The 51,252-nt window shown below is 47.5% G+C and overlaps 3 protein-coding genes and 1 long non-coding RNA gene across 15 annotated transcripts; 2 read left to right on the top strand and 2 right to left on the bottom strand.

The window, feature by feature from the left end:
* Positions 1-3,252: 3,252 nt before the first annotated feature.
* Positions 3,253-38,006, bottom strand: ttc7a (tetratricopeptide repeat domain 7A). Of its 5 annotated transcripts, XM_057048337.1 has the most exons (21): positions 37,935-38,006; positions 36,839-37,025; positions 35,488-35,651; positions 35,246-35,414; positions 33,305-33,435; positions 32,861-32,979; positions 32,182-32,260; positions 31,749-31,918; positions 30,550-30,613; positions 30,326-30,463; positions 29,407-29,490; positions 25,212-25,316; positions 22,445-22,562; positions 22,170-22,227; positions 21,912-21,984; positions 21,687-21,847; positions 12,829-12,945; positions 12,445-12,557; positions 10,297-10,431; positions 8,180-8,382; positions 3,253-3,761 (listed from the first exon to the last, which is right to left on the bottom strand). In XM_057048337.1, the coding sequence occupies exons 1-21, from the start codon at positions 37,989-37,991 to the stop codon at positions 3,543-3,545; spliced, it is 2,664 nt and encodes an 887-aa protein (XP_056904317.1). In that variant the 5' UTR covers positions 37,992-38,006; the 3' UTR covers positions 3,253-3,542. The 5 variants fall into 5 exon arrangements, with proteins under 5 accessions (XP_056904317.1, XP_056904318.1, XP_056904319.1 ...); XM_057048338.1 differs by lacking the exon at positions 8,180-8,382; XM_057048339.1 differs by lacking the exon at positions 3,253-3,761 and having other exon boundaries at positions 8,205-8,523.
* On the top strand, positions 29,435-33,622 carry LOC130534316 (uncharacterized). 4 transcript variants are annotated; one of them, XR_008952861.1, is made up of 6 exons: positions 29,435-29,594; positions 30,331-30,489; positions 30,571-30,648; positions 32,177-32,238; positions 33,036-33,116; positions 33,314-33,622. It is a non-coding gene; the product is annotated as an uncharacterized LOC130534316 (long non-coding RNA). The 4 variants fall into 4 exon arrangements; XR_008952864.1 differs by having other exon boundaries at positions 33,299-33,622; XR_008952863.1 differs by having other exon boundaries at positions 33,217-33,622.
* A 462-nt stretch (positions 38,007-38,468) lies between the features above and the next one.
* mcfd2 (multiple coagulation factor deficiency 2, ER cargo receptor complex subunit) lies at positions 38,469-40,615 on the top strand. 3 transcript variants are annotated; one of them, XR_008952860.1, is made up of 5 exons: positions 38,469-38,624; positions 39,229-39,405; positions 39,504-39,663; positions 39,753-39,945; positions 40,202-40,615. XR_008952860.1 is itself a non-coding variant. In XM_057048346.1 (4 exons), exons 1-4 carry the CDS (start codon positions 38,509-38,511, stop codon positions 39,882-39,884), a joined length of 585 nt encoding a protein of 194 aa, XP_056904326.1. In that variant the 5' UTR covers positions 38,469-38,508; the 3' UTR covers positions 39,885-40,615. The 3 variants fall into 3 exon arrangements, 2 of the variants coding, with proteins under 2 accessions (XP_056904326.1, XP_056904327.1); XM_057048346.1 differs by having other exon boundaries at positions 39,753-40,615; XM_057048347.1 differs by having other exon boundaries at positions 38,584-38,719; positions 39,753-40,615.
* Position 40,616: 1 nt separating this feature from the next.
* Positions 40,617-44,263, bottom strand: prop1 (PROP paired-like homeobox 1). Of its 3 annotated transcripts, none has more exons than XM_057048341.1 (3): positions 42,414-44,263; positions 41,153-41,382; positions 40,617-41,038 (listed from the first exon to the last, which is right to left on the bottom strand). In XM_057048341.1, exons 1-3 carry the CDS (start codon positions 42,634-42,636, stop codon positions 40,673-40,675), a joined length of 819 nt encoding a protein of 272 aa, XP_056904321.1. In that variant the 5' UTR covers positions 42,637-44,263; the 3' UTR covers positions 40,617-40,672. The 3 variants fall into 3 exon arrangements, with proteins under 3 accessions (XP_056904321.1, XP_056904322.1, XP_056904323.1); XM_057048342.1 differs by having other exon boundaries at positions 40,617-41,035; XM_057048343.1 differs by having other exon boundaries at positions 41,153-41,506; positions 42,414-42,544.
* Positions 44,264-51,252: the final 6,989 nt, after the last annotated feature.

Genomic DNA, 51,252 nt, shown 5'->3' with positions numbered 1-51,252 from the left:
ATACGTGACCATCCGCGACGCGACTCAGTGAATGGAGCAAAGCCCGAGGCACAAACAAGTTATTTATAGACCTAAATATCTCACAAATAACACAGAATATGGGTCTGGCTCTGAAACATTATCATAAAGCAACCTATAGAACGTGCCTATATGTACCGTACTGGGGGGGTAATGTGGGGAAACGAGCTGCTTGGTGGAGGTCTTTTGTCCTCCTTCACGTCAGATGCAGCTAATGCGGGATTACATCATTAAAGGTTCATCATATCGTCGGGGGAGCAGCACAGTCGCACCCCGGCGAGGGAAACTGAGAGGATCTAGGCCCCAAACAACAAACGCAGACGGTGGGAATTTTCCGGGAACGCAATAATCCAGTGTAACAGCGGCACAAATGCCTTTTATCAGCTGCTGAGGGCCACGCTAAAGGTCGCCCAACAAACAAAAAGTCACCCTTTGTTCACGCCCTGGCATTTGTGTTGGGCTGAAATGCCCCCCAGTGGTACAAGCGTCTGCCGTCCTCAACAGCTTAAACACTCTGGGTCAAACAAAGAGGTGGCGGGTCCAGGGTTCCGGTCCACTGCTGTCCTCTTATAGGCCGGGTCACATTATGTCTGATGAATTTAGCGGCTGGCGTGCTGCACTGACAGGTGACAAGCGATCCCTTTACCCCCTTTAAGCCGCGGACAGACACATTACAGCAACAAAGCACTTTGATTAAATGACATTTAAATGATTAATCAGTTCCAAAGAGCGACTGTTAGTAAATTACGGGGCTCATTGTTGAAGCGGGGAAGCGTGTTGGCACCCTCCTTCTGTGGAAGACGACCAAACATGCTGCAGGATGATCAGGTGAGCTCAGCTGACACCAGCCAACATGATTATTTACTGTGGGGCTTTTAGGCTAACTGTTGTTGCCAATGTCAACCAAAGGTTGGAGCAACTTGAAATATTTAGATGGAAGCCATTTAATCCCAATCATTCTATTCATTTTAAAAATTGCTAGCATCTTTATTACTCTTATTCCCCATTTCCACCTTGTCTGTCTTTTAGAGTAGGTAGAATCTCGAACTAAACCGCCAATAATGTCGTTTGTATGATTTTTCTGGCTGCGTTTTCATATTAAGCAGAGATAAAATGCTATTGTGGTGTTGAAGCCATCATTTTTAATCAAATACAACCCTTTTTTCCCCCTCAAGCAGCCATCTTTTCCATTTTTTAAATTTATAATGGAAGCACATCTGACCCTCATAACCTTCATTGCCCCCATCACCCATCCATGACTCGCCGGCCTTGTTTGGACATGACAAAGATGGTTTATAGTTTCCTTTTTGGCGCCCTGCACTCGCCAGCTTGCGCCTCTATCGTCCCCTCGAGTTGGCATCAACATACACACAGTGACCTGAATACCAGGTTTACACACACACACACACACACTGACCACCGTTTGACCCATTACAGCATGACAGCAGGACCAAATGTTCCAAATATCAAACTAAGGTGGTTTTAAATGACATCCTTTACTTCAGTACCTTAATGCACAAATGTTTCTGAATTGAATGTGAGAAAACAATAACTATATAAAAAGCAGCGACAGAAAATATTGACCGAGTCTTTACATAAATTATGCTAGCAGAGCTGCGGGGTATTCGACAAATGTGCTCTGCTTGTGCCAAAAGTGGCAAAGTAGCAACTCTGACATCAGGATGATGCATATGCTCATGCACAATAAGCTCTTATGGATCCCTCTGTGCTGTGTCTATGGTGTGTGTGTGTGTGTCTATGGTGTGTGTGTGTGGTCCAGGAGACAGTGTAATCTGTTGTCACTCTCAGAGGCTTTGCGGGAGGCCTTTTGCTCCAATAATCTGTCTCCTTTTACCAAGACCTAAGCACATGTGTTGTACAGCACCACACCGGCGCGCTCATGACCTGCATTGTCTGCGCGTGCACCATCAATCACTCCGTATCCACAGGGATAAGAACACTCATCCTCCCAACCCCAGTGTGGGCGTCACACACTGGACTAATAAGGAAAAAAACCAAAAGTGGGGGCCGGCTAAAAATAGATTTTTTAAAATGATTCCTGTTTTTGCTTGGCTGAAAGGAGGCAACAGAGATCAGTGATTCCAAAGTATTGACAAAACGGAGAGTTTAGTGCTCGGAGCGATGGGAAGGTGGGTTGCTATGGAGGTTTTTTTTAGGCCTGTAGGGAGGAAAGAGGTGAAGAAAGGCATCTAATAGCAGAGACAGGAACTCTTTCAACGGCGGAAATCAATTTACATTTGCCTAAATATTGATTATTACTGTCTCATGCTTCCTGTTTCTGTTAAACTCTCCCTTTAAACTCTCAGTGCAGCATGCGTACAAACACACACACACACACACACAGACACACACACACAGTGATGACTTGAGGATTCAAGTTTTTGCCTGGCTGTTTAGTTTGCCATTTTAAACACGAACAGCAACAAAGACGTGAGCTGAACAGCGTGAACCAACAGTCCCCTACTGGTAACTCGTGTGTATGTGTGTTATTCCGCACACCAGATCTCTCTCAGATCCCCAGTTACTCAAACAAGGGGATGGCTGCTAGGCAACCAAGCCTCATCGCATTAAAGTCAAGCAGGCTGGGAGAGAGCAGGAGACACAGTGATACGGACGGAGAGAGAGAGAGAGAGAGAGAGAGAGGAAGGCGGAGGGAGGTCGGAGGCAGAAAATTGTGCTGGCAGTGTTACGTAATCCAGTAGACCGCTGCTCACAATAATGTGGTTAGGCACTGGAAAGTGATGTCCATTAGACACAAGTGAGGAGGCAGGTGAAGGCGCAGCGTCCAGCACTCATGTCTTCAAGCTGCTGCTTTCAAACGGAGGCCATCAAACTCCACACACGAGGAACCGAGGGCTTCCTGTGCAAACCCAGCAGAAGCAGCGATCCTCCTCCCCAGGGGGAGGATTTCAAACAAACAAAGGCGTGAAGAAAGGACAGACACACGTGCACGGATGACGAACAAGTCGCGCTTTCAAAGCTGGGGGGATTTGTTGTGTGTACATGAAAGCTGAGTCGATGCTCAATAGTGCATCTGACAGGTCCTTGTACACAATCAGCAGATATCAATTTCCATAAACAAATATTCTCCCTGGACCTTCTGAGCCCCGAACACTTCAGCTATTAGAGCAGGTCCAGAGTGAATAGGGGGAAAATACAAGTTGGGGCTGCTCGCGCCACAATAGAAGGCAAAGGAAACACAAGAGAAGCAGGTGAGGAGAACATTTTAGCTTTAATTTACACAGTTTCACGAAAATATCACACACGGTCAAGATAAACCAAGATAAACATCGAGCAGACTGGTGATAAAAGTGAAAAATAGACGTTTCAACAGCAGATTTGAACAGTTTAGTAAACCAGAATCAAGTGGTTGTTCAACTCCCCGATAATAAAATAGGATATTTGTAAACTGTAAAGGCAAAAAGAGTGAGAGAAGCTGTGTTTGAAAGTGAATCCCACATGGGGGGACACGCTGAATGAAGCCTCCAACAGATCCAGAACCCTCAAAGCTCCCTGGGAATGATGGAGAAGGGCCGGATGGGACAAAAAGCCTCCAGATCCAGAGCTGTCAGGAAGCAGTCAGGGGCCTGGCTGGAGCCCAGACACTGCAGGGCCTCGCCCAGACCGCTCCACGCCTCGTGGGACGTACTGTGGATTTGGACGGCATCGCGGAGGACTTTCTCCCCAAGGTGGACACGTCCAGTTTTCACCAACAGTCGGCCCTGGGTGGACACGTAGGAAAGGCGGATGTGAGTTTAGTTTTTAAGCATTCTTGATTCCGTTGTAGTTGTGAATGCTAACGTCTGTGGCCATCCGGGGAAGACTCTCTGTCCACATGCTTTAAACACTCCTGTACTATAGGCAGATGTATGGAGTAGCGTAATAGTGTGTGTGGGAGTGTGTGTGAGTGTGGGAAGCACAGAAAGAGCTGCTAGCATGAACAGGAACGCACACACTGCTGTAATTCTGGTAACCATGGAAAAGCTGCTCGGATAAACAGCGGCCTGAGGTCCGGGCAGGCCAGCTGAGGTCGAGTCCCAGAGCAGGAAGCAGGCGGCTGTTCCGTTCAGGTGAACGACAGACCGGGTGCTGCACCTGAGTGTGTCTGACATCATCGTCACTGTGCTGGGCTGCGATCCCACGTCATTGAACAGGCGGTACCAGGCAGAATTTGTCCAGAGAACCATATGAAGAAAGACATCCTGCTAATAGCCATCATAATCATGGCTTTTGTGCATTTTGAGTGATAAAACATGTCTAAAATTCACATTAATCTCTGCCTGCTGTGTCCAAGCGTCCATATTTGATGGGGTGGGGGTAATGATGGGATGGATTTGGGCAGGAAATCATTAGCCCCCTCCTGGAGTTGGGGTTGGCATCCCACAAGGATGAAAAGAAATATGAGAAAACGAGTGATGAGAAGCCCTTCAAGGGCAGTTTTCTGGCTCAGAAGTCGCATCTATTGGATTTTCTTTAATTACTCGCAGCCATCTGCCCCCGTCTGGTCTCATGGAGCTGCTGCTGCTCACGCCACTGAGAGCAGCAGCAGGGAGCTGAGGGTCCTCAGAGGGACATCTGTCCATCATCCATCATCCGTCCATCATCCGTCCATCCGTCCATACGTCCATCATCCGTCCATCATCCATCCATCATCCACCCATCCATCCATCATCCATCCATCCATCCATCCATCCATCCATCCATCATCATCCATCCATCCACCCACCCACCCACCCACCCACCCATCATTCATCCATCATCATCCATCCACCCATCCATCCATCATCATCATCCATCCATCCACCCACCCACCCACCCACCCATCCATCCATCCATCCATCCATCATCCATCCATCCATCCATCCATCCATCCATCCATCCATCATCCATCCATCCACCCATCCACCCATCCACCCATCCATCCATCCATCCATCCATCCATCCATCCATCACTGATGGATCATGAGTCCATGATGTGATCATGTGACTTCTATCTGTTACACTGATGCCATTAAAGACTTCCTTGATGACATCATGGAAACATTTGAGGTTTTCTTCCTCTGTCAGCTGAGAGCACAAAGACACAGGAATGTGTCTCTTTTGGCCATTTGCCTGTCGTGATTTTTAGTCATTCAAGCCTGGAAATAAAGTTAGGATACAGCTGAAGACTTGTTTCGAGACTTATGAAGAAATAACAAGGATGTTCTATCACCAACAGCAATAAAGATGATTTCGGAGTTCCTTCCTGCTAAAAGGAGGATGGGTTTTAAAGAGCACAACTGAAAGGAAGGGATGCCACAAGAGGAAGAGATCAATGAAAACAGGGAACAGAGGAAAAGAAAGAAAAAGAGAAAAAAGATGAGCCACACAGCAATAAAAAAAGAAGCACCAGCCAACTCCCAACTGTCTGATGAAGGACTCTCTCTCTCTCTCTCTCTCTCTCTCTCTCTCTCTCTATGTCTCTTTCTCATGGTTATCTGAGGTCTACCTCAAACGAACATATTTCCCTGGTTGCTAGGCAATGCTATAAAGCGGACAGAACGTGCAAGGAGTTATAAATAATGCATTTGCATTATCTAATCAGCTGATAACCACTCCATGTGCAGAGTGAGGGAGAGACTGAGAGAGGGAGCAAGAGAGAGAGAGAGAGAGAGAGATGGTGCATTTGATAATTGGAACGCAGTTAATTCAATGAGCACAAATCCTTGTCCTTGGGAGTATGCGTTCATATGGGAAACAGAATGAATATGCTTCTGCAAGAAGAGAGAGTGTGTGTGTGTGTGCGTGTGTGTGTGTGTGTGTGTGGCTGTGTGTGTGTGTGTGGCTGGTTGAGTCAGAGTCAGGACAGAGATGAGATGTGGAGGATGATGATGAGAGTGGGTCAGATTCATTTCATACCATGGCCAGAAGCAATGGAGCCATGTTATCGGCTACCCATCAGAACACACACACAACCATCTCTCTCTCTCACACACACACACACACACACACACACACTGCACATTACATATGAGGCACTTACCATAATGAGGTTAAAAGCTCTGAGACAAATTTGTACAATGACATGACAACGCAGTCTTAAATGAACACTATGGATTCTCTCTCTCTCACTCACTCACTCACTCACTCACTCGCGCACACACACACACACACACACACACACACACACATACTGTACAATAGTGTCTTTGCTGGTCCACCCTCATCAATCTAATAATGTGTGAGCTGTCCGCGTCCTCTCTGTCTTTACTGTCACTGGGGAATAATGACATTTCCTACTGGATGACAAATACTATAAATTGTCAATATACTGCATAAATTGTTCCACTCTTCAAAAGCTCTTAACCCATAAAAGCAAAGGGCCAAAAAAATAAAGTACGGTAAATAAACTGAGGGAATAACTAATTTACTACATGTAGCCATGGCAGGAGAACGTTGTCTTTTTGTCACATAATAACACAAAAAGCTGATGTGCAGGACATTCAAGGAAAGTACAGTATGTACTTCTGCAGAATAACAGCTCAAGTGTAAGAATATCATCAGAAGTCCCTTTAAGGCATAACGGGAAAACTGGGCCACTGGCACACAAAGTGTCCACAGCAGATCCAGTATAAAAATAAATGTATAAAGCCACAGAGTAGCAGCAACTGGAGGTTGAAAGGCAGAAACAGGCAGCACTCCAGATAAAATGTCCCACACTGTCCCACTTAGGCTTCACAACAGAGCCAGGATGCAACTATGTGTTTACCGCACTCCGATAACATGGCTAATTTATAATCTGCCGTATACAGCAGCTTCCACGGCAGAGTCGGGTTTATTCCGGTGAATCTGTGCCGTCTGTGTGTGCAGCTCCATGCGGATTCCTACAACCATACACACTGTAGTCCACACGGACACATCTCATCCCCACGAGTCTTAAATTCAAATGTTTTCTGCCAAACTGTGGTTCCCTTATCTGACCTGACAAAACTGTACTTGAGAATAAATCTGAAATTTGCACAGTGTTTCATACTCAATAGATTTGCATTATGCTTCATTACAGCAGTCTGCACGGCCACTCTGCGTGTGCTGAACTGATATGTCCCCCCCCCCCCCCCCCCCCTGCAAACTATCCACATGGAAATGCCATTACACCCCTGTTATTACTTTAACTCCTCGCTATTACAAAAATATTACCTGGATGAGTTTTAATAGTGTAGAGGATACCATCACATTTGGAAATGATCCAAAAAAAGTATGCTATGCACCAATTCTATAGAGAACGACCAACGTGCACAACACGGACCGAGACCGAGGACACATCTGCCCTGTAAGAGACCCAGAGAGGGACACTGCCAGCTGGCTTTTATTCAACTGTCCCCCCCCGGGATTGGTTCTCTCACAGGCCAAATATGGAAGAGATACAACCTCTTTGTACCCCAGAGGGACTGTGCTGAACACACACACACACACACACACACACACACACACACACACACATGCCTTATGTGGTCACAGTGGCTGAGACAAAGAGGTATCATCCAGCACATTTAGCACATTTTTTGTCACCATGGAGACGGCAGATACTGTGTGTTTGGAGTAGTTGGATTGGAGGAATGTCCCAGTGTGCTCTTCTCCCCATGACAACAGAGAGGGTTCACAGGTTAGAGCAGTTCTGATTAATCCAGCAGATCAGCAGACTGAGCGAAAGGGGGACAGAGGGACAGAGGGACAGAGGGACCGACAGACAGTGAGGGAGGTGGAGGGAAACAAACCTGGATCAGTGACCCCCTGTATCACCTGGATTTAATTGTATCAGCGATTTTAAAATAAATAATTGCTCTGATTCGTCCTCAGCAGCTTATCTCATGAGAGGACAGTGGGGGAAACTCTGCACACTGTGTCCCCCTGCTGTCCCCCTGCTGTCCCCCTGCTGTCCATAAGCGCTCAGAGAGACAGGCACCAGCAACAGTCCTTCAGCCAATCAGAGGGCAGGGTTGAGGCTGTGACCCAGTTATGTTTCAGGAGGGGGGGCAGATGGCGCTGTTTGGTTTTAAGAAGGTCGTGTTTTTGGTCAGAATCGTCAATAGAACCTTTAAATGAAAGGGACCCTCCAGACCCACCTGCGGCCCAATAGCATCGTGTTGTCACTGTCACTCACCATGTGCACCAGTATGCTTTCTCCAGTGGGATGAATGGCCAGAGCCTCATCATACAGGCCTTTGGCTTCCTCCAGGTGGCCCCGAAGTTCTGCCAGGCGGCCCCTTTGCAGCAGTACCGAGTGAGAATTTGGGAAAAGACAGCTGGCTTCAGCAATACAGAACTGGGCCTCCTTCAGCCTCCCATCTGCCATGAACAACTCTCCTGATGGAACAGAGCGGCCACGACAGGAGAGAACTTTAGGCAGAAAAAAGACACTAAAAAAAACACTGAAAAAGAATCCGATGTCTGTTTGAGGAGACACTGAGACGAGATTCCAGCATCCCTCTCACCGGGTCCACTCTCCTGCAGACAGAGCAATGTCAAAGAACGCAGAATAGATTTGATTCTAAGTTAAACAGTGTGATGTAAAGTGTGTAGAATGTGCAGAGTAGGAGCAGCCTGCTGGCTGGGAAGTCATGAAAGTCCTGCCTAAATATGGCCATCACACACTAAAGCTGCTGCTGGGAAGAGGACGACAAAGCACACACACACACACACACACACACACACACACACACACACACACACGCATTCTTGCACGTCTATCTTTGTGAGGACTTTCATACACATGGTGCATTAACCAGCTCCTTACTCTAACCCTAACCATGGCAGCTAACCCCCCCCCCCCCCCCCACACACCTGACCCTAACCCTGACCCTGAAGCTAACACCTTTAAACCCATCTCAGCCCCCAGACACTCCTGAAATTATGGGGACCAGCCAAAATGTCCTCTCTTTCCAAAAATGTCCCCACTGTGCTAGTAAACTGCACATTGGAAACATTCATGAAATACTTTTACACCAGAATTGGGCTGTGAAACCGCTCTTTTCCATCACATGCACTATTCCCCATCTGGGCCTCTGTGACACAGAGTAAACAAATCAAACATCCGCCACCAAACGCACACACACACACGGTTTCACAGAGCTGTGTGTGGGGCGAGTGTGTGAGGCATGAAGAGATTCATTCTCTGGGTGTTGATCTGAAGCCCATTCATGATCTCTGTGTCACCACGCTGAGCCCTGGGGGGGGGATGTGGTCAGTTATGTCTCTCAAGCTTACTGGACAACGATGGGCTTGTAGTTGTGTGTGTGTGTGTTTCCTTGTGTGGCAGATGAAAGAGGAAGTGACCGATGAAAAAGAAACGATGGGATATGTGTGTGTGTGTGTGCGCGTGCTTGTGTGTGCATTTTAAGCACAGTTCAAAGGTCAGATATAAAAAATGGCCCCACAGCCTTTTCCTCCCATCTGATTCTACACACTGGTTGAAACGCCATCTTCCACTGACTGTTTCTCATGGCCCGTCCACCTTCGAATGTGTGTAACAGTGGCAATAGTGGCAATAGTGGCAATAGTGGCAGTAGTGGCAGTAGTGGCAATAGTGGCAGTAGTGGCAGTAGTGGCAATAATGGCATTAATGGCAGTAATGGCAATAGTGGCAGTAATGGCAATAGTGGCAGTAGTGGTAATAGCAGTAATGGCAGTAATGGCAGTAGTGGCAGTAGTGGCAGTAATGGCAATAGTGGCAGTAATGGCAGTAATGGCAATAGTGGCAGTAATGGCAGTAATGGCAATAGTGGCAGTAATGGCAGTAGTGGCAGTAGTGGTAATAGCAGTAATGGCAGTAATGGCAGTAATGGCAGTAGTGGCAGTAATGGCAGTAATGGCAGTAGTGGCAGTAATGGCAGTAATGGCAGTAGTGGCAGTAGTGGCAGTAGTGGCAGTAATGGCAATAGTGGCAGTAATGGCATAGTGGCAGTAATGGCAATAGTGGCAGTAATGGCAGTAGTGGCAGTAATGGCAGTAATGGCAATAGTGGCAGTAATGGCAGTAGTGGCAGTAATGGCAGTAATGGCAATAGTGGCAGTAATGGCAGTAGTGGCAGTAATGGCAGTAATGGCAGTAGTGGCAGTAATGGCAGTAGTGGCAGTAATGGCAATAGTGGCAGCAATGGCAATAGTGGCAGTAATGGCAATGATAATAATGGCAACCTGCACCAAAAAGCTAAAAACCCAGAAAGAGCAGAAAAAGAGAAAGTCTGTATAAGATAAACTGATACTACGGAGCTGCTGTTACCAGCCTGGAGCCAAATGCGCTCCAGCGTGGTCCAGATGTACGTGGGTCCTTGGCGACGTGTGGAGCTCATGTCCGACACCTCAGAGAGAGCAGCCTCCAACCGAGAAGCTGCAACAGATGAAGGGCTCAAAGAACCTGTCATGGAAAAAGAACAGTAGCTTCCTTAGGCTTGGTTTTATGTGTGTGTTGGACTAGTTATGGTGGGAGGAGGATAGATGGACAGGTTATAGTGGGGCAGGGAGGGACAGAGAGGATAGTGGGACAGAGAGGATAGATGGACTGGTTATAGTGGGACAGAGAGGACAGATGGACTGGTTATAGTGGGACAGAGAGGATAGTGGGACAGAGAAGATATATGGACTGGTTATAGTGGGACAGGGAGGACAGATGGACTGGTTATAGTAGGACAGACAGGATAGATGGACTGGTTATAGTAGGACAGACAGGATAGATGGACTGGTTATAGTGGGGCAGGGAGGGACAGAGAGGGTAGTGGGACAGAGAGGATAAATAGACTGGTTATAGTGGGACAGAGAGGATAAATAGACTGGTTATAGTGGGACAGAGAGGACAGATGGACTGGTTATAGTGGGACAGAGAGGACAGATGAACTGGTTATAGTAGGACAGACAGGATAGATGGACTGGTTATAGTAGGACAGACAGGATAGATGGACTGGTTATAGTAGGACAGAGATGGTAAATGGACTGGTTATAGCGGGACAGAGAGGACAGATGGACTGGTTATAGTGGGACAGAGAGAGGACAGATGGACTGGTTATAGTAGGACAGACAGGATAGATGGACTGGTTATAGTGGGACAGACAGGATAAATGGACTGGTTATAGTGGGACAGAGATGGTAAATGGACTGGTTATAGTGGGACAGACAGGATAGATGGACTGGTTATAGTGGGGCAGGGAGGGACAGAGAGGGTAAATGGACTGGTTATAGGGGACAGAGATGGTAAATGGACTGGTTATAGTGGGACAGAGATGGTAATGGACTGGTTATAGTGGGACAGAGAGGGTAAATGGACTGGTTATAGTGGGACAGAGATGGTAAATTGACTGGTTATAGTGGGACAGACAGGATAGATGGACTGGTTATAGTGGGGCAGGGAGGGACAGAGAGGGTAGTGGGACAGAGAGGATAAATAGACTGGTTATAGGGGACAGAGAGGACAGATGGACTGGTTATAGTGGGACAGAGAGGACAGATGGACTGGTTATAGTAGGACAGACAGGATAGATGGACTGGTTATAGTGGGGCAGGGAGGGACAGAGAGGGTAGTGGGACAGAGAGGATAAATAGACTGGTTATAGTGGGACAGAGAGGACAGATGGACTGGTTACAGTGGGACAGAGAGGGTCAATGGACTGGTTATAGTGGGACAGAGATGGTAAATGGACTGGTTATAGTGGGACAGAGATGGTAAATTGACTGGTTTAATGGGACAGAGAGGACAGATGGACTGGTTATAGTGGGACAAAGAGGATGAATAGACTGGTTATAGTGGGACAGAGAGGATCAATGGACTGGTTATAGTGGGACAGAGAGGGTACATGGACTGGTTATAGTGGGACAGAGAGGGTACATGGACTGGTTATAGTGGGGCAGAGAGGTAAATGGACTGGTTATAGTGGGACAGAGAGGGTACATGGACTGGTTATAGTGGGGCAGAGAGGGTAAATGGACTGGTTATAGTGGGACAGAGAGGATGATTAGACTGGTTATAGTGGGACAGAGAGGACAGATGGACTGGTTATAATGGGACAGAGTGGATAGATGGACTGGTTATAGTGGGACATAGGTGGGTAAATGGACAGAGAGGGACAGAGAGGATAGTGGGACAGAGAGGATAAATAGACTGGTTATAGTGGGACAGAGAAGATATATGGACTGGTTATAGTGGGACAGGGAGGATGAATAGACTGGTTATAGTGGGACAGGGAGGATGAATAGACTGGTTATAGTGGGACAGGGAGGATAGATGGACTGGTTAAACTGGGACAGCGGGATAAGTGGACTTGTTATAGAGGGAGACAGAGAATAAATGTACTGGTTATGATGGGACAGAGCACTCGTGGAGACAACAACCCACCACCATGATTTCATTAATGAAACGAATGGTAAACTGACAACATACTAGTTGAGGCATCCTGGAAGTCAGGGAGGGTGAGGTGGATGGAAGGTTTCCTGGCTCCTGGGATGACCTCTGACTTTTCAGCTATTGGTAAACTGCTGCTGTCATCTGTCTCACTGTAAATCACAACACCAGTAAAACCAGTACAAAACAGTCAAGAGCTTTCGATGACTCTATAGAAATAAAGTTAAAAAGTTCTGTTGTGGGAGGCTGCAGCTCCGCTCAACATTACTCCCCATTAGCAGCAGCTTTGGGACTCTTTATTAGCTACTGTAAACATTCAAGGTTTAGCAGGTTCTTGTGGCGTGGTGGGACGCTACAGGGTCGACACTGCTCCTCGGAGGCAGAACGACAGTAATAACGGGGGCGCACGTGTTCCCCGCTCACCTGGACCTGCTGACATCATAACGACTTTGCCATTCTTGCAGCATCTCTTCGCAGGTCTGCAGGGCTGCAGCGGGGCCAAAGAGGGCCTCTTCAAGCTTCACCTTGGTGAAAAGCAGACTGCAAAAGAAAAATCGTTACTCTTTCTTTCATTCTCCTGGTAGTAGCAGCAATAAAATGGAACAATTAGACTGAGATTCTGAGAATTAACCTGTTCATGTTGACCAAACCCAGGCGGAAACTAAAACCTGCGAGAAGCGAGCGACGGTCACCAGGCAGAATTTGTCAGATGGGGATGTTAAAAGGCTGGTCAACATTATCCAAGGCTACAACATCCCTGTTGGATGGCCTCAGAGCAGTAAACACAGCTTCAGTAAGGAGATCAGAGATTCCTCTAGCTACAAATCTGTCCCTTTATGCTTTGATCCTTTCGTTTCCTTTTTATGTGGGTTTTTATGTGTTGCTTAGATGAACACATCACCAGACTACTATGACAGTATTTGGTCTGGGCTGAACCGGTTTATAGAAGCCAGTAATTAGTTCTTAATTGTGTTTTGGAACCAGCTGGGTGAAATGAGTAATGGACAACCACCAGCTTGGTTGGGAAGCACTCAAAGCAGCTCTGAAGATCAGGAAGACACTCTTAAATGCATGATAAAAGCTCCAAGACAAAACCAGAAGAAAAAGGTTTTGGAAGAGTTTTTAGATCAGCAGTTCAAGATGCAAGATGATGTTGATCACAGTGACGATCACCTGTATCTCAATGGCTCAAACAGCATTGTGACAGAGCGCTTGAAAGAGAGACTGGCAGAAGCCACATTAAATGTTAAGAATCAACATAAAAAGAAATCTCCACAGCCAGTGAGTTGCTTTCGGAAACTTGACGAAAGAGAAACTATAATGTCGGACCAAGAAGCCGATCAAGACCAACGAGAAAGACGTGATACCTCTCTGATTCGCAACAAAAGGGTCGAGTTCATTAGAGCCGGGCGACTAGCCAGACCACTCCTAGGGACTGCTAAAGAGTCATATGATTTCTTTACATTTAATTTTGAGCCAGATCCACAGTGTGAGAATAAAAAAAAAAGTGGAACTGGAACTGACAAAGGTGATGACAGACAAATCAAAGGTCAGGGTCCAGAAATTGATAATAAAATTGATTTGTTCATTACACAGCTGTCCCCGCACCTTCTGCAAGTTAGAAAAGCCGAGTATGTTGGGTACCAAAAATGCATTCAACAACAAGGCGAGCTACTATTCAAGCCAAGTCTTCAAACTGTTCCAAGCTACCTCAAGCTCCCGGAAAATAAAAAGCCTCGTTGTTTGGAAGAAGAGGGCCTGTGTGTTGGGAAGAGGCCTCCTGTATCTCTGGCCAATGAAAATCTTCTAGAGAACCGCATATTAAAGACAAAGGAAGGAAAGAAGTGGTTTGGAGATGATGGCAGGATCATAGCTCTGCCTGACCCCATAAAAAAATCATCCACACAAAGCCCATTGTTACACATGGAGACGGATCTGGACACTGAACTACAGCCTGTCTACAGAAAAGCAGTGAACCCCACCAGTACAGGTCCATACCTTCCTGGAGCAGAAGAACTTAAGGGGGACTTTCAGCTCGACATTGATGTTTCTGGCCTAGAGTTCTCCCATCACCCACTTTTTAGTCGCGAGCACGTGCTTGGGGCCCGTCTAACTCAACTGTATGACCTTTACCTCAGCAGGCAGCACAATAATCTCACTGGACACCTGACTGACAAATTGAAAGGATTGAGGAAGGCGATGCAGGACATGCTTGGCAGTCAGGGTGTCACTGAAGCCAAGCAGCAGAGGATTTCTGACTACACTCTGGAGATCAGGAACACCAGGCAGCTGAGAGACAGCGAGCAGGAAAAAGATCGGACTCTGCTGCAGGATATCGTCGAAGTGTGGAAGGAAATCAAGGCCCTGAGACGTTCTCAGAAGTACACCAGCACAACGTATAAGCTCTGCTACAGAAGAGAGAATGTGGATCGTGAGAAAGATGAGCAAGAGTACGAAGAAGAGATCATGTCAGAGGTTTTGGACTTGGAGTTGGAACTTGAAGAGGAATATAGAAGAAAGCTATTAACCTACAAGTTACAGCTACAAGAGTGGAATGCATGGAGAAATAAGCAGGAATCCGAGGAAAAGGTGAGTAAGAAGAAGGTTCAGCCAAAAGGAAGTAATAAACAAGAACATGATGATCAAGAATACGGTCAGTCAGAGGAGACTCTTGAAAAAGCTCCACCAAAGCCAGAGCCTCCAGAAAAGCTGCCATTGGAATCCATAGAGAAGCAGATCAGAGCAAAAGCCTCCAGGATATGTAGGAAACCAGGTGAGGCCATCTTGATTCCTGTCCTTTACACATCTGGAAACATCACCCCCACTGAACTCTGCCCCCCTGCTGAAGAAAATCGAAGAAATGAAGTAGCAAAGCTTTCTTTTTTTATTAGAGTCCTCTACAACAACAAAGAAGTTTCCCAAACAGAAAAACACTTCCTGAGCAGCAATTTCAAACTGCACTTTGGAAAAATTTTCAATCTCAAAATATTGAACTTTCCACAGAGCATCAACTTGCAAGTGTTTGAAGGAACTGGCCTGTCACATACCCTCTTGGATCAAGTGTTTATTCCAGTGCCACAGCCCTCAGTGCTAACTGGACAAGTCCCTCTGAAGAAACTTGAGTTTAGCAGTAACCAGAGAGCAATATTTGAATCTAGCAGTCAAATCTCGCCCACTTCTGGGAAGCTGTCATGTTGTGCTTCTTGGGGCGTCAGTGAGGATGGGTTACCACTGGCACCTCCTGTGGCTAGAAAACCAGGTGGTACACACAACTACCGTGACGCTGTCTCACACGGTAGAAGGTCTGGACTGTACACCATGAACAATCTTGAGCAGGCAGCGCATTGTCAACTGGACCCCAATGACCCAGTCAACACCTCCATCATTCAGCTACTAAAAGTGGATAGAGAGGTAATCAACCCTGAAAATTTACAGTTGGAACATTTGCAAGAGGATTTTAACTTTGCAAATGATGAAGAACTGGAAGGGTCCAAAAGATTTCAAATGCTCCAGCTCAGGAACCAAGGGGTGGCTGGGTTTCAGAATTACAAGTTCATTCCTGCTCTGGAGAACGAGGTCACACGTGAGATGTGCCAGGAACTTGATGAAGGACTGAAAGAAGGAGAAATAATTGACACTAATCAGTATTTGGATGCAGACCAGGCCTTAGCAGCCAAACACTTGCTGAAAATGCGAAAACTTGTCAGTGACAGATTCAGTTGTGCTAAATATTACTGCGGACCAGCTGACATGGGCATCACAGAGATGCGGCCAAAGACCGAAATTCTGATGGTTAACCTGTTGAAGCTGACCAAACCCAGGCGGCAACTAAAGCCTGAGAGAAGAGAGCGAACGAAGATCACCACGCAGAATTTGTCAGATGGGGACGTTAAAGTGCTGGTCAACGTCATTCGAGGATACAACATCCCTGTCAGATGGCCTCAGAGCAGTCAACGCAGTTTTGAAGACAGGGAATTGTTCCTCACTCAGGTGCAAGTGAGGCCTTTTGTGGAGGTTTCTTTCCAGCATACAGTGCTTCAAACAAGCACAGCTGAAGGACGAAACCCCAGCTGGAACCAGCAACTGCAGCTACCGGTCAAGGCCCCCTACGGTAGCTATAGTGCCTCTAGCTTACAGTCAGTGCGAGATGAAGTTTTCATCAACATATTTGATGAGATAGTTTACAACACTGAAGTGACAGACAGACAGACGGGCAAAACAGTACGGACACAGGTAGAGAAACGCTGGCTGGGCTTTGTCAAGTTTCCTTTCAGCACTATTTATTCTCAGTCCAGGATTGACGGCACGTTTAAGGTGAACACGCCAGCAGTGTTGCTGGGGTACTCTAAGGAAGAGAATCAAAACAGGAATGGCATCAGTTATGCCTGGTTCTCTTCCCAGATTCAGGAACCATATATTACACTTTTCATCACTATTGAACCGATGCTGGTGCCTGCCAAGTTTATAAGGGAGACAGTTGACAGTGAAGAGGATGAAAGCTTGCTGCAAGCTTCGAAGGAATTTGAGAAGGAAGCATCTGTGCTTTGCCCTGAGCGACTGTGCATTACCAATGTCATAAATCTCAATGGGAGCGAGGTCTTCATCACACGATACATTCAACCCCTGAACCCCCCAATATATTTATTGGACGGGCTTTCCAGTAATTCCCAGGATGCCATGGTTGCCCGCTATGTGTCCCTAATCCCTTCTCTGTCAGACAGAGGCCTGTTTTCTGCCTCTTGTGAACTATGGAGCACGTGCGATCAGTTCCTCACCCACCTTGCTGGGGATAAAGCAGACCATGCCGTACTCTTGTGCAACTATTTCCTCTATATAAAGAAGAGAGCCTGGCTTATAATTGGCTCTGCTATACCGGAGGGACAGACGGCGTATGTCTTGACTCACGAGGAGAGCCGATACCTGATCTGGAATCCCAGAAGTGGTCAATCTTACACGCAATACGATGCCTTCTGCCCCCTGCAGACGGTTGGTTCACTGGTCAATGGTGACAATTTGTGGCTGAACATTCAAAAACATACGTCACCAATGAGGGTCAGTTTTGACATCATGAAAACCAACTTGTGGAAACCCTTTTTCTCCGCGTCTTTTCCTAACACAGGGCTGTTGGGCAAACAGCTTCAGAGGTTAGTATATCAGCCACCAGACAAAGAGGCTGCAGTAGAGCTTCAGAGGAGGATTGAGAAAACTGTGAGAGACAAGTTCATGGAGTGGCGCCCCCATCAACCCACGCACTGGAATCGCTACTGCATCAGCGTCCTGAGACAGTTCCTGCCCAAACTGGAGCTGAGTGAGAGGGAGTGCATGGCGGAGAGGCATTGCCACAAATTGCAAAAGCTGCTAGGAGACACGAGGATTTCAGGATTCCCTCTGCATCAGCCCTTCTCCGACATGGAGCACATCATAAAGGCGGTCCAAAGCACGGGGGTTCATAACATTCAGGAACCAAATGTGGAGTTTGCCCTGGCCGTGTATGTGCACCCTTACCCAAATAGCATTCTGTCTGTTTGGGTGTATCTGGCCTCTCTGGTGCGCACGTGATACAAATGACCCTCGTGAGCTCAGCTGTGTGTATACGCTAATTTTGGAACTTGAACGGTTCTGAAATGTCCCACAAGCAGCACCTACAACATGATGGAATAAATGTATGTGTTTAAATAAACCTCCGAGCAATAATTCTCAATTTGTAGTTGATACTATGTCTCTGACTAAACCTAAACATTCCAACAAATATATTAAAATTGTTACTTTGTTATATAGTTATAACCGTATGAACAGTCACAGGGGATAGAGCTGCTTACACCATCATTTAGGAGTAAAAGCTGGAATTGCCACCTGTTTATAACAGGGCTGCCACCTGTAGATAACCAACCACACAGGCGTAAGCTAATATCAAACTTCCTGCGTGGCAGCTCACAGATATGGCTACAACGTCAAAAATTAGTTGGTTAAACATGTACTGCTGTGTTAACACCGCTGACTACCTGTGCGTACGAATGCTTGCAACTCGAAGACGGGTTTGTTCAGAGTCAGCAACCCATCGCAAGTTGACTGACTCGACCTCTTGTTCATTCCTGTAGCATCCATCCGAGCATCCGTTGACGTCAAAAGAACGAGTAGAAAGGCTACCACCTTTGGTTTGTTTTTTGATGCGAAAAGTTAAATATCTTTTCAGGTCTCCTGGTAGAGAAATGTTAGCTGGTTGACTCTAAATTTGACTGGGCATATAAAAGGCCTTAAAGGAGCAATGAAGAGGGGAATGGCTGCGCACGGCTAAGCTATCCTTGCAGGGTCAGAGTAGAATATGAAGTTAATGAAGGTGTTTGCATTCAAGTGGCAAAAAAATAATAATGAAATGGTGGAAAAACAAACCAACACAGGACTTTCTTGAACCATTGTTGTCACTTCACTGCTTGGCTGTCAAGAGCTGTCATTCACGGGGCACGATGAGGGCAGTGAATCAGCTAGCAAGGAGACACCTCCATATCCTCTTCTGTCCTTCCTGGCGTCTCTCATTCCATCCGAAGTGATTTCATTTCTGCTATTTCAGCCACTGTCACTGACGAGATCAAAGGTGAAGTTCAGTCCGCTCCCTTTTTCGCATGAAGAGTAGATGAGATAAGTGACATTTCATGTCCTGCTCAGCAGTCTGTGATACTTTTACTTTTGACACTGCAGGCCAAATTCAGCAGCCATATACTGTTTTTTTAATGTTTTTAAAGGGTGAGATACCCAGTCTGTCTTTGGCATGTTAAATAGACACATGCATGGCTACAATTACAGAGAAAAACATGCTGACGTCATGGCTTCCTCTCTAAATGGCCTTTAGGCTAACGCTAATGCAGTAGCCCCAAATGCAGTGCACACAATCTGAACCCGGTTTCATCTCATTGGCTAAATTGCCTGACTGAATCTAGACTGGCGCATCTCTCCTGGGTTTGCCACAGCTGCTTGAGTTTGCGAGATGCCCCCGGTTGCCCAGAACCGCTCCTACTCAGTGGGATTATACATCATGGTTAGTGAGCAAGTTGTGGCGAACAACGAGGATGAGTTGAAACAGACTTGCAGAAGCATTTTAGTGGACCAGACCACAGACCAGGACACACTCAGCTGGCAACTTTATGCACTGATTTGGAGACCACGCCACCCCAACATCCCTCCCCATCCGAACCATCTCACCCAGCCCAGCAGCAGTGACAGAGCTCATCCCACCAGAGCTGTGCAGCGAAGAGCGCTCAGCTCTTTCCTGCACACTTCACACACCAATGGCATCAGCCCATCACCCCCCATGACCTATTTTAAATCTGACACGGCCATTTTGGACCAACTCTGCTGTGGACCATTAAAGACATGTATGCTGTCATATATGGTGTCTGTATGCATAGTCGGTGAAACTGGAGAAACTCTAAAGTCTACTCATTCAGCGGTTTCCTACAGGCGAGTGATTTACATTAGTCTCTCTCAAACACACACACACACACACACACACACACACACACACACACACACACAGATAAAAAGTAAGAAGCAAAATGGGAGGGAATACGGGATGAGAAGGAAACAAGATACAAGATGGCAAAAGAGGATGTAGAAGATGATAAAAATGAGCAGTGAGCTGACAGTGGGCTGCAGGCAGAGTGGCAAATAGGATCAGACACGTACGTGCACGCAAGCATGAACACACTAGATCCACACACTTACGAGAATGCGGCGACATGTCCAGCAATATGCATCATATACAAGCCTTAATCTCTGCTCACACAGCCAAAGCAAGTCACGTCTAAGACGTTTGTTAGAGACATGTCCACAGGGTAGCGGCTTACCCAGCTGGGTTCTGATTTATGCGCACGTTACAGGTCAGGAGGATCTCGGTGCTCTTGATGTTTGAATGTGATACTCAACCTCTGCCTTCTGGCTTACAGGTTATACGCGCCCACACACACTCCGAACGTTCCCTCAGGAGTGTTAATGAAAGTAATCTAGCTTCAGTTTAGCTTCCGGACATTTGCAGCATTTGCTGATGTGTTTTAATATTAATATAACAAAAGCGTAAACTCCCTGTTTCTTTTTTACAAATATTACCAGACTTCATATTCAGATTTGTTCCTAGTTTCTTCCATTACAAATATTTGATTCTCTTGTCTCCTGAATAAAAGAGAGTTTGGGTTTGTATCTGCATCTCTGATTCACTGTCCACTGTTTTGGAACATCTGATGTAGCTCTACCCATATGACCTCATGGTTACCGGGGCGATGGGGATTCCTGGAGCAGATAGTGATGTGATTGGCTGAGCCATGAAAAAGAGCTTGTAAATGGGTCAAAGCAGTCAAGTGTTTCTATGAAGTGCGTGTGCGTGCATGCGGATACATGCAGGAGATTTGGTCTTGTGTTTGTACATACAGTGCAGCTCAGTGGAGCGTGCACTAAACCGCGAGTTTTCCAGAATCCACTCATCCTCTTTTTTCGTCGTCCTGTCAGACTCTATCACGCCTCTTCCTGGATTGTTTCGTCAGCTTTCTTGCATTTTTGTTTTTCCCCAACACATTTTTCCTCCTCTGCTTCCCCTCCAACTCCAGCTGCAAGTGGCGGGACTGTGGAGGCCAACACTGACCCCAAATGGAAAAATATGGAATATTATAAACCTCCAGAATGATGACTAGACACATTTAGATGTTACATTCGGGACAACAGGACAGGCCTGGGTATTGTCAGTGTTGTTTGACACAGTCAGATTGGATTTTGGTGGATCAGATAAACATGATTCTGACATATTTCCCTGGTGCAAGTCAGCGTGGCAATGGGAAAGACAAAAGCCCTGAAAATACTGGGAAAATGCATACAAATAAAACACAAGTGGGCCGACAATAAAGCCCTGCGGGACCCCAAGAACATGTCTAAAGAGCTCTTGAAGCACATGATCTGTCTCAAACACTATAACAGCCTTTTAAAAATGCATTTGTTAGCTAGCAGGGTAATTACCTGTTATGCTACCCAGATTTAATCAGTTTATGTCACACTCTCATCTTCTGACTTAAGGATGCAGCCTTTTGCAGTCTTTCCTGCAGACACGATAGCTTCCTTAAGCCCAGCAAGATGAGGCTCCAAGTCCAATGCTAGTTGGGAGCATATTGGATCTTCATGTCCCAACTTTACATTAATGCTAAGCACTTGAATGAAAGATGATGTATAAATATTACATTGTTGTAGTTGATGAACAAACATGGATGTAAGTAAATGGCCACTGTGTGACTGCTCCCCCTTACTTGAAGTTGCTGGGGTGCTGGCTGAGGGCCAGGTTGAGGGTTTCCAGAGCAGGCTGGGGGTGTTTCTGGGCACTGAGCAGCAGCGTCAGCAGGTGCAGGGAGTGAACGTCGTCCCCACGGAGAGATAAAGCTATCTGCAGGGGCTCCATGGCTGCTGATACCTAAGAGACGGTTCTTTGGTCTCAACTCACAACCACCTTCATTTGTTTGCTTGATTGTCTTTACCTGGCGTACGAGGGCCAACTGGAGAGCAAGGTACATGGCAATCTGTGCATCTTGGGGATCTAACGACTGAGCCCTGTAACAGAGTCACGCAAACAGTCACATGACAACATGAATTATGATGTGAAACACAGTACAACAACTCTCAAACCGGGGCTATTTTATTTGTGTGATAGTGGTTTAATAACTATTATAGTAGCAACACATTTGTTAATAGAGAAATGGGAACACACGAAGAAGAGGGGAGGAACCGGAACCTACTTGCTCAAAGCCCGTAGTGATTTTTTGTTGAACTCGTTACGATCAGCCCTCAGAGAAGCTGTGGAGAAAAGAAAGGTGTGTCTAGTATAGCTCCACATTTATTACATAGTTGTAGACAAAATAGTTGTTTTATGAACTCTAAGAGCTTAAAGAAAGTGGGTTTAACTTAATCAGCCTTGGCTGCAGCATCCTGCAGATCATACAGCTGTTGTTGGGGCGGAGTTTTGTTTCCTCTGTGGGAATATGTGGCGTATTTGTGGGGTGAGGAGGGTTACCCTCAGAGGCCTTCAGACTGTAGCAGAGCCCCACAGACAGGTAGGCCCGGGGGAGAAATTCTCCAGCTTCTTTCCCCATAGACGCCACACGCTGAGACAGAGTCAAGGCCTCCTCCAGCTGAACACACATTCACACAACATTTACCCTCACACATCACTTCACATACAATTTGGATGCAACGTCTGTGTTAAATGGTTAAAAGTTCAGAGTTTATTTGACCCTTTTTGGGCCTTTAAACAAGGTTAAATCAGATATTTGGGCTTCCTGTAGACCTCTAATGCTGCAGCAAACAAAACATTGATAATTGAGCCTGTTGTGACGGAGAGTGAGGACAGATGGAGGAGACGTGGTCCAAGGATAAGGCAGTTAGCCGGAGGACACACGTAAGCACGCACGCATGCCCACATCTGTTGACGGAAAAGTAGGGAAAAGTGTGCCACTGTCGGTGATGATGGTGGTCAGGTGGGCGGGAGGGGGGGGGTCATATCTTTGACAGCGTGCCGTCGCATTAGCAGGTCACCTGCAAGGACACCGTCCTCCTCCTGTCCCTCCCGTGAACCGTGTGAGTTGAAAGGCTGCATCCAGTTATTTAAACGCGCCTCCTCCACACAGATCGAAGGAGGATTAGGTTGGTTTTTGTCTTCTTTCTCCTTGAGAACATCACGCGGTCGCTGGGTAAAATCACTCCATCTGTAAAACCTGCTTTTCAGGAATTTACCAAAGCTGCTTTGCAGTTTCTAATGACATCGCGAGGAAAGAGGTCCCCCCCACCCCATGCGCCCTGAATAAACACTGAAAACACGACCACACGACAATAAAGTTTTGGCCTGTGGGTGAAGGACATAAAAGAAAAGAGACAATATGCTCAGATGAGAGCGCAGCCTTCCCAGTGTGGCTGCTGGTGGATAGCGGTGGTCCGTTTATGTAACGCTACGGCCGTGGAGTCCTATTGTGATTAAGGCTGTAAGCTCCTTAGTGTCTCCAGTCTGCCATCAGCTTCAGCATCTGACAGATGCGCTCTCTCCGCTTGCTTCTGTTTCCTAATCTCTGACCCCTTTCTCTCTTCTCTCTTTCTATCCATTTCAGCCATTCTCATTTTCTCCCTGCAGACTAAATACCACCGCTGATGCGACTTTTGCCCTCCCGCCCTCAGCGCTCGCAGCCCGTCCCAGCGAGATCTGTGACCGCTCCTGACGCGTCGCTTCTGTAACGTCAGCGACACAGTGTGGTGGCGCTGGCCCCCGTCCCGACCGAACCCTTAGACATTTTCCCTTCTACCTTTAATTAATGAATCATTTTCAATCTCTTTCTGAAATCACTGGCCCAGAGAGGTGGGAAAGGTGTGGAAAAACACCGTAGGATGTGGAAATGCTGGCCTCTGTTGTGGGATTTGACTTTCAAGAGGTAGAAATCAGGTGCGGAGTTGGATTTTAGGAAGCTGATTCCAAGGTTATCTCAAGAGATCCAGAGCAGGTGATTAAACTTCCTTTTGTTAGACACAATTGTGAGCGTCTAAATGTTGTTTTCATGCATTTAAACATGTAGAAACTTATGGACAATGAAGGGGGAAATCTGCTCGTGACAGATGTAATCTGGCGACCGGTGTGGGATGCACCAAACTGACGTGGCTCAGTGACAGCTAATGAGGCCAGATGGCTCAGAGCAGAGAGGAACTGACAGGTGGGAAAACACTGATGTTCCATCACAGACAGTTTTAAAAGGCGCTTTAGATTTTAACCTGTCTATAAAGCACCTAATGGCTTCAGATGTATGCCTTATCTCTACAGAGCAAAGTTAAAATGTGTGTATTTATCATGTGTTCGGCTTTGTGGAACGACTCAGTGGTGTGGTTGCTCCTCACCACTACATTTAGCATTAGCGTTAGCTACAGCCCACATGCGTTAGCTCCTGGAGGACGGTACGTCTGCGTGCACCCTGTTCTCTTCACAAATGAGCTCAAGTCCACATGTTGCACAGGTGACAAAAGTCAGACAGTCTGGGGACACAGCAGAGACCAGTCCTCTGCCTGCAGCGTCCAGCATAGTGGACCTTGGGCTAGTCTAGATAAACTAGAGTCTATCCCAGCTGCCTTCAGGTGAGAGGCGAGCTCATCACAGGTCAACCCCAACCCTAAAACAATACCCACCCTGATGTGGCTGCTGTGGTAACGGGTCCTGGAGGATGAAGACATTGATTTACACCAATTCCCAAGGCCTGAATCCAACAGAGCAGGAGCCTACGAAAGTCTTAATCATGGCTTGGGAGGAGCTCCCCAGTGGACCATCTGTAGTCTCCTCAGGCACTCAGAGGCCATTAACCAGGCCGGTTCCTGCCCGCCAATCAAGTCAGGCCGACCTGTCCAAAATATCGCTATTTGGTCTATTCACAACGATAGTGAATAGAGGTTTTCTCCCATCTGGAACTGCAGAAATCCTTGGATCCTCAAATCACCGATGGCTGATGAACGCACCATCCGCAGCGTCCCACTGCCGTGGCGGGTTTTCGTAGCTCGCCAAGAGGCCGGACCCAGAACAAAAGGTGCCGTGAAAACTCGCATCTGATGTCAACATGCATCTTGCGTCTTTAAACCTCTGTGGGCGGGGCTGAGCATGCTACGCTATCTGTCTGTGACATACGCTGACTCAGCATACATTCATATGGGGACGTCATTCCAACCACTCTGAAGCCGACTATGTATTGAGTTGTCGTGTGTGTGAGAAAGTGTGTATTCTGCGTGCACAAAGGTGTGGAAATATGCAGATTTACCCAATGCAGTTGATTAATGCAGATTTTCACTGCCAAGAGAGGCAGAGACGGGTCTTCTGGTCTCAACCTGGTGCACTCTTTAAATACGGACACAGCACCCACCCCCTGCAACACACACACACACACACACACACACACACACACACACACACACACACAGGCCATTGATATGTTAGAATAGGACCAGATGCCACAGATCATTTCTGAAACATGTTGAAAATGTATCAAACACACATCAACACACCAAACAGGCTTATTGAGACACTGAATACATGTAGGCCAGTCATTAATGGTCTACTCTCTCTCTCACACACACACACACACACACACTTGCCCTAAATAGAAGCGGATCTGACGACACTGAGATGACACTTCTCCTTCTAGGGAACAGCCTATTTCCAGCTCTCTCTATTGATCTACGCTGCAACCCAGATCAATCTATATGTTTCTGTCTCTCTCTCACCAATAATTTGCTGATCATTTAGCAGAAACGTGCTTGAACGCCCCCCGTTTCTATCCAATAATAAGTGTACTGAAGTAAATGACAGGTTGCAGCCAGCGCTCCGTTCTGTGGGGGCGCAGCAGCACCGAGCGACAGGCAGATGTGGGTTAGTGGGTTTGCGAGTTCTTCGATGACTTTCCTGAAGGAGAAGCTCGCGTCATGAGTCCCACAGAGGGAAATAACCGTTCCTACTGTCTAATACACACAGATTATTAGGCGTGAACATACCAAGAACATGTGCAGCGCGAGTACATCGCTCTGAACAGGCACGCTGAGCCTTTGGGGGTATGTTACCTTGCTCAAGGGCACTGTGGGCCCAGTCCCCCACAGTCTTATGCACTACCAACCCAAGTGATCAGTCAGGTGTCAGAAATTGTTTTTATTCATATGGATTTTTCTTAATAAGTTGCCTTTTTGGGCCTAAAGATGCTAAAAATTTGTGACATTTTGTAGGCAGGAATTGGCTCTACGGCGCCACCTGTGTACGTGTTATTTGTTTGTGTTGTTTTCGCCTAAATGCATTAAATCTGGTGGCGCTATAGAACATCCCAAGACGCACTATAAAAAGTCCAATTCCAGTCATTCTTAATTGTTTGATATTGTGAAAAGTGATTTTGGCCGGTTTTTGTCATTCTCAGGCTACTTGAACAAACTCCTGCAGGTTTTATTGAATCGTCTTCAGATTTGGACTTTGCAACCTGGAGACACAGGCGGCGTTTAATTGGGACGCTTTTAAAGTATCATGTCTCATGCATACACGTAGCGCCACCTGCTGGCAACAGGAAATGTTTCACCACTTTTCATCAGAGGGCGCAGGTTGATTTCTACAAATGGAAAAGTTGTTCTAAATTAGAGGTTTTACAATCTTTCTCAGAATTCACTCGTTCTGACCTGAACACCTGTAGGTACTGACCTGAACACCTGTAGGTACTGACCTGAACACCTGTACGTTCTGACCTGAACACCTGTAGGTACTGACCTGAACACCTGTAGCTTCTGACCTGAACACCTGTAGGTACTGACCTGAACACCTGTCAGTTCTGACCTGAACACCTGTAGCTTCTGACCTGAACACCTGTAGCTTCTGACCTGAATACCTGTACATTCGGACCTGAACACCTGTAGCTTCTGACCTGAACACCTGTAGGTACTGACCTGAACACCTGTAGCTTCTGACCTGAACACCTGTAGGTACTGACCTGAACACCTGTAGGTACTGACCTGAACACCTGTAGCTTCTGACCTAAACACCTGTAGGTACTGACCTGAACAACTGTAGGTACTGACCTGAACACCTGTAGGTACTGACCTGAACACCTGTAGGTACTGACCTGAACACCTGTCGGTTCTGACCTGAACACCTGTAGGTACTGACCTGAACACCTGTCAGTTCTGACCTGAACACCTGTAGCTTCTGACCTGAACACCTGTAGCTTCTGACCTGAACACCTGTAGGTACTGACCTGAACACCTGTACGTTCTGACCTGAACACCTGTAGTACTGACTGACCTGAACACCTGTAGCTTCTGACCTGAACACCTGTAGGTACTGACCTGAACACCTGTAGGTTCTGACCTGAACACCTGTAGGTACTGACCTGAACACCTGTAGGTACTGACCTGAACACCTGTAGCTTCAGACCTAAACACCTGTAGGTACTGACCTGAACACCTGTCAGTTCTGACCTGAACACCTGTAGGTACTGACCTGAACACCTGTAGGTTCTGACCTGAACACCTGTAGGTACTGACCTGAACACCTGTCGGTTCTGACCTGAACACCTGTAGGTACTGACCTGACACCTGTAGGTTCTGACCTGAACACCTGTAGGTACTGACCTGAACACCTGTAGGTACTGACCTGAACACCTGTAGGTTCTGACATAAACACCTGTCGGTTCTGACCTGAACACCTGTAGCTTCTGACCTGAACACCTGTAGGTACTGACCTGAACACCTGTCGGTTCTGACCTGAACACCTGTAGGTACTGACCTGAACACCTGTAGCTTCTGACCTAAACACCTGTAGGTACTGACCTGAACACCTGTAGGTACTGACCTGAACATCTGTAGGTACTGACCTGAACACCTGTACGTTCTGACCTGAACACCTGTAGGTACTGACCTGAACACCTGTAGGTTCTGACCTGAACACCTGTAGGTACTGACCTGAACACCTGTAGGTACTGACCTGAACACCTGTAGGTACTGACCTGAACACCTGTAGGTTCTGACATAAACACCTGTCGGTTCTGACCTGAACACCTGTAGCTTCTGACCTGAACACCTGTAGGTACTGACCTGAACACCTGTCGGTTCTGACCTGAACACCTGTAGGTACTGACCTGAACACCTGTAGCTTCTGACCTAAACACCTGTAGGTACTGACCTGAACACCTGTAGGTACTGACCTGAACATCTGTAGGTACTGACCTGAACACCTGTACGTTCTGACCTGAACACCTGTAGGTACTGACCTGAACACCTGTAGGTTCTGACCTGAACACCTGTAGGTACTGACCTGAACACCTGTAGGTACTGACCTGAACACCTGTAGGTACTGACCTGAACACCTGTAGGTTCTGACATAAACACCTGTCGGTTCTGACCTGAACACCTGTAGCTTCTGACCTGAACACCTGTAGGTACTGACCTGAACACCTGTCGGTTCTGACCTGAACACCTGTAGGTACTGACCTGAACACCTGTAGCTTCTGACCTAAACACCTGTAGGTACTGACCTGAACACCTGTAGTTTCTGACCTAAACACCTGTAGGTACTGACCTGAACACCTGTAGGTACTGACCTGAACACCTGTACGTTCTGACCTGAACACCTGTAGGTACTGACCTGAACACCTGTAGGTACTGACCTGAACACCTGTAGCTTCTGACCTGAACACCTGTTGGGTCAGATCTACTCATTTACATATGTAGATTTCAGGCCATGAAGACAGTGACTTGTGTTCCATTGCTGGGTCAAAGGTCGGGGTCAAAGGTCGCAGGTTAGGGTTAGGGTTAGGGCTCTGCCTCCCGATGGCATCTTCATTCCCACTGATTTGGGACTGATGTTGAATTTGTGTTGATGTAAAGTAGAAATATTGAATAATGGCTGAGTAACAGAATAGAACCCGCAGCACAGGCGTTCCACATCTGTGGCTTTGCTCTTCACCTCTCTTCCTGCTTCTGAACACATTTAAACACATTTAAATAATATAAAATAGGCTCAATGCATTTGAATAAACCCCAGTTTAAACTGGGATGAACTGGCCACTCATTGAGGGGGGAACAATGGCTTCCAGTTCTCTGAAGAAGAGGCAGGAACCAGCCAGGAAGAGCCTCCTAGTCCAGGCTGGCGCTGAGGGAGGCGGCCTCAACGGAGATAAGGACTGTAGCCCACTGACTGACGCACGCACGTGCACGACATCGCCATCATACAGGCATAAGGAGCTGCTATCAGAACAAATGTGTTGGTGTGGTTACACCCGTTTAGGCCACAAATTACATGCAGCTCCTTAAACACAGCAGCTATTTTGGGATGACTGTTGGCCTTAACCAGTTCCTTAACGGGAACATGGGAAGAACCCACACAGGAGGTCCGATTCTGGTGTCGTGCAGAGCCGTAGAGCGCCAGAACGATGGACGTGTCCATGGAGCGTGGCGTGGCTGGTATATGAGGAGAAATGAGCTCACCTTCCCAGCCGCCATGAGTGACAGCCCCAACTGGTGCCACAGGTGGAACTCGTTGAAGGAAAACTTCATGGCCCGTTCCAGACACTGATGAGAAATGCGGAGGAGACGAGCGTGATTCACCGTGCAAGTGTGCAGGCAACACAAGATGCAGATAAAATGCAGGGAGATGCAGGATAAGGTGGCGAAAGGTCAGTGTTCTGAATAATATATTTACCAGACTGTACTGTTGGAGAGTCTCGGCTCAGAATAGAGTGTGACTGATGTGTGGGAAACCTGAGTTTAAGCCCTTGCTTAATCAATAGGGCTGAGACACCAAATCAGCAAATACAACTTTAAACACTGTCACTACACCTGGTGAATGTACCTAAAACTTGATCTTTTTTGTATAATAACCACACCAGTTGAGATCGGCCATTGTAGCACACACAGCCCAGTGCTTAATGGTCTACTTTGGGTCAGATATTTGCATTTTCAATGTATTTTCAAATGTAAAAACTAGCCAAGAGCTCTAGAATATCTGAGAGTAATAAAGCGCAATAAAAGGAAATGGCGCTAGTGCATTGTGGCTGCCCTCTGGTGGTAGCTTGTGGTATAGACCTCCAGCTCTGCCTCCTCCAAGATTTGGTCAAGTTATTATTATTATTATTATTATTATTATTATTATTATTATTATTATTATTATTATTTGTTCATCAGCCCATTATCATTTTGCACATTTTGCAAACACACCTACAAACCCTCAGGTGATCCCAGGATGGAGTTCACATCAGCTTGGGAAAGGTGAGGAAACAAAGGGGGGCTGGAGGAAAAGAACATCCCATAATCCCCTTTGCTCAGAAAGTTTAGCAAGGGCAAAGCTGTCCCTAACACTTATCTCTCTCCCATCGCTCCCTCACGTCCGCACATGGTGTGTTCGAACCTCAGAAATCATGGCGTACTGCCCCCTCCTGGCCATGCCGATGGTGAGCAGGTCATAGACGGAGGTGGCATCCCGCAGGCTGGCCTGGCGAGCTTCCGCTTGGTCTGGAAGACGACTGATGACCGCCTCGCCACTCGACTGGACAGACACGCAGCAACCAGGAGGTCAGGAAAAAATGAGGGATGGGAGCGTTTTCCACGGGGGGGAGTGAGCGAGTGCCTCACCATGGATTCTGTGATGAGCAGCACCAAGACGGCTTCCTCCACCACGTCTTGAGGACAGAAGCAACTGAGGAAGCAGGAAATAGCACCAACAAGAGTCATGTAAACACACACACACACACACACTCCACGCTTTTCCATTGGGAGATTTAATAGATTGCTGTGAGTGTTGAGTTTCTATTTTAACTGTGGTGCTGTAACACAACACGGGGCTCAGTGAAGGTATCGCTGCACAACACTATCTCAGATGTCTCTTCCTTACACACACACACACACACACACACACTAGCAACTAGAGGAACACCGTTCCCATACTCCATCCCTCCTGATGGGCAGCCTGACAGAAACTAAAGAGAACAGCAGCATCTTCCTGAAGGGAAGCTGTCACTGTTCTTATTCTCCTCCTTTAGGAAGTCAGACATGGATTTAGATCTTCACTTATGATGCTGTGGGCAGGATTAGTCATAAACCGATGACTAACTATGGCTGCAGGATCCCTGCAAAGTGGGAAAACACAAGCAAGGCAACAGAATGTTCACACAGTTTATTGTGCCGTCAGGTCAGACTGGAACAGGAAGCCGCGCTAAGAGGCTCCTCCCACAACAGTCAAGTATTTCGCATTTATTTATGCCATCGTACTTTCCTTGTGTTGGGGTTTGATGACGGATTGAGACTGAGATTAAATCTCAGAGGACGGAGAAGAGCTGCTGCAGGCAAACGGAGGGCTGGAGCACAAGGCCCAACTGGAGCTTGGGCCATAAGTTAGTGTGAGAAGTAGGAACACACCAGCAGGATGAGGACACATAAACTTTTATTCTTTTTGAACTGTGTTTCCTAAATCTGTTGTCTCCGTTTAAAGCATCTACCGCATCCGCTATCATTGATCAATTAAATCCATTCTGGTCTGGGGGGGTCCCTGACAGGCTGAGGGGCTGGACCTACTCTGTCCTCCAGTTCACCTGCACCTGGATAGCGACCAGCCTCGAGAAACGTTCCCCCCCCTCGGTTGGCCCCTTCGAGGCAGCGAGAGAGTCGGGACGTTGTTGATATTTGCTGTTTACCTGAGGGTTAACCTCAAGATAGACCAGGAGAAGGCCTGAACCCACACAGCACCCTGACCCCCCCTGGGGAGGCCCCTGCTGGGTACATGCATGCCACTCTGAGGACACTAGAAAAACACGGGACGGGAAAACCGGACAGACCTGTCGGAGCTGTAACGGTGTGGCGGTTTAACTGTGGGGTAGATGGCGTCTTTGGAGGCTGCAGCACCCTCTCTGTGTAGCCAGGCGGACGGGGGGGGGCCCAGCGGGGGCCAGTAGCTGTCCTCACTCACTGAGCTCAACAGCACTTCTGCCAGCTTCCTGGCAGCAGACTAGCAAGAGAAAACAAAGCGTTTTTATTCAACTGTTTGTCATTTAATAATCATGAAATCAAGCGTGTGACCTGACATGTGTTCATGTTAAATAAAGAGGGAAATAATGGAAATATTATTAGCCATCTGCGTGTGTGTGTGTGTGTGTGCGTGTGCGTGTGCGTGTGTGTGTGCGTGTGTGTGTGTGTGTGTGTGGTGTGTGTGTGTGTGTGTGTGTGTGTGTGTGTGTGTGTGTGTGTATTTGTGTATTTGTGTCAGGCCACCTTCCTGAAGCCCTGAGACCCTCGTGACTCCACCACCCTGAGCACCCTACGCAGCTGGTGAGCACCCTGAGCAAGATGACTAACACACACACACACACACACACACACACACACACACACACACACACACACCAGATTTAATGCACAACTGTTGCTTTTGACATGCTGTATATAAAACATTATTGAAAATCTGTTCACATTTGCATAAATAATAAATGATGTATTATTAATGACGGGAAGAACATGTATTTATCAATATATTTATTTCCAAACTCTACAGAATTTAGTGAAACCTGTTTTACTAATTTGTTCTACGTTAAACGACCGTTTGTCTTTGACATCACTGACATCTACCGGTCACACGTTGAATTGCACCACTGGTGTCACGCTCTGATCACCTTGTTTTTATGCTTTTATATTCGAATTATTTACGTTGTTTTTGTGTTGAGTAACGTTGGCTACATCTGATATACATTGGGTTATTTATGTGCTAACAGAAATTAAAATATCACAGAATTATCATACATTTCTTCAAAGAATTGTTTCATTCGAATGAGAGTAAATCTAATGATTTTCTAGAAAAATCTCAATATATCAGCTGTCAATGTTTTAAGCCTTTCAGACAGATCGTTGTCACGTTTGCTAGCATGTCTCCATGTTGTGTAGTTTGTAGAATCACCCTCTCTGCAGCAGACAAAGGTAAGCGCTCTGTAACGCGGCCTGCAGGAAGTAGCCCAGCTCCATGTCCACGGGGGGCTGGGTCGATTTGCCTGTTTTGGAGTGTGGAGTCATCACCGTCTGGAAAGAGCAAACGAGGCGGCTCAGATTTAAACCATGTTGTTCTGTGATTATAGTGTGGATGGATTCGCTGGTCATCTTGTAACAGTGGATTTATTTAGAATTCAGCGTTGGAGTAAAATACAGACTTTAAAAATGTGAGTTCCCTCCTCAATAACTGTTTTCAGCTTTAACTGCCCTTCTAAAAAATCCACTTCAGTCACATTGACAGAGTTTCTAGCAACACTTTGGGTCCAGTCCCCGCAGGTCTCCCCGGTTAGACCAGTAGATCGGACCAGAGCGAGGGTGGGCACAACGTTAGCAACCTGTTCATTTACAGACTCACCTTGTCCAGCTCCTGCATGTAGGACAGAGCAGCATCACAGGCCCTGAGGAAACAGGACATACTCTCCTCCTCCCGTTCAGACAGGCGCACCCGAGACACCGCAGAAACCGTCTGGTGGTCCAGCGACAGTCCTGAAGAACAGCACATGGAACGTGGACAAGAGTTGAGCACCCACTGGTACCGGACACAGAGATCACCTACAGACGTTAATATGCCCGTCGACGGTCTGTGGAGGACGCCACCATGGACGGGGACATTATTGCAATTTAGCCTCAATTAGAAACAATTAAGATTTGAATAAAACGGGTTAAGATCTGGTCTGGTCCTGTCTTTCCATTAAGAAGCCACCCAGTTGCTCTTTCAGTCTTTTTTGACGACCTGTCCAAGCATATTTTTTTTGACATTTGCATCTAATTTAGACATCAAGGGTTTGAAAACCCCATCAGACATCAGTGGGCCTCAGATAAATAAGCAGAAGCAGCCACCAAAGAAGCAGGCGGTCACAATAATCCTAAAATCCGTCAGTCTAATAAACATCTCCCCAGCTTCCTCGGCCTGGAGGTCGCGTCCGACTGTCAGGAAACCAAGAGTGTAATGACATGATGATGATTATTAGTGTAACTAGATTACATCTAAATGGGTGATGTCATATCCTGTGGTCTTTAGCAACGCTGGTATCTGAAAGGAGCCTAAAATGCAACAGGAGACAAAAACCGTGACGCACAATCATCCGCTGCTAAAATAGCGTCCGTCTTAGTCTCCACTTCCTGTTTACGAGTTGATGTTTGTCCATCTAGCCCGTGTAGCTACAGTGAACCGTCCAGGACTGGACGTCAGAGGGACCGCCTGCTTTCCCAGTAGGTCATCTCCTAGACTGGTCCGATCCCATCACCGACACGCGTCCGCTGTCTGCGTGCGGACAGACGACTGTCCAGAGGACGACTGTCCAGAGGACGACTGTCCTGTCGCTATTGATTTCCACGGTAATCGGTCCTTGGAGGGGACACCCGCCGTACGTCCCAGCCTGTCCCAGCAGACGCTGGGAGACAGGTAGGGACACGTCCGGTCCTGCAGGACGCACCGCATTTACGGACAGGTAGGACAGTGAAGACTGTCCAACCTAAACTGGATGTTTTGAGGGGCACCGAACCCAGAACCATCTTTGTCCCAAGGTGAGAGTCCTGCTTCTGTCCCTAAGCTGCTTGATGAGACATCAATGTCCAGTCGCAATGAAAGAAGAGGTGAATCAGGAAAACCAGGATCTTGTCTCTTAATCTTGCTTTATTAGCTGTCTTCATGCTGGGGGGGGGGGTCTTGTCCGTGACTCTCGGTGCCATTTTCTCCACGTCCACCTCGGTCCAGGTGTCCAACTCAAACAAGGTTGTAATGGAGGCTTCTGTGTGAGGTGCAGCAACGACCTGCAGCCTCTGCTGACGGTCCCCAACAGCTCTGCAGCGTTCAGGACATTTAAACACAGCAGCTGCTTCACATCTCTGTGGGGACATCTCATCGGAACAGGACGGCCTTAAATCTCAAGACGGAAAATACCAAAACGATGAGGTAAAGTGCTTTGATTTCCTCTCAAATGAGGAACATCAGGCCTGCCAACCTCTTCATAGGCGTTGCTGGCTGATACGGGATTTATTGATTGTCCCAGCATGAAAACGAGGAGGACAGTTCTGGTGCTCACTGGTGCCTTCACAAAGTCGTTCTCGCGTCTGGGGGCTACACGTTATTTATAGTATCTGTTGATTTTGGCACCACTGATGAGATCTTTAAGACACATGATTATTTTAAAAAAGGACGAGCTCTGTTCTGAACCCTCGGTTTCTCTCAGGACAAAAAGAACCCAGCACCTCCCAGGGACACCTACAGGGGTCTAATCTACAAGAAATGCATAAATGACCCAAAAAATTTTGGTTCCTCCGTGGTTCCGGGTACCTTTAATGACGAAGGCCTCGGCCAGCAGGCGGAGGTGGTATGTGGGCTGGTCCTCCTTGGTCAGCTCCTCCAGGCCCACTCTGGCACACATGCCCTGGGCGTCCCAGTAGCGGCCCTGCACATAGTGCACTTTGGCCATCAGCAACAGAGCCTCGTTCAGGTACCGAGGCTGGAGGGGAAGAGGACAGAACCGGTTCCACCAGGACTGCTGCAGGCAACAAGACCCAACCTTTTAAACTGACCATGAGGCAGCCCCGGCTCAGGACGGCGTTGAGGAGGCTCTTGGCCCGGCACAGCTTGGGCTGCGTCCTGTCCAGCAAAGGCGTTAAGCTGCGTAGCAGGTCCAGGTTCTCCAGCAGGCACTCCTCCAGCAGAGCTTCAGCCATCACCAGCGTGAGGTAGTCGTCTGTCGGATCAGGGGGGAGAAGAACCACATGGGAACCGTGTGCAGCCAAAGCAAACTCACGCAGTAAAAACAACACTTCTAATGGACAGCGGTTCAAAAAAGTCACGGTCCCCACGTCATCGCGGGAGCCACAGTTTCCATTCCCCGGCTTCCCCAGCCGCCCGTGTCCGCTAACGCCGAGACAGGAACGTGTAAACCCTCCTCTGACTGGACCATCAGAGGCTCAGCTCTTATGTACACACATTTGACTCAAGCCTTCCTGTTTTGATTTACGGTGATACCGTGTTCTGACTGGTTCTCCGGCTGCTTTTATCAGCACGTTCAAGGTTACATCTCTCACTGGGGAAAAGGTCCAGAACGACAAGGCATTGGATTAGCTCACCCGCTGCATTCTGGACTTTGCAAAGAGCTACGTCAACGCAGTCTAGGCAACAAGTTGGATGTGAGATAAAGCAGCAGCAGCAGCAGCGTCCAAACCCTGAGCAGCAGTCAGCTGAGCCCATATTTACTCTGCTGAGCAGAGGCGCAGGCAGGTGCATTAGCCGCTACACAAAGTCAGGCACTGCAGACGCTAAGTGTGTTTGCATTTCTTTAAACACACGTACAGCTCGAGCACCCTGTCCACAGGAAGGGCCGTCCTTCTTGTAACAGCGTCTGCACTGTGGAGACACCTTTGGGTACACACACACACACACACAACCAGCTCATTCTGGTTTAAACTTCCTGGAAAGACCCACTGGTATAAATTAGTAACCATTCATAGACTGTAAGTAACATTTAGTCATCTACCGGACTCAGATAATGTTTTAGTGAGTCAGGAAAACATATACGTGGTGTGTACATAAGTATGTACATGGGTACAGTTTATGTGTGTGTCTGATTTGACATATGGAATACAATAATTATGTTGTTATATTTGTCAAATTTGACTTTTAGAAGCTATTCAGGTGCTTTTTAAGAGCAGATTTGCTGAAGAAACTTGCTGAAAGTACAAAGTCCAACGGTTCTGCTACTGTTAACAGACCAACACGCATGAACACACGAGTTAAGACACAAAGCAAATACAACAACTTCCCCCAAAGGGTTCCTGCTGAGTTGCCATTGACTGTGATGAAGAGTCGAAAAGCGGTGAAGCTCCGGCTCGGTGGGGAGCTGCGGGACGGGGACCACAGGTGAAGATCACTCACCGTCTTCGTGGGCGCGAGCAGCGTGCAACAGCTCGACCAACGCCGGCACCTTGTCCCACTGACACTCGGCCCGACAGCGGTCCAGCTCCGCTTCCAGGCGGAGCTGGGTGAGAGAGACCCGGGATGCCATCGGCGCTCTGTCCCGGTGGTGACCGCACTCTCCGGACACGATGGGAGTGACTGCGGACTACAGCACATCAACGTTGAGTGAGGGCGTGCGTGTCCGTGTCCGTGTGCGGGCGCGCGTGTGTAATCTACTCCGCAAGATAAGTTTGTTTGTTTGTTTGTTTGTTTGTTTGTTTTGGAATATCGGGCAAGGGCGTGCACGGATCCTGCAGGAGGAATATCAGATTAGGCGTAGTCTACTGGGCAATTTATCACGTTTTCTTTCAAAAATCACATTAATTCGACTCCTGTCTGCAAGGATGAGCCCTGGTCTTTAAATAAATTCACTGAAATAAATAAAAAATAGAAGGAAAACATAATGCAGCATGGAGGAAGATGAAGACTTTGAATGGTATAACTACTAATAATACATTTCGAAGGGAAAGTCTGCTCTACGTTATTTAAAACATTTGAATATTTTATTTTAAAGCTCAAAATAGGGTTTTTCTTCAACCTTTACAAATAAAACCACAGTAAACAGCTTTATTGGGGGTCTGAATCACGTGTCAGGTCTGTTTCGGTGTCCGCATGGGCTCGACAGCCCATAATCTTTGCTGCTAACACTTTAACGGGATCACTGAAGGCTTATGGGGCATGAAGGATGCAGGCCTGGTCAGAACTTCTGACCTGTTGGACTGGCTTGATCTGCACCGACAACCTGATGCTGCTCGTTGGCTCAGTCGCCAACCACCCAACAAACAAACAAATAACTAGTCCTAGTTTATTAGCCAGTAATATAATTTCTAACGTGTGTGTGTGTGTGTGTGTGTGTGTGTGTGTGTGTGTGTGTGTGTGTGTGTTGAGGGCAAAAGGGGATATATATACACACAACATATGACATTTTCTTAGTCACATCACAGGATGGAAACACAGGGTTCACTGACTACACTGGGGTTTTACTCAAAATCTATATGACATTAAAGAAAAACACCTCAAGCCTCCTGAACAGAGATTTGGCGGCGTCATTTTCCTTCTGGAAGCCTGACATTTTGACTTGACAGAAGTCGATATTTCCCCTCCGTCTGTAAAACTCTGCTGCTGCTGCTGCTGCTCGACCCGGTGGAATTGACAGCTGAGCGGCTGATGATGACCCCGCCCACTCCGTGACGTCATTGAGCTTCCGCTCCGCTGTTTGAGAAAGTTGTTGATAAAGCATGTTCTTAAAAATAATAGCGTCCCCCCCAACTCACTCGAACCCATGCTTCGGTCAACCGGTCTTATACTTTACAGACACTTTGCGATCCAAAATGCTTCCGTTTTGATACTTCCGCCACGTCTCCTCAGACTTCCGCCATAACGGAAGTGCATGTTTCCTGTTTTATCGCTGTAACTCTTTAATCATGTTTTTGAATGTTATTAATCGTGGTTGTTTCCTGTGGTGGTTGTGACACGGGGAGATAAAGGCAACAACAGAATGTGTGAAACTTTTTTGACGAACAGAGCCGTGGCTGCGGGTAGTTCTCTTGCCTAATTTGTTTACTCTCTGATAAGTTTAACCAATCACAATGAGCTGTCGTGTCCAAGTCGAGCTACGGCAAGCCAATTGGTCCTTAAAGCCTCTGACTGGTAAAGAGAGTCACTCTGCTGCGTTCGAGAGCAATATATATACGGGTTATTTAAAGTAAGTATAAGAACAACACTAGAATTAGTTGATCACGTGTTCCTTTTTCCGGTCCGCGGTTTATGCAAACTATGCATGCAAAACCCCGTCGTAAAGTAAGGCTTATTTCGAGTAAACATACCAGCGACAACCTGTTCTCTGTAGCAACAAAATTTCTTTAACTGTCTGGTTTGCGTTAGAAATGTCTCATATAACATAAGCTGTTTTTTTTTATTATTATTTCAAACCACGTTAACTTTTCCTGTTTGGCTTTTCGACGTTTTTAACAGTTAAGACCTTTTTATCAAAATTTACGCAGCGAATCTAACGTTTTTAGGCGCTTGGAGACAACACGCCGTTTTATCCCAGCGGGATGCTTATTTAAAATAGCAGCAAGAAGAAACGGTTGCAAGCACGATTACATAAATGGAAATGAACTTTTTTAATGAAAAGAAAAAAACACTGTGGTAACTGAATAAGAAGAGTGGCTGAAAGAAGATGGAAAAACAAATACTTGATGTATAGAGTTCGTGACATTATAGGTCAAAGCAAATAGGTTTGGATTTAGAAGTTCTCTCTCTCTCTTTCTCTATGTGTGTGTGTGTGTGTGTGTGTGTGTGTGTAGCATGAGGAGAGGTAGGTGCACTGCCATGTGTGGTCAACTCCTCGTGCTCCTGTCCTCGTGCCTGCTGTACGTCCACTGTCATGGAGGTCTGCAGCAGCCCCCAGGTGAAATGAGTGGAGCTCGCGTGTCAGGCCACGGTCACGGCGGCCTGGACAAAAACATGGTTCAGGACAAAGAGTGAGTGAAAGCGGCGCCTGTGTCGTGCCGCGGCGGTGCGCGATCCACCGCTGAACTTTGGACGGGCCGACGGCAGCTGTGTGTGTTTTGTCTTCCAGCCACATCATGGGGCATTTGGACGGAGTGATAGACAAACCCGAGAAGGACATGACGCCGCAGGAACTTCAGCTGCATTATTTCAAGATGCACGATTACGACGGCAACAACCTGCTGGACGGGCTGGAGCTCGCCATGGCGATCACGCACGTGCACAGAGAGGTACCGGGTCCGAGGAGGAGCGTTTGCTGCCGTTGCTGTGGCTGCAGTTACTGTTGTTATTGATGCTGTTTGGTCCTGGTGGTTCACAGGAGGGAGGAGAGAACAGTCAGCCAATGAAGGAGGAGGACCTCGTCGCCGTCATCGATGACGTCCTGAGGGACGACGACAAAAACAACGACGGCTACATCGATTACGCGGAGTTTGCCAAGTCACTGGAGTAGCACGAGCCTGAGCACGGACTGAAACATCATTTCACCTCTACTTTCTAAAACCAATCAAGAGGTTGTTTATTTTTTCCTCCCCTCTAATTTAAGTTTGCTTTTACGTGTTGACTTTCAATTTGAATTTTGCGATGCTACAGTAGCAGGAAAAGAACGGGGCAAAGAAACTCGTGTTTCTGGACAATCTTTTGGATGATTTAACAAGTCTTAAAGATTTCAACCAATAGCATCAAATTAATTAAAGAAATCTGCTGTTGTCCAAGTACAAAGATCATCTCCTTGGAAATGTGTAAAATAGTCCAATTGATGTTGGGCAGACTGTCACCCTTACTGATGACCACAGACGCCTCACGGGCTCCCCAGTACAGGTGAATGGAGGACAGAGGCCGCGATGTGACACAAGCGCTCGTTCGCCCAGAGAAGCGCGTGAGCCGTTCCTCGCCGTCACCGTCGGGCTTCGGCCGATACTTGACATGTGATGGACCGAATGTAAAGAGCTGCTGATTCTTCATGACTGCACGAGCAGGCGGGTGGATGAAGAAGGACGTTTGCTGCCTTCAAAAGAGACGTGCGCCTAAAGGTCGGCTCTGTGCACGTGTGTGTGCGTGTGTGTGTGCTGAACCCATCTGTGAGCTGTTCTATATAGATAAATTCTATATTTTTGCCATCAGTGTTGATTCTTTAATAAAATTTGTCTCTGGGATGTGAAGTATTAAACATGAATCTGCAGACTTTTATCATTCACGTGTTTTTATTAATTGCACGGCGAAGAAGAACAAAGACGCCTTCTAGATTGTTGCCGCGGAGCTCCAGTGGGAGCTGGAGTCCAGGGGCTGCATGGAGGCCAAGGAGAACACCGGGGAGGCGAGGTTGTTCCTCAGCGGGCTGTACCAGTCTTCGTGCTGCCGCGGCGCCGGCGGGAACTGGCCGACCGCGCCCGGGTGGTGGGAATACGCACCTGACGGAAGCATTGAGGACAGGTGGGGTAAGTGAGCCAGAGGCTGGGGGTAATACTGCCGGGCCATGCCGGGCGCCTGCACGTGCACGCCCCCTAACAGTGCCCTGTGGGCTGGCAGCACGCTCAGGGGGAGGAGCTTCTGCGAGGCTCGCTCCTGCTTCCGCTGTTTGGCTCTTCTGTTCTGAAACCACACCTGCTGGCAGAAGAAGGAGGGGGGGGGGGGTCAGCTCTGATAATTATCCATCTTATTAACCCCCCTGGACCCCCTGGAGCTGCACCGTCGGCCCTGTGGTGCTGAGCTTTTCCCCACCTGTATCCGCGCCTCGTTCAGCTTGGTGACCCGGGCCAGTTCTTCTCTGTAGTAGATGTCCGGATATTGGTTTTGCCCAAAGGCGACCTCCAGCTGTTCCAGCTGTTTGTGGGTGAAGGTGGTGCGGTGGCGTCTCCTGGCGGGGGAGGGGTAGGCCCTTTTCTGCCTGCCCGTGCCGACCGCTGGGGGGGTCTCACTCAAGGACCCCTTCCTCGCCGATTCCCCTATGTCTGTTTTCAGCAGGGGGAGAACTCGGGTGAAGCTGATGCTTTTATTGTGGAAGTTCCCGTTTCCTCCTTTTCTTAGCACAAAAACAAAACGTCCGGCGATTGTTCCGGACAATTTCACCAACGACTGCGTGAAAAAAGAGGGATTACATCAACTTTATGGCCCCCACTGTCATCAGGCAACCTGAGAGCCACAGAGATTTAGCCGCTGGAGTCTGACGCGTGGGAAAACGATACCAGAAACGGTGGGATTCGACCAGGATTATTAGCACAATCCCAAACAAAACCACTAATCTGACAAATTGGTGGACCGGGTTGACCCCGCGGGGCTCCGAGAAGACAGGACGGAGCTGCTGTAACCAAAGACAACACAAAATGTGCAGTGTTACGCTCAGAAGTGCCTCTTTAAACAGTTCTACAAGTTATTTTCTAATCCTGTTGTGGTTCACACGACTGTTGAGCACCTTTGGGGCCAGTTGCTGAAATAGGAGTGAATATTTTTAGTGATTGCTGGTTAATTAATACAATTAAATCTACTAATTAAAGAATATGTTATGATGGCGGTGCTACAGTGTAAATAGCAACAATATTTACCTTGAGATGACTTAACTAATTATACAGGTTAACGACGACATTTTGCACTCGATTAACAGTCAGAACTTAATAAAATGCAACAACTCTAATTCTGAATCATAAACCATAAAAGTGGAATATTCAAGTGTAGCCCAAAGGGGGGGTCATATCTTTAGGTGATTCACAGAAGTGCAGCTCTTTTAGATTATTTTTTATACAACTGAGCTACAGATTTATTTATTTTTATTTACTTTCTTATTTATTCACTTTGTTTTCAGTTCATTTTACTTTGATGCAGTTTGAGCCTAAACGTTTTGACAGGGCTGGTTTCTAACCAGTCGTAATTTAAGTAATTTGACTGTTAAAAACAAAGAAGTGAAACCTGTCTCAGATTTAGTGGTTGCAGAGAAGGTTGTGTTGCTCCTGGATGCCCAGATGAGCGCGTTAGCTCCCGGACTCACCTGCGCTGGAGGTGACGGTGGCCACCTCCGAGAAAAGCTCCGCACAGTCATGGCTGCTCCTGGAGGACTCTCCCGCTGCCTTTAGCTGGGCCATCGCTGCAGGTCTGCTGGCTGCCAGGACCGCAGGCGCGTGTGAACCCCCTGCTGTCAAGCCACGCCCACCCTCACCTTTACCTGTGTGGGGGACGAGTTTCCAAGAGCCAGAGCCACCACTGGAACACATGTTGTGTATTAAAGAAGATAATCATTTTAAAGAGGAAGACTCTTCGCCTGAGCTACTTTGATGGAAATTTTGGAGGGAAACTTTAGAGGGAGACAGAGGGGATGTGTTGATCTGGTTTTTGTTTTCCAGAATTTCTAAAAACATGTTTTCATTGTGGCTCATTTTTTTAACTTTGTTTTTAGCTACTAGTTGCTTAAGATGCTTAGCATTCAATCAGTGTACACACACACACACACACACACACACACACACACACACACAGACACAAAACCATATATGAAAACATTTAACTTGATTTCAGGGGAACTTTCCGTGCCATAGTTAATTAAGTTTATTGGAAACAAATGTTTCAAAGGGACATAAACATTTACTCAGCTACTATCTATAATAATGATGATGATGATGATGATGATGATGATGAGGTGGTGGAGGAGGAGGAGGTTGACGGTTGTTAATTTTGTAGGCTCTTTTAATAAGCTGTGCGTTTACAGTCGGTTACCACTAGATGTCACTGTACAGTCATGTGCATAAGCAGCTTCGTCAGCGTGGTCTTTGCACTCTGTCTGCCTGCCTGCCTGTCTGCCTGTCTGTCTGTCTGCCTGTCTGTCTGGGCACTTAACTCAGTGCCTGAGGAGACAGTGAGAAAATGCAAACCCTCATTCAGCAGGATGAGATGTGTTCTGTGACCTGAGCCATGGCAGGTCAGAGCCTGGTGGGCAGCTCGCACAGAAGAGGCAACAATCTATCATCCTAATAACAACTGAGCCAAGTCGCTTGTGTGTCGACACACATAATGTCCTGCAGTCACAGTCTCCAACAGCAGACACAGCTTTTAGGACAGCGGACTCGCTTGTCCACGCATGAAGGATAGCCAAGAAAGTATGAGCTGAATGAATGTCTGTGCTCCAGAACCGGGCCAAGAGCCTGAGAAATATGTTCTGTGACTGGAGCAGTAAATTAACACGGAGATTTGAACAAATCATCATTCCTGCTCACGCAGATTTGGGACGTTCTGGAGTCTCTTACACAGAAGCATCCCCAGTAACCTGATTCCTCGTGACACGTCTGCCAGGCCCAAGAAGTCCTGTGTCCTGGAAGCCCCGTGTGTGTGTGTGTGTGTGTGTGTGTGTGTGTGTGTGTGTGGTGTGTGTGTGTGTGTGTGTGTGTGTGTGTGTGATGTTTCCTGTCCAGACAACTCAGGTTGCAAAGACAAGCCTTTAAAGAACTGGAACACATCACTTCCTGCCACAAGGTTTTGTTCTTGAACCCGGGTCGGTTGGGAGGCCCGAACATTCACTGCTGGAGGAAAAAGGATCAAATCTCGAGGGAAAAGCAAAGACACGGGTGACAAAAACTGAAGCTACGGTCACACACAGCCTCACTGCTCAGTCAAAAGGTCCAACATTCGTGCTAGATGACTGTGACAACGCACCCACGGGACACCTGGGTGCCCAACAGGTAGCACACACACACACACACACACACACACATGCCCTGTGTGGTTGTGGTTGCGTCCAGTATGGACATAGAGAGAAAATTCTTCCCTCCCAGTTTCCTGGGACTGAACTGGGAGTGACCCGGTTGGCAGACGCACAGCCTCGATGGAAGGAATGTAAGTGGAACCCCCCTCTCCACCCCCCTCCCCTCCCCTCCCCCCGCCTCACCCTCTACAACTCCCCCAGCCATCCAGCCGTCTCCCGGCCCAGCTGTGAGAGGACAGAAAGAAGCGGTTCTGTTGGGGTTCTGCTCAGCTGTGTCGGCCGTGTTTGCGTCCTCAAAGTAGAACTTAAACGACTAAAATGCCACAATCGCAAGTGCTTGACAGAAACCCAGGCTCTGACCCCGGAAACTCCAGTATAACAGGAGGAAACCTGGAGCAGATCCAGGCTCCCTCCTGTTGGGGGTGGGGGGGTGCTACTGCCAGGGGGAGGGTAATCAGCAGAACCGAGCCCTGTCTGGCCTTTACCATATGAAGTTTAACACAGGCTTCCACACTCATGAAGCAGTTATTGGATGGTAATTTAGCGCGTGGCCACATGAGAATCAATCTTGAAACGCATAAACAGAAGCTTTGTTTGTTTGTTTGTTCATGACAATCATATGTTTCCGGCCCCGCTGATGTTTCACACGTTCATTGTATCATAATCTCATGATGGTTGGCAGCAGCTGGAGTTCTAGTTTAGTTGTCCGTGACCTATTTTATAACTAACCCCAACTCAACCAGTACCAGGGCAAAGAAAGTCCAGTCATACACATTATATTCTAGCTAGTGGATTTTTCCTCTGATCCGTCAACATCACGATTTACAACATGGAATTCAGAAGAAAAAGAACGTGATCCTAAAATCGGAGCAGCAGCCTGACCTAAAAAGAGAATTTTTCTGACCACTGGGCCAGTCAGCCGAGTGAATTGGGAACCACTGCTCCCATTATGAGTCAGCAGACCGGCGTAGCGCTGCGAACCGCCTTCTCTGATGACATTCGGCTCCTCTTGGCAGCCATATTCCCCAGCGTTGTGGTATCTCATCTTTCCCATCCATGACTCTGGAGTGAAGAATGCCAGTTTTGGACGGGACACGTTGTTCTTGGCCAACTCTTCTCCTCACTGACGGCACACGAACAAATCAGTTTAATTAATGGAAACAGACACAAACGTTGTTTTTATTTTAAGACGACAGAGGTCCCTTATACGCAGCTCCATGGAAACCTGAAAGGGGTGGCGATTCGGGGGTGATTCCGGGCGGCTCCGTTGCTCTTCCGTGAAAGTGTCAGCTTTATTGTGGAGTGACTGAGATGATGGTGGCGTGTGGCAGCCTGCCCTGCCTGAGGTTTCTGAGGTTCAGCTGTTTGGCAGCGAGGCCTGGAGGATTTGCAGAGCTGTTGTCTGGATGCCTCCTCCTGCTCCAGTCTCACTTAGCGGTGTAGCCCCAACCGCCCCCCCCCAACATGCTTTTATTGGATCCTGGAGCCTCGTGTGAACCTCCCTGAACCCAAACACCGTCTCCTCACCTAAGTGGTGCCTCCACTGGTGGAACCATCTCCAGAAGGTTTCTAGGCTGGCTTGGGCGTCTTCTTGGGTTTCTCCTGTCTCCCAGTGCCAGCAGCAGCCACACCCAACCAACTGGAATCAGGACCGAGGCCCACAGCTGGGAGGGTGTGAGAATGTTGGTGCAGCACAGCGCCGCCGACAGCGCCAGTAGGACGGTGGCGAGAGGGGCTGGAAGATGTCCAGTCCACAGGTGGAGTCGCTGAAATGTTCTGGTCGTGCCCTGTAAGGATGGAAGGAACATTTGGGGTGATTCACCACGGTTAAAGAGCCTTGCTGTGTGTGCGTGTGTGTGCGTGTGTGTGTGTGTGCGTGTGAACAGGAACAATGCTGCCCTTTATGGAGGAGAATACTGCTGCCTTTAATAAGGCTGAGCCAGTTCAGCAACAAATGCCTTGAATCATACATCCCAACAGGCTTCCAGAGACAGACAGATGCATGGCTGGAGCCAGATGTTCAAAGGACTCCAGCAGAGCTTCATTCAGCTTCTAATAGTTTTGTGACATCAGGATTAAACCCTCTCAGTTTAAATGGGTGGTAGCAGGTTGACCTCTGACCGAAAGAGGAGGGATGTCCGGCGTTTGGTTTGGGATCTGAAGCATTTTCAGGAGACGTGTCCTGAAGGACACCTGCAAACAGGACGGAGAAGAAAGCAGAAGAGGCCAAAATCTTCTACCTGCGTTCTGAGAGGGTGGCCTGGTTCCTCTACACAATGATAATATACCTCAATATTTCCTCCTGCCGTCCAAAGTGTCCTGCTGTCTCGTCAACGGCTGCTCCTCACATTGGGGATCTTCCTCAATCCGATTTTATGGCAGGAACATTGACCCAAATTAGAGAAACGGTGTATGTGTGAGAAGAATATTCATTAATACTACAACCAGTCCATTTATCCTCTCTGTCCCACTATAACCAGTCCATATATCCTCTGTCCCACTATAACCAGTCCATTTACCCTCTCTGTCCCACTATAACCAGTCCATATATCCTCTGTCCCACTATAACCAGTCCATCTATCCTCTCTGTCCCAGCACACACACCTGAGACGGCCCTGGGACCATCACACCACCCTACTTGAGATTCCCAGCAAAAACATAAGAAAAGTCACCTCAAACCAAATTACAAACAACATAACTGAACATGAACTACCCCCTGTCCCACCCCCAGAAGAAGATGTGGTTAGCTACAGCAGATATGATCTGAAAACTGTCCAAACACAAATAACCTTCTTCAGCTGCTTCACATCCCTCGACCCAAACGTCTACTTCAGCAACCGCGGAGGAGAAGGCAAGAGGAGAAGGACAGTTACACCTAGTGGACTCTTGTACCACCTCTTCACTGCCGGAAGTCCAGGCCTCACCATTTCAAAACCAATGACTACCTAAGGTCAGGTTTGTCTGGACACAAAGAGTTTAAACAGCCAGTTGAAATGTGAAACAATCAGGACTGCTGCCCCGCCCAGGAGCATTTTCACCTGCATTTGTCTTGAGTAGGTGGTCAAGTAGCAACTAGCAAGGCCGAGAAAATGCATCAGTTCTTTTTTGTTTTTGGGATCAGATACTGTTACACGGTCTGAATCTTGTCACCCACGGGCCACATCCGGCCCTGTGCCACCACTCGGCTGAAGTAGGTCACAGTGGCTCTTGCAAACTCACATTTTGCAAGGTTAACAATGAGCCTTGCCTGTGCCAAAAGGGTGAACAGGTCCACGTGAACTTCCCAAGTATTGGAATACTCGTCTAAAAAAATGGCCCATTTTACCCACAACCGAGGTTGAAACATAGTCGTAGCATTCTACAGACCAAAAGGCATCACCGTGTATGAATATAAACTCGTGTGAATATGAACTCATGTTAAATGCAGCTATTCCTCATGCTCGGCGGGGCAGGGAAATTTGCCAATATCCCTTTAGTAGGTTGAACTTGCTAACAAATTTCACTGTGCCCGCCTAATCTATGAAGTCCTCCTGAGGTTAGTTACATTTTTTACTTCTGAGCAAAAAGACTGCAAAAACAGTGGCCATGCAGAGAGGCCTGGCCAGATGTCTCTGCCCCAAATTCCTCTTCTCAGGAAAGGACAGGAGGCGACCCTCCCCTGCACAGGATCAGCTACATGGACTAGATGTACCTGATCTACCTGAGGAACATCTGTCTGCACATCCTTGTGGATTCAGGTGGTGTGTGCACAATACAGCTTCAGCAAGTTGATGTGGCACATCACATCTGTATGGGTGATGTAACATTATGAGGAAGGGCGAAAAACCTGAGTCTGAACTCACCTACGCACCCAAATTCTCCCTGAGTATGAGCATGAGCTCTGATTATGCGGGACACGGAGCTGCTTCAAAACTTGAGAAAACACATGGAAAGACAAATTCCAACCCTGGTCAGCCTGGATAACCTTTGGAATACCAAACACAGAAATGACCTGAGAAAGGGCTTGGACCACTGGCTGTGTTTTAATAGTGCGGCGTGGACATGTGGCCGGACAGCAGGTACGCTAGCACATAAATGACAGGAATTAAGCTGCACCTGATTTGGGGCGAGGCCTGGACAGGATTGGAGTTTTTAAATTGTTCCGGCGCCATGAGCTCACGCAGTTTTAAAAACCGGTACACCATAGAAGTGGAACGCCAACGAGTTAAATGTTCTTTCACATGCAAACTTCAGATGACTCTTTCTTCTGCGTTCTGAGATGTGGCCAGTACGCCTCCAGAACCAACTCGTAGGTGTTCACTGAGGAATAAGAGCCGAGTCTGGTTTTTGCCCTGCCTGGCAGAATCTGGCCCGTTAGGCATGTCTGCCTAGTGTAAAGGAAAGCTCTGGGTCTTTCTCTAAAAAGTTTATTTATTTTTTTACAAAAAGTCACCCGGGAAATCAAAATATCGTGAGACTGCATCACTATAACCAGTCCATTTACACTCCCTCTCCCACTATAACCAGTCTATTTACCCTATCACTCCCACTGTAACCAGTCCTTGTGTTTGGAGGCCAGTAAGCCGCCTCAACTACGTCATCGCAGTCATTCATCTCATGTCAGTTCCCAGCTTTAACCGCAGCCCCCCCCCCCCCCCTTCCCCACATCCACCCTGCGGGGACGATTTATCATCTCTAACCCACCCTAACGATCCCATTTTCATTTATTTGGGCTTGCTCTGTGTAACAATAGTCAAAGTTGGTGGCATCCATTGCGAAACCCTGAAGTGTTCTTGGCCTCCTCTGAGTCACAACTCTGTGGTATAATTTCACTGGAATTTGAGTCAGAAAGCCCCTCACCCCACCCATAACCAACACCCTGCCTGAGAGAGCTTCACACTCCTTTCCTCTGGCAGCCACCCCGTCCTTTCCTCAAAGGACCTTGTTTTCTGGGGCCTGTGGTTTAATTAAAATAATATTTGCTGTGCAGCGCTACCTCCCGGGCTCCATTCTCCCTCCACAACGGGCATTATTTTTAGCCCCTGGTTTGACTTCTGGTCTTCTTGGACTGGACTTCTGGAGCGGCGCTCAGTGTGTTTTTGACCACAAATGGCCTCTGCCATCGCACTCCCCCTCAAACAATCCTGGTCCCATCAACAATCTTCACACGACATCCAGCCGAGATGCACCCAAAGACGTTTAGGCTGGGGTTCATTTGGGGCTCACACTCAGAACTGTCTGGTCAAACGAGCGCAAAAACCTCGGTGAAATGACTTCATGTGTTGCTAATGCACATCAGCAACGCAGCCAGCAGAGCCTTTAACAATCGAGCTTCTTTATTCCCCAAAAACAAATAAACCACAGTCACTTTTGAAGTCATATTTTTAACAGAGAGCCAGCTCTGAACATTAATCTCTCTCGACAGTGGCACTATTGATGGATTTACAGCGGGTGCTCTGCGTCTCCATATGGCACAAAGACCTCACATGCAGTGCGTGACCACCCTTGGACAGTAGACTATACAGATCGCTGCGTAAATATACGTTCAGCAGGGAGCTGAATGGCTGCGTGCATTTGAACAGCAGGTCCTACAGCACGGCGGCAGCTGCTGGGTCAGAACCATCAGGGAACATCAGCCAAACATCCAGCACCTCTTTCTCTGCTAGTCATGGCTGAAAATGTCAGGGTAGCACTCGTGTGTGTCCTCTAGAGTATCTGCCAGGGTTCGTCCCTGTTGTAGATGGCCTCTTCTAGTTAATCTTTAACCACACAGGTTGGGTGAAGCTAAGTAGATCCAGGTGCAGTATTCAAAAGAGGGCATCACATACAACAGGTACTGTATGTCAAAACTCATCCCCTGGAGGGTCAGAATCCCATCCAGTTTTATGACCTACCAGGTTGACAATCTTTCATCTGGCTTCCCGCTTGCCATTTTCTGCCTGGGAGGACAGAAAACCCGGCTGGATTACAGCCCTCAGGGACCGGATTCCCACACCCCTGAAGTGGAATAAAGGCAACAGACACCGAAGGAAGAATTAACGATGACATTTTCAGGAATAACGTCATGGTATAAATCTGCAGAGAGGTTACACGACTGTCTGGAACTGCGTCTGCAAATCTGAACAAGGGAAACTGGATCACATCTAATTGAAACAGGTATTTGCGTAGGTGGACGCAGACTTCCGCGAGCTGGCTTCTTCACAGGCAGAGGAGCTTCTCAATGACCTGTGGGATAAACAATCTTTTCTGCTTGCTCTTCCACACCAGCACCCTTGAAAATTTCGACTCTGTCCAGAAATTGTGAGAGAGAGAAAAAATAATAAACCCAACCGTTGCAACATCAAATAACTTTTATCGAATGTCATCAAGGAGCCGTCCCCTCCGAAAGTGTTTCGGCGTTTCGATTATTGGAACAGACAAAATGAAAAGTGGAGCCTTGCGAGACGAGGGTGTAATATGAGCACGAACCAACACTTTAGAAAATGTGTGAACCTCCACCGCCTGGGTGGCGAGGGGATCGTATAGCTGGTGCCCGGCACTGCAACAACAGCTGTGTGACAAGGTAGCGGGAAACAGAGGCAGGGGCCATTGTGATTGCTAAGAGGTGGTCCAGCCCTCCTTCCCTCTGCTTCATCCTTGAAGAGACTCTTGGGCTCTCATGAAAAGCCCCTGGGCTCCTTTGTCTTCCCCTCCTTAGCTGATTACTCCTCTGGGAAAGTCAGCTCAGAACAGGAACCACGAGGCCGCGTTTGTCCTCTCTATTGTGTCTGGTCTCCTTCTCTTTGTCTCTTAGACAGATGCTTTAGTTTTAAGGCCTGTCGTCTAGGAAATAACTTTAATTTAAACGTTTGACAAGGGACTCAAGACCATGTGGTAGTTTCCCAGTGATCATTCTTGCAGTGTCTTTATAGAGCTACTGTAGTCACTGGGACACTGCTGTTGACATCGGTTCCAAGTCTCCCGAGGCTGTGCTATACCATAATATCTCATTTATTTTGTAAATGTACAGCGTGATCTCTGAGCCCCCCCACGACTTTCTTATGTGTAGCATAACCAACTGAGCTAGGCCGAGCTCGCGTTAGCGATGGGCCAACGTGCAACAGTTCATAAATAAACTCGGTCATGCTGGAACGCACCAGTTTGGGAGACTTTTGAC

The sequence above is a fragment of the Takifugu flavidus genome, chromosome 11 (genome assembly GCF_003711565.1).
Source record: "Takifugu flavidus isolate HTHZ2018 chromosome 11, ASM371156v2, whole genome shotgun sequence".
NCBI classification, from domain to species: Eukaryota; Metazoa; Chordata; class Actinopteri; order Tetraodontiformes; family Tetraodontidae; genus Takifugu; species Takifugu flavidus.
Note: the sequence above shows the minus strand (reverse complement) of the source record. Positions and strands in the feature narration are given on the sequence as shown.

What these genes read in the sequence shown, in the direction of transcription:
- ttc7a (XM_057048335.1), bottom strand. Translation starts at nt 37,991, where the DNA reads ATGTCAGGCTTCCAGAAGGAAAATGACGCCGCCAAATCTCTGTTCAGG. An exon ending in CGAGGCCTTCGTCATTAAAG is followed by an intron (nt 33,436 to 35,245) that starts GTACCCGGAACC and finishes GCTGTTCTTCAG; the next exon opens with GACTGTCGCTGGACCACCAG. An exon ending in TCACTACGGGCTTTGAGCAA is followed by an intron (nt 21,985 to 22,169) that starts GTAGGTTCCGGT and finishes ACTCTGTTACAG; the next exon opens with GGCTCAGTCGTTAGATCCCC.
- mcfd2 (XM_057048346.1), top strand. Translation starts at nt 38,509, where the DNA reads ATGAGCTGTCGTGTCCAAGTCGAGCTACGGCAAGCCAATTGGTCCTTA. An exon ending in ATATATACGGGTTATTTAAA is followed by an intron (nt 38,625 to 39,228) that starts GTAAGTATAAGA and finishes GTGTGTGTGTAG; the next exon opens with CATGAGGAGAGGTAGGTGCA. An exon ending in TCACGCACGTGCACAGAGAG is followed by an intron (nt 39,664 to 39,752) that starts GTACCGGGTCCG and finishes GGTGGTTCACAG; the next exon opens with GAGGGAGGAGAGAACAGTCA.
- prop1 (XM_057048341.1), bottom strand. Translation starts at nt 42,636, where the DNA reads ATGTGTTCCAGTGGTGGCTCTGGCTCTTGGAAACTCGTCCCCCACACA. An exon ending in CACCGTCACCTCCAGCGCAG is followed by an intron (nt 41,383 to 42,413) that starts GTGAGTCCGGGA and finishes TGCTGAAAACAG; the next exon opens with ACATAGGGGAATCGGCGAGG. An exon ending in TGAACGAGGCGCGGATACAG is followed by an intron (nt 41,039 to 41,152) that starts GTGGGGAAAAGC and finishes TTCTTCTGCCAG; the next exon opens with CAGGTGTGGTTTCAGAACAG.